The sequence below is a fragment of the Delphinapterus leucas genome, chromosome 2 (assembly GCF_059928025.1).
Source record: "Delphinapterus leucas isolate spDelLeu-1000000601 "Yukka" chromosome 2, BTC_Dleu_Yukka2, whole genome shotgun sequence".
NCBI lineage: Eukaryota > Metazoa > Chordata > Mammalia > Artiodactyla > Monodontidae > Delphinapterus > Delphinapterus leucas.
The window spans coordinates 86,961,969-87,034,057 of record NC_143130.1 but is presented as its reverse complement, the minus strand read 5'-3'; the positions used below and the strand labels follow the sequence as shown (position 1 = coordinate 87,034,057).

The 72,089-nt window shown below is 41.4% G+C and overlaps 1 protein-coding gene and 1 pseudogene across 1 annotated transcript; both read right to left on the bottom strand.

Annotated features, from left to right (window-relative positions):
- Nucleotides 1-21,940: 21,940 nt before the first annotated feature.
- Nucleotides 21,941-38,496, bottom strand: LOC149750194 (uncharacterized; annotated as a pseudogene).
- Nucleotides 38,497-43,214: 4,718 nt separating this feature from the next.
- On the bottom strand, nucleotides 43,215-58,149 carry LOC149750193 (leucine-rich repeat-containing protein 37A3-like). Its single transcript, XM_089906242.1, is given in 9 exon segments — nucleotides 43,215-44,297; nucleotides 44,547-45,075; nucleotides 45,078-45,362; nucleotides 45,365-45,522; nucleotides 47,653-47,767; nucleotides 48,768-49,335; nucleotides 51,317-51,402; nucleotides 53,010-53,066; nucleotides 57,969-58,149. Coding segments are annotated over 9 exon segments (2,907 nt in total). The 3' UTR covers nucleotides 43,215-43,369.
- Nucleotides 58,150-72,089: the final 13,940 nt, after the last annotated feature.

Here is a 72,089-nt window from a genome sequence, read left to right as displayed (position 1 = left end):
GTATAGCACAGGGAACTACACTCAATATTTTGCAATAACCTATACGGGAAAATAATCTGAAAAAGAATAGACATTTTTATCGACATCATCTATCAACGACAGATAAAATGTAACCTAAGGGAAGCCGATGGTGAGCGCTTCTGACCCTGAAGACTTCAATCATCTAAAGTTCAGACTCTGCTTACTTCCCAAGGCCCTTAATGAACATACGTGTAGCCGTAGCTTAAAAATTCCCCAGTTTGGGGTTCGGGGAGACACTGATTTGAAAAAATCCCTGGTGTTCTCCTTACATGCACGGGACCCTTGCTACTGCTAAAATATGCCTGTCACACCCAGAGGATGGTACACCGTCTGATCGGGAAGAGTTTAGAAAAGGCATCTCATCTGCTCATCTCTTGGTACTCGGGTTCACCCCTCCAGCGTCTTTCCTAACAATCTCCCCACTTGGGGATGTCAGCACCGTCAACATCCTGTTGCACACAGTTTGGAATTTGTCCAGAGGATGAAGCAGAAGGATGAGAAACAATGAGAGACAAGTCCTAGGTGTTCAGACAGGCACATGTCACTCTAATTTCCAATCAGGAAGACGTATTGACCAAAGGCTAAGATTACCCACAGAAACAGAATAGGGCTTGAGGAAATCCCGCTGTTTTGTGGCCAGTTCCCAAAAACACAAGTTGAAAAATGGAACTAAGGGGCACTAAAATTCACAAAACTGAAGAGCTGAAAATACCTATCGTCGAAAAACGTCTTGAGGTAAGTCACCGAAAAGGACTTGTAAGCAAGGGAGAATGGCAGGAAAGGGATTTGAAGAGGTAGAAAGGACTCGCCATTAAAGCACAAGAAAAGGGGCTGAACATCGCCAACGATGCAGTTGGCCAAAAAAGGCGTATGCGTTTTTTCTGAGTGTATTCGAGAAAAGGGCATACGCCCTTTTGAGCCAACCAAACGGGCACTGGAAATCAATACTACAAAAGGTATCACTTCGCATCAGTCAGAAGAGCCATCCTCATAAAGTGTAAACACCAGAAATGCAGGACAGGGCGAGGAGAAAAGGGAGCCCTGTGAGGCTGATAGTGGAAATGTAAGTTGCCAACGGCCACTCTGGAGAAGTGTATTGTGTTTACTAAAACATCTAAAGAATGAGCTACAGAGCATAGGGCACTTGCACCCATGGGCGTATATCTTGGGAAAAACAAAAATCGACAGGACACGGGCACCTCAACGTTTACCGCCTCTCTGTTTAAAACAGCCTCGACTTCGATATAACCTAAATGTCCCTGGAAGGAAAAAATGGATAAAAGAGATGTGGTACTTATGTAGAGTGGAATATTACGCAGCCCGGAAATCAATGAAATAAGGCCAGTTGCAACAACTCCAAAGGAGTTACGTACGATCATTCTAAGTGACATAAGTCAAAAAGAAAAAGACACATAAGATATCACTTAAAGGTGGAATCAAAAATGGTTACACATGAAATAAATTACAAAAGATAAACATAGTCAAATATGTAGAAAACACACACAAGGCTGCTAAAGGGGAAAGGTAGGGAGGGGTGAGGCATTATCCAGGAGGTTGAAATTAGAAAATATCCGTTTCCAAATACCAAATTGATAATCGAAAAGGCCTACACGGTACCTCAAAGAACTGCACTCAGCACACTCAAGTCACCGGAAAAGAATATATACGACTGGTAAGAATCTGAAGAAGAATTTATTGCTGTCTCTCTATAGGTGAATCGAGTGCATGTACAGCAGCGAGAAACAGACCATTGAAAATCCGCTGTAACCAATATAATAATAAATTTTAAAAAAAGACAGTGAGACAGAAAAACTCTTACACCTTTTCCTCAGGGACTGTTAATCAACATGGATTGAACACATATAGACCCACAACAGGATGAGACATAAGGCTGGAAACTGTTCACGCTAACAGAATCAGTGAGGTTGGGGGAGGAAATGCAGACCCTTTAAGTAATACTGCCTGGTACCCATTCCATGGGTCCCAAATCTGCAGGTTCAAGGGAACTGCCTACAGGTACAACATGCATGGGAAATCCAGAGGACTGTACACCGTGTGAACGGGAAATGTGTCTAAAATGCACCTCATTATTCATCTCCTGGTGTTCGGGTTCGCCATTCCAGCCACTTTACTAAAAATCTCCCCACTTGGAGAATCAGAGCCTTTAACCTCCTGTTTCGCACAGTTTGCAATTTGTACAGAGGATAAACAGAAATAAGGGGAACCGATGAGACACTAGCTGTGGGTGTTTCAACAGGCACATGTCAGTCTAATTTCCCATCGTGAAGAAGAATTAACCAAAGGCTCAGCCTGCCGCCCCGGAACCAGAATAGGGCCTGAAGCAATCCTGCGGTTTTGCGGCCAGCTCACAAAAAAGAGAGTTGGAAAATGGAGCTCAGGGGCAGCGCAATTCACAAAGCTGAAGAGTTATAAATGACACCTAACGTCGAAAAATATATTGAGGTAAGGCAACGAAGAGGCTCTGAATGCAAGGCAGAATTGCAGGAAACGGATTTCAAGAGGTAGATTGGTCTAGCCTTTAAAGCACATGAAAAGCGTCAGAACTTCGACAATGATGCAGTTGGCCAAAAAGGGTGTATGCGTTTTTTCCTGAATATATTCAGAAAAAAACGCATACGCGCTTTTGGGCCAACCAAGAAAGCGGGCAAACCAAATCCGCACAACAAAAAAATCTCACTTCCCACCACGCAAATGGGCCATCCGAACAATGTGTAAAAAACAGAAATGCAGGACAGGCCATGGAGAACAGGGAGCCTAATTACGGGGATGTGCGCGGTGCAAAATGCCGAGACTCACTCGGGAGAAGTGGATGGTGTTTCCAAAAACATTTAAACAACAGAGCGACAGACAGAGCATAGGGCACTTCCACTCACGGGCGAATATCATGGGAAGACTAAAAATAAAAAAGACACAGGCACCACAAAGTATAGGTCTGCTCTGTGTTCAAGAAACTAGATTTCGGTTCAACTTAAATATCCCAGGAAACAGAACAATGGATAAAGAGGTCGTGTTACTTAAGTACAATGGAATATCACTGAGCCATAAAATCAATGTCTTAAGGCCAGCAGCAGCATAACGAGTAGATTTAGGTACGATGATTCAAAGTGAAAAACGTCACGCAGAAAAAGAAACTAATCATAAGATATCACTTATAGAGAGAATGTAAACATGGCTATACATGCGCTGAATTACAAAACAAAACACACTCATTTAGAAATCGCACTTATGCCTGCTTAAGGGGAAAGGTGAGATGGGGTGATGCATAAAGCCAGAGTTTGAAATTAGCACAGATACCATTCCATAAACAAAATATGTAATAGGCAAGACCTACTCTTTGCTCAGTGAACTGGACTCAACACACCCTATGAACCGCAGAGGAATATATGTGACTAGTAAGAATCTTAAAACCTATGTATTGATATGTCTCCGTAAGGGAATCAAGTGTGTGTAGAGCGGCAGAAACACTGCAGTGAAACTCAGCTGAAGCTCATTGTAAAAATAAATTTCAAAAGCCAAAAAAAAAACCACAAAGAGAGTGAGAGAGAAATTCTTATAAGATTCGCCCAGGGGCTGCGATGCACCTTGGATTGACCTTATCTACCCCCACAGCTGGATGAGACATAAGGCTGGACCCTTGGGGCTGACAGGATTGGTGAGGTTGGGTGAGCGAAGGTAGACCCTTTAAAGCAGTACTGCTCGCTACCCATTCCATGAGTCCCAACTCTCCAGGTTTAAGGGAATCTTCCTACAGCTAAAACATGCATGGGAAACCCAGAGGATGGTACACCGTGTGAGCCAGAAAGGTTTCTAAAACGTACCTCATTTTCCCTCTCCTGGTGCTCGGGTGCGCCATTCCAGTCGCTTTACTAACAATCTCCACATTTGGAGAGTCAGCGCCTTAAACCTACTGTTTCGCACAGTCTGCAATTAGTGCGGAGGATGAACGGGATGAGGGGGAACCAAAGAGAGAATTGCTGTAGGTGTTTGCACGGGCACATATTACGCTAATTTCCCATCAGGAGGAAGAATTAACCAAAGGCTCAGCCTGCCGCCTCGGAACCAGAACAGGGCCTGAAGCAATCCTGCGGTTTTGCGGCCAGTTCACCAAAAAGCGAGTTGAAAAATGGCGCTCAGGGGCACTGGAATTCACGAAACTGCACAGTTAAAAAGGATAACTTTCGCTGAAAATTATATTGAGGTAAGGCAACGAAGAGGAGTTGAAACCAAGGCAGAATTGCAGGAAACAGGTTTCACCAGGTGGATTGGAGTCTCCTTTAAAGCACATCAAAAGCGGCAGAAATTCCACACTGATGCAGTTGGCCAAAAAGGGCGTATGCTTTCTTTCCTGAATATATTCAGGAAACAACGCATACGCCCTTTTTGGCCAACCAAGCAAGCGGGCAATGCAAATCCCCACAACTACGAAGTCTCTCTTCCCACCGGTCCCATGGGCCTTCCGAAAAAAGTGTAAAAACGAGAGAGGCAGGACAGGCCATGGAGAACAGGTAGTCTTGTTACCCTGATGGGTGGGATGTAAATTGTCAACAGCCACTCTGGAGAAGTGTACCGTGTTTCCTGAAACATGTAATAAAGAGAGATACAGAGAATAGGGCACTTCCACTCATGGGCATATATCTTGGGGAAACTAAACATGGACAAGACACAGCCACCCCAAAGTTTAGGGCTCTTCTGTTTACAAAATCCTCGACTTCGGTACACCTTAAATATCCCAGGAAAGAGAAAAATGGGTAAAGAAGTTGTGGTACTCATGTACAATGGAATATCCCTCAGCCATGAAATCAATGTCATAAGGCCAGCAGCAGCATAATGAGTGGATTTAGGTACTATGATTCTAAGCGAAAGAAGTCACACATAAAAATGAAACTTATATCACATATGGACGGAATGTAAACACGGCTACACATACGCTGAATTACAAAACACAACACAGACACATGTAGAAAACGAACTTATGCCTGCGTAAGGGGAAAGGTGAGGAGCGGTGATGCATAAATCCAGAGTTTGAAATTAGCACAGATACCATTCCATAAACCAAATATGTAACAGACAAGACCTACACTTTGCTCAATGAACTGGACTCAGCACACCCTATGCACCGCAGAGAAATATACGTGAGTAGTAAGAATCTTAAAATCTATGTATTGATATGTCTCCGTACTGGAATCAAGTGTGTGTAGAGCGGCAGAAACACTGCAATGAAAATCAGCTGAAGCCCATTATAATAATAAATTTCAAAAAACAAAAAAACACCGAGAGAGTGAAAGAGAGAGAAATTCTTACAGACTTCGTCCAGGGGCTGTGATGCACCCTGGATTGACCTTATCTACTCCCACAGCTGGATGAGACATAAGGCTGGACAGTTGGGGCTGAGAGGATTGGTGAGGTTGGGTGAGCAAAGGCAGACCCTTTAAAGCAGTACTGCGCGTTACCCATTCCACGGGTCCCAACTCTCCAGGTTTAAGGGAATCTTCCTAGAGCTAAAACATGCATGGGAAACCCAGAGGATGGTACACCATGTGATCGGGAAAGATTTCTAAAACGTACCTCATTTTTCCTCTCCTGGTGCTCGGGTTCGCCATTCCAGCCGCTTTTCTAACAATTTCCCCATTTGGAGAGTCAGCGCCTTAAAACTACTGTTTCGCACAGTCTGCAATTACTGCGGAGGATGAACGGGATGAGGGGGAACCAAAGAGAGAATAGCTGTAGATGTTTGGACGGGCACATATTACGCTAATTTCCCATCAGGAGGAAGAATTAACCAAAGGCTCAGCCTGCCGCCCCGGAACCAGAATAGGGCCTGAAGCAATCCTGCGGTTTTGCGGCCAGTTCACAAAAAAGCGAGTTGAAAAATGGACCTCAGGAGCACTGCAAGTCACAAACCTGCAGAGTTAAAAAGGACAACTTTCGCTGGAAAATATATTGAGGTAAGGCAACGAAGAGGAGTTGAAACCAATGCAGAATTGCAGGAAACAGGTTTCACCAATTAGATTGGAGTCTCCTTGAAAGCACATCAAAAGCTGCCAAAGTTCAACAATGATGCAGTTGGCCAAAAAGGGCGTATGCGTTTTTTCCGGAATATATTCAGGAAAAAAGACATACGCGCTTTTTGGCCAACCAAGGAAGCGGGCAATGCAAATCCCCACAACTAGGAGGCCTCTGTTCCCACCGGTCCAAAGGGCCATCCGAAAAAAGTGTAAAAACGACAGAGGCAGGCCAGGCCATGGAGAACAGGTAGCCTTGTTACCCTGATGGGCGGGATGTAGATTGCCAACAGCCACTCTGGAGAAGTTTATGGTGTTTCCTGAAACATGTAAAAAAGAGAGCTACAGAGAATAGGGCACTTCCACTCATGGGCATGTATCTTGGGAAAACTAAAAATCGACAAGACACAGCCACCCCAAAGTTTCGGGCTCTTCTGTTTACAAAATCCTCGACTTCGGTACACCTTAAATATCCCAGGAAAGAGAAAAATAGGTAAAGAATTTGCGGTACTTATGTACAACGGAATATCCCTCAGCCATGATATCAATGTCATAAGGCCAGCAGCAGCATAATGAGTGGATTTAGGTACTATGATTCTAAGTGAAAGTAGTCACACATAAAAAAGAAACTTATCATAAGGTATCACTCATAGACGGAATGTAAACATGGCTAGACATGAGCTGAATTACAACACAGAACACAGTCACACATTTAGAAAACGAACTTATGCCTGCGTAAGGGGAAAGGTGAGATGGGGTGATGCATAAAGCCAGAGTTTGAAATTAGCACAGATACCATTCCATAAACAAAATATGTAATAGGCAAGACCTACTCTTTGCTCAGTGAACTGGACTCAACACACCCTATGAACCGCAGAGGAATATATGTGACTAGTAAGAATCTTAAAACCTATGTATTGATATGTCTCCGTAAGGGAATCAAGTGTGTGTAGAGCGGCAGAAACACTGCAGTGAAACTCAGCTGAAGCTCATTATAAAAATAAAATTCAAAAACAAAAAAAAAAAAAACCACAAAGAGAGTGAGAGAGAAATTCTTATAAGATTCGCCCAGGGGCTGCGATGCACCTTGGATTGACCTTATCTACCCCCACAGCTGGATGAGACATAAGGCTGGACCCTTGGGGCTGACAGGATTGGTGAGGTTGGGTGAGCGAAGGTAGACCCTTTAAAGCAGTACTGCTCGCTACCCATTCCATGAGTCCCAACTCTCCAGGTTTAAGGGAATCTTCCTACAGCTAAAACATGCATGGGAAACCCAGAGGATGGTACACCGTGTGAGCCAGAAAGGTTTCTAAAACGTACCTCATTTTCCCTCTCCTGGTGCTCGGGTGCGCCATTCCAGTCGCTTTACTAACAATCTCCACATTTGGAGAGTCAGCGCCTTAAACCTACTGTTTCGCACAGTCTGCAATTAGTGCGGAGGATGAACGGGATGAGGGGGAACCAAAGAGAGAATTGCTGTAGGTGTTTGCACGGGCACATATTACGCTAATTTCCCATCAGGAGGAAGAATTAACCAAAGGCTCAGCCTGCCGCCTCGGAACCAGAACAGGGCCTGAAGCAATCCTGCGGTTTTGCGGCCAGTTCACCAAAAAGCGAGTTGAAAAATGGCGCTCAGGGGCACTGGAATTCACGAAACTGCACAGTTAAAAAGGATAACTTTCGCTGAAAATTATATTGAGGTAAGGCAACGAAGAGGAGTTGAAACCAAGGCAGAATTGCAGGAAACAGGTTTCACCAGGTGGATTGGAGTCTCCTTTAAAGCACATCAAAAGCGGCAGAAATTCCACACTGATGCAGTTGGCCAAAAAGGGCGTATGCTTTCTTTCCTGAATATATTCAGGAAACAACGCATACGCCCTTTTTGGCCAACCAAGCAAGCGGGCAATGCAAATCCCCACAACTACGAAGTCTCTCTTCCCACCGGTCCCATGGGCCTTCCGAAAAAAGTGTAAAAACGAGAGAGGCAGGACAGGCCATGGAGAACAGGTAGTCTTGTTACCCTGATGGGTGGGATGTAAATTGTCAACAGCCACTCTGGAGAAGTGTACCGTGTTTCCTGAAACATGTAATAAAGAGAGATACAGAGAATAGGGCACTTCCACTCATGGGCATATATCTTGGGGAAACTAAACATGGACAAGACACAGCCACCCCAAAGTTTAGGGCTCTTCTGTTTACAAAATCCTCGACTTCGGTACACCTTAAATATCCCAGGAAAGAGAAAAATGGGTAAAGAAGTTGTGGTACTCATGTACAATGGAATATCCCTCAGCCATGAAATCAATGTCATAAGGCCAGCAGCAGCATAATGAGTGGATTTAGGTACTATGATTCTAAGCGAAAGAAGTCACACATAAAAATGAAACTTATATCACATATGGACGGAATGTAAACACGGCTACACATACGCTGAATTACAAAACACAACACAGACACATGTAGAAAACGAACTTATGCCTGCGTAAGGGGAAAGGTGAGGAGCGGTGATGCATAAATCCAGAGTTTGAAATTAGCACAGATACCATTCCATAAACCAAATATGTAACAGACAAGACCTACACTTTGCTCAATGAACTGGACTCAGCACACCCTATGCACCGCAGAGAAATATACGTGAGTAGTAAGAATCTTAAAATCTATGTATTGATATGTCTCCATACTGGAATCAAGTGTGTGTAGAGTGGCAGAAACACTGCAATGAAAATCAGCTGAAGCCCATTATAATAATAAATTTCAAAAAACAAAAAAACACCGAGAGAGTGAAAGAGAGAGATTCTTACAGACTTCGTCCAGGGGCTGTGATGCACCCTGGATTGACCTTATCTACTCCCACAGCTGGATGAGACATAAGGCTGGACAGTTGGGGCTGAGAGGATTGGTGAGGTTGGGTGAGCAAAGGCAGACCCTTTAAAGCAGTACTGCGCGTTACCCATTCCACGGGTCCCAACTCTCCAGGTTTAAGGGAATCTTCCTAGAGCTAAAACATGCATGGGAAACCCAGAGGATGGTACACCATGTGATCCAGAAAGGTTTCTAAAACGTACCTCATTTTTCCTCTCCTGGTGCTCGGGTTCGCCATTCCAGCCGCTTTTCTAACAATTTCCCCATTTGGAGAGTCAGCGCCTTAAAACTACTGTTTCGCACAGTCTGCAATTAGTGCGGAGGATGAACGGGATGAGGGGGAACCAAAGAGAGAATAGCTGTAGATGTTTGGACGGGCACATGTTACGCTAATTTCCCATCAGGAGGAAGAATGAACCAAAGGCTCAGCCTGCCGCCCCGGAACCAGAATAGGCCCTAAAGTAATCATGTGGTTTTGCGGCCGGCTCACAAAAATGCCAGTTGAGAAATGGAACTCAGGGGCACTGCAGTTCAGAAACCTGCAGAGTTATAAAGGAGAACTATCGTCAAAAAATATATTGACGTAAGGCATAGAAGAGGATTTGAAACCAAGGGAGAATTGCAGGAAACAGGTTTCAAGAGATAGATTGGAGTCTCCCTTAAAGCACAGGAAAAGCGGCAGAACTTCAAAAGATTGAAAGAGTGAAAAAGATTCAACCTCCTCAGGGCTTTGTGGATGCTGAGCAGGGGGCTCCTGCTGGGGTAAAGTTTTAGCCTCCTCATTAAGCTCTGGATGACGAGGTTGGGCCTCCTGCTGGGATGGAGAAGTTTCAGCCTCCTCTGCGGGCTCCATAGTTTTATCTGGGATCCCAAAAAAATCCCTAGGTATGCTCTCCTCAGGTTAAATGGCATCCATAATGGGGTCTAAATAATCACCCTCCAACTGTTGTTCTAGACCCTGAGTGTGTTTTTTTGAAATTGGCCTGTAGTTCCAACAACAACTTTGGCAAGCCGTTGATGCTGAACTAGATCTTTCTTCAGGTTTGGGGGTGAAACCATAAACTTCACTGGTTTTGAGCTCTTACTACCTAGAGGTGGAACAAGTATTTCAAACAATTGATGATCTTCAGCCTGATCTAGACCTATGTCTTTAGTCTTACTTTTGTAAGACACAGAGGCGCAGCCGCGACATAACATGCGGCGGCTCCCAGGCCCAGCGACCCAGGCCAGTGAGGAGCCAGAGCCTCATCCTCCTTCAGAGCCAAACCTAACTGCTCTGCCAGCACCGGGACGCGAGGGCTCACGTTTGCAACCGTGGGCCCCGGCCCCGCCTAACGTCCCTCCCGTTATTTATGACATCTTTAGTTGCGCCACAGTATTAGGCTCCTGCGGAGATCCAATCCGCGCCACCAGAGTGGGCCTTTTTCCCAGAGTCCCCAGGGTGCAAGCCATCCTTCCCCTTGCAAAGGCAATAATTACCTCCTGCTGGGCCCTCTTCCTAACCCCGCCCTGCCCTCCCTGGCCCCAAACAATGAGGCGGGATTTGGGCTGCAGACCCGAGTGGCCCCAAACTCCAGCAGCCCAGGGGTGGAGGGGGGTTGGGAAGGATGCAGAGCTTCCCGTGGAAACCAAATGACCTGGCATTCTGGGAAATTCAAAAGTGCTAGTCCATTTCTGGCAATCTGAACTCTTCCTCCACAAAGCTGAAGTCTGAGAGACATTCTTCCTCCCTTTGGCCACACGGCTGACAAGAAAAGTAGCTGACCTGCAAAATGAGCACCAGTTAGGGTGGCGGGAGGGGGACACACCTTACAATTATGCGAAAATGTTGCCATTTCCTCCAAACTCTCAGTATTCACGTCTCATTATTCATACACCACTCTGTTATTAGGGGTCACCACTGAATCAGTGATGACTCCCGAACTTCTGTAGGAGGGGTTTGGGGCAGGTGAGCAATTCATTCTGGGAAAGAGAGCCTAAAACCAAGTGAATGGCCCTTTACATTAGCATGGGAAGACTTCCCCCATCCCAACTTGTCCCAACAGAGCCATTAATTTAGAAAAAACTACAGTGTCACTTTTCAGAGGTCTACCCTGTGTGCACATATGGAGAAGACAGTTAGTTAGAATGTTAAAGTCAGCGTGTTAAGTAATGTTCTTGAAATACTGTAACTAGCACCCAGTTTGCTTTCTTCACAGTCCTTTTTATAATCTATTTAATTTTAGTCCTTTTTAATTGTCTGCTACACCTTTCACACCTAAACTCCAAGAGAGAAGGAGCTTCATCCTATTTCCAGTGCCTGGCACATAATGGTTTCTAAATGGAACTGATTCCAAGATTGGCCTCATTTAGGAGTGGATCTGTTGTTATAATCAGGTTTCCAAAATCTTTAGTATCAATACGGAATCCTTTCCTCTCACATTTCACAGGAAGATAGACTTCTTAAAGCCCAAACATGGATACGTTTGAAGCGTCCTTGACTGATTAAAACTGAACTAATTATTTTGTACAGGAAAACTTTCAAAATTTTTTCTTTTTTCAGAACGTAACCACCTTTTCTTTCTCTACTTTCTTCCCTTCAAAACAAACTTTGCAACATTGGGGTCAGTTAAATAATCAGAAATCTAGCCCCAAATTAAGCTCTCAATGGCATGAAACACATTTTTTGTTCCTTTTAAATAAAAATCCTATATGCAATACATTAATTTTTTCTTTTAGAAATTACGTTGACAATCCCTAATTCGAGGTATCCATATAACTGGTTTACAGAAAGGTTCTTTGGCAAAAAGATTAAACACAAAATATATAAGAGATCTGGGTAATACAACTTACTTGAAAGGCATGAATAGTTTTTAAACAGTGTAGCATAATCACACTTAAGACCATAGTTACTTTGTTCCCAAATCCGTGCAATTCTAATTGAGGGGAGTTCTAAAGGGCCTGTGTCTTCTCCTGTGTCTGCAACCATAGACGTACACTGATGGCCCTCCATCCTGCTCTCCAAACTTCAAATAACGGGCCAGAGACAAGGCTCGGAACTTGGAAAAGTCCTAGAAATTCCCTGCCTCAAAACCAGGTTCAGAGTTTCACCTTTTCCTAAGGAAGACAGAGATGAGTAGATATGCTGAAGTCTTCCAATTCCTGCTGGTTGTTTCAAATTATGGCTACACTGGCTGTGTACCCCTTGAGCTTTTATCTCCACATACTTGAATTAAATCCTGTAGTTCCTCTTCGGTTCTAGCATCTGTGACATCTTCACAGGGTCTATATGCCACAGCTGTTTTACCACTTTCTGTAATAAAGTTAACAAGGATCAATTCAGAAGTTTCTTTGTTCTAAAACTTCCTGTACACAATGGTAGCACCGAATAATTAGACATTCTTTTGACTTCTAAAAGCAGAAAATAAGAGCATTTTCCTAGAAGTTCCCTCATCTGACACTTCAGTTTTTATCATAATTATTTGTGAAAACATATATAAGAAGTATCAACTTTGGTTCAAAAACTTTATGAACTTAGAAATACGAATTAAGGGATAAGGACATAGAAATTAAAAGCTGTGGAAACAAAAATGTTCAATCACAATACAATTAAATAGGAAGGCATTAGGTGGGAGTCAAAGTGAGTTCAAACCTGGGATAGATACCACTGGACTATAATAGATACTTCCAATTAGAAGCAAGGCAAGTGCCTACTCCTTGGGACCAAAATTCTACCAGACACAATGAACATAGCTTTAGAGACAGAGACAGAGAGAGAGAGCATTTGAACATTCTACTGGCAGAAACTGGCCCATGTACATTCTGGACAATACAGCTTTCCTCAAGGCAAGCTAGGGCCACCACGCTTTTTGGTCTAAGGAGTTTTGGGTACATATAAGGAGTACCTTGGCATATTAGGCACAAACAACCCAGTCATTTAGTTTGGTTCTTAAAGGTTGTTACCCAGAGTTGACAGCTGATGGAGATTTTGCGTGATGACCAGGAAAATCACACTTCACTGGAAGGATTGCCCAGGCTGGAAAGCCAAGACCAATCCAGGGTCAACTCTTACAAGCAAATAAGGTCTCTGACAACTTAGCTATGATTCCTCAGTCTCTAAGCCTGCAGGGCTGTGAAGCAGGGCAGCGGTTCTCTTCCGGGAATCTACTAATCATAAAGTTTCGTTTGGGCACAGCCTGTGCCATTCTCACCACTGCATAACTCGATAGGGAACAAAAACAATCCTATTCAATCGCATGACCACTTTCAAGGTTTACAAAAACGTAGCCGATTATTATATAAGAATCATATTCACCCAATACATCAGAAATGAAAACTGAAATTAAACTGATTCCGAAAACATAATCTAATAAACTCTTCAACAAGAAAACAGCAGTAATATTAATAGTCAATATATTTTGTCTGCTTACTATGTTTCCGGCATAGGTCTAAGCTTTTTAGATTCATCATCCCATTTACTCTTCCAATATCCCCCATTTGGTGGTAAGCTGAATTACTAACCCTATTTGCAGATAAAGAAATTGCAGCTTAGAGATATTAAATACCTACAAATGTCTCTGGCTACAAAAATCTAAAATTGCAACAACAACAACAAAATCTAAGAGACAAAGTTAGGACTCAAACACAGGTGTCCAAGGCTTATAATCACTACACTATTCTGTATGAGAAGCAAGCAATTGAGGAAGAACTGGATCAAACACTTTCTGTATGAACTGAGGCCAGTCATTCTACATCTAAACACTGGGGACAATAATATGTGCTGTCGTTCTTCTCATAAATGCCGCAAAGAACAAATGTAAGACTGCTGCTGTGAAAGCATCTGGTGAATGAAAGAATATGTAATGTTTTAGATAACCATTATTTTCATCCAATTCACTTTTCACATAAGTTTATTTGCTCACTAAAACTGAAGTACTTCAAGGACAATCAAAAAGGTCTTACCTAAAACCACATTCAGCAATTTCTGGAAGGCATCTGTCATAGCTTTCTGAATAGAAAGCTTCTGAGTTACCTTCCTTCCCATAAGGAATGATAATGACCCTAAATCCAACCAAAACAGATGAATTTAAAATGCCTATATGAATAACTGATTTCTAGGTTACATGTTTAAAACTAAAAATGCATCTGTGATTCTTAGATCATTACCTTAGTGATTAAGGGCAGGCACAACACTGGGGTACGGGTGAATGTCTCCGTTGCAGGTATACCCTGGCATGGCATATTTTTACTGCTCAGATCTATTCTGGAAGTTCCTAAAATACTACACGGGAAATGTAAACCAAAAACGTGGCACAAATCTCATATTACTCACAGATTTCAAATGGACAAGCTGAGGCTACACCGCTACAGACCCTGCTCTCCCGTGCGTAAAGCGCTGGACTCATACAGTGAGATAGATTTGGTTGTAGTGCAGATGATCTGGACTCTACTCAACCATCACCCACTCAGGTGGATGGTGGAGCCTCCTCCACCCCATTCGCTAACAGCCCTGCCTCTGACTTAAAACCCTAAGCCCAAGTGCCATGGATTCTAGGAAAAAAACTGAGTACCAATCGGAATCCCCTTTCTAGGGATCTACATTTACCTATTCTGCTCAGGCCCTTTTATAGGAGGCAAAGGACTGAACATTTACACAAGAGTTTATTTCAATCTTTAGACAATGATTTTGTTAGGATAACTGAAGGACAGAAGACATCTGTATTTGAAGGACTATTTTAGCACAAAAGTAATTATTAACCAAAAAAAATAATTTCCTAACTAATTTTCCCTCCTCCTAAGATTCTTGACAGGCAGTCAGTTCTAAAATTCTAAAGGTTAAGGTGCTGTCAGGTATTGCCTAAGACAAAAACCTATATTGTCGGGCAGAACCATTCTGCCCAGGGCTTTAGTTGCTTAGAAAAGGTGATGATGTATCTGAAAAGTTGAGTTTCAGAAAGAAAGGAAAAAAGAGAAATCCCATTCCCTCACCTCCCCACACACACACATACTGGAAAGCAGACCTTCCTCCAACTTATCCAAAGGTTCCTCAGCCATGCCAACTCCAGGACTCCTGCACTCTTGGGAGGGCAACACCACCTCTAAAGCACAGAAGAACTTCAGGCTTTGCTTCTGAAGTGGTGTCACAATATATGTATTTTCCCTTTTTTCAAGGTTAGAAAGATCCTGAAGCTGTTAGGATTTTGAATTAAAGGCTAGACTTCAACATATTCTGTTGTTAGAAATAAAAACTAAACTCCAGCAATCCCAGGTAATAGTTTAGGTATGCTATCCCTTCAAAATCAACTGAGGCTTGCAAATGAATGACTAGATATGGACAACTATTTTTTTTTATGATATACCATACAAATACTGGAGAAAATTATGGACACCACCATCCAAGTCATTGAGATTATCACTAATTCTAGGTGGCAGGCCAATGCTCAGATACTTTCATGTGGAAGTCTCTCACATCTCCTCCCCATAGCCCTGTTCTGTTCTGCTCTCTAAAGTCTAGGAGTTCAATGTTGAAAGGAGTCTGGTTAGTCAAAGAAAGTCTACAGAGTTTACCTTGATGATCCTTTTTGACCACCCACGGAAACCAAAGTTGTAATTTGCCAATTCTTGGCATCTGGAGCTCTTTAGGGCAAGCGTATTATGTTGAACCGCCTTAGGTCTGGTGCCGAGATGAACCTAAAGAAATAAAAGACCTAAAAATATCACAACCCTACATAGAGACTCATTTTGGAAATACCTGAGATTTATCAATACCAATTTTACAGAGTGGTTGTGAAGATTAAGTAGGAAATTTTTAGCAATGAGTTCACAGTGATCCCTAAATAAATGTTATTTAGTATTTTTAAGTCAGTACTTTTCTGCATCATTTCCAGGACCCCTGATTAACCAGAAGGTTCCCTGACCTCTGGTGGTGAAAGTGATGATGAAAGAACAAAGGAAGCCCGGCAGAAGCCTATTATGGGGCTGGGGGTAAGCAAAGGAAGTGAACTGTTTTACTCGTCTCATCCTGTAGCTCCTGCTTGAGAATATGACCTGAAGAGGAGACAAGATGGACCTGCCACTGAATTAGGACCTTAATCTGTAGCACCCCCTCCCCAAGTTACTAACCCCTCTTAGAAGAGGGAATACATATACCTCTATGAATGTTAATAAAGCAACCAAAAGAATTAGAGGTTCATCTGCATTAACAGGTTTCTTTGAGAGTGCAAATATTTCCATTCTTAACTCTCTAAAGAACGTACATATTACTGTGGAGTTTTTATATCACTAGTTGTTTCTTAAAGGTCCATTTCCATTTTGATCAGGGTGTAGTGTATAAATATAGTCATAAAAATTCAAATAATACAAATAAAGTCAAAGCATTGTTAATTCTTTATTGATTTGTTTGTGCATCTTCCTCTGTCACTAGTTTATGAGCTCCTTAAGTGCTTGAAGGAACCATACATTATTCTTTCCTTGTTACCAGAAACAAGCATAGATATTGGCATACAATAGAGGAGTGATGGTCTGCTGACTGAGTGAAGGAATGAGTACATAAGAAAATGAAATTACTTTCTCCAACTGAAGCTGCCTGCTGGGAAGGAGAAATGAAGATTAATTTTTAAATGTTGAGTGTCGCATGGGATGCTAGGCCCTGTATGGTGAGTCATAATAGATCTGTCCAGGACAATTAGGAATCTTCAGGAGGGCTCTGAGCCCCTGGGTAGTAGAGACAGCTGACATCTGGGATAAACTTGCCACAATTCTTCCTGGCAAACCTTTCCCTTCGTGCTACTGAGAAAAACTCAGATACGTTAGGCCTTTCCTTCATTTTATTTTAAGATGTTATTCTCTGATTTATAAAAAACAGAGGGGAAGTAAGATAAGAAGTATGTATACCTGCCAATGAATAAAAGAACACGTAATTCAACTTCCGTGCTGGTGCAGCGGTTAAGACTCCATGCTCCCAATGCGGGGTCCTGGGTTCGATCCCTGGTCAGGGAACTAGGTCTCACATGTATGCTCCAACGAAGAGTTTGCACGCCACATTTCAGGAGCCTGTGAGCCACAAAAAAAGGAGCCTGCCTACTGCAAATGGGGAGCCCACATGCCACAACTGGGGAGCCCTTGAGCCGCAACTAAGGAGCCCGCCTGCTGCAACTGAGACCTGGTGCAACCAAATAAATAAATAAAATTGAAAAAGAACGCATAAGTAAAGTAGGGAAAAATTTCGGGGTTGTGGGTAGTAAACTAAGGCTCTGCATTAAATAAAGAAATCTAATATGAATGCCCTTTCCTCTCAACTCTATAGTGACTTGGAGAACATTTTCTTCATAACTCTATCAGTGACGGGCTTCATGCTGTGAAAATTTCACAACCTACACTTATGGAATTGTCTTAATGTCCAATATAAGAAAAGAACTCATTACTCACAACTGATACCAAGTAACTGTTTCATAATCTTTCCAGGACCATCTGTAATATCTGAGTGGTTATGTGAAATGTTTGCAGGGTCTGCAAATTAAAGAATGTCTGACACAAAATCATTTCAATCCCAGGGGGTACTGCCAGGATTGAAGTACTGTCAGGGTGTTAAACAGGGTAAAGAAGTGGGAGGTAGTGTACCTGGAGTCACATCTGAGGAGAGTTCTCAGATTCAATATAGGTGAAATCAGTGAGTAAAGAAATATGGGTGAAAATAGGCAGCAAGGTCAGTAGGAAGTAGCCAGAACAAGAAGCCAATCAGAGAAGACACACAATTATAAAGAGAAAGGTCTGGGAAATCTAAGCCTCACTAACTTACTCAGAGGAATTGAAAAGGTCCTTGAAAAAGGAATGGTGGCTGAATGGAGGTACATAATGAAATGTTAATTCTGGGAAAGTAAAATTGAATGGCATGTTGATATGGAATAAGGTTTCTACAATGCATTAAAGAATATTTTAACCATTTTCTGGAATCTAAAGGGAGTTCTGAATAGGCAGTTTGAGAGTGATGAGGATGATGAAGCCTCCTTTATGTTACATCTGACCAAAGTTTGTCAAGCTTGGGACTTCCCTGGTGGCACAGTTGTTAAGAGTCCGCCTGCCAGTGCAGGGGACACGGGTTTGATCCCTGGTACTGGAAGATCCCACATGCCGCAGAGCAACTAAGCCCGTGTGCCACATCTACTGAGCCTGCACTCTACAGCCTGTGTGCCACGACTACTGAAGGCCATGCACCTAGAGCCTGTGCTCTGCAACAAGAGAAGTCATCCAATGAGAAGCCAATACACTGCAATGAAGAGCAGCCCCTGCTTACCGCAACTAGAGAAAGCCCAGGCAAAGCAATAAAGACCCAACGCAGAAAAAAATTAATTAAAGAACAATACTTAAAAAATTTTTTGAAAGGATTTTACTCATTCAATATATGTCTCTGACCACAATGGAATTAAATTAGAAATTAACAAATCTGAAAAAGCTCCAAATATTTGGAAACTAAACAACACTCTTCTGAGTAACTTTGTGGTCAAAGAAGAAATCAAAAGGGAAATCAGAAACTATTTTGAACTGACTGAAACTGAAAACATAATACGTCAACATGTGGGTTATTGCTAATGCGGTACTCAGCTTCCTCAACTTCCACCATAAACTGGAAAAACGAGAGCAAATTAATCACAGAGTAAGAGAAGAAAGAACACAATAAAGATCAAAGTAGAAATAAATAAAATGGAAAACAGAAAAATACTATTGATATTAAAAGGATAATAAGAGAATATATAGAATACTTTATACCAATAAATTCAAGATGAAATGGACAAATTCCTTGAAACACATGCACTACCAAAGTTTACTCAAGAATACAGGTATTAAAGAAATTGGGTGTGCAGTTTAAAATTAAGGAAGACCTAAATAAATGAAGAGATAAAATGTAATCATGGATCAGAAGATTCAATATTGTTAAGACATCATTTCTCCCCAAACTGATTTATAGATCAAAATACCAGTAGGCTTTTCTGTAGAAATTGAAAACCTAATTCTAAAATTCATGTGGAAATAAAATTTAGAATAACTAAAACAACGTTGAAAAAGAACAAAGTTGAAGAACTAAGAGTAACTGATTTCAAGGCTTATGAAGTAACACTTTCAAGACATTGTGATAGTAGTGTAAAGATAGACAAAAGGATCAAAGGAAGAGAATAGAATGTTCAGAAGTAGAGAGATGTGAACAACTGACTTTCAGGTTCAAAGGCATTTAAGTGGAGAGATGATAGTCTTTTCACCAAATGATGCTGGAACAATTGAATATACAGGTGCAAAAACCAAACAAAAAAAAAGAACTTCCATCCAAACCGTATACAGAAAGGAACTCAAATTGGTTCAAAGATCTAAATGTAAAACATAAAAGTATAAAACTTCTAGAACAAAACAGGTGAAAAATTTTATGACCTTGAGTTAGGCAAGATTTCTTAGATACAACACCAAAAGCATAATCCATGAAAGAAAAAAATAGATAAATTAGACACTATCTAAATTAAGAATTTCTGCCCTGCAAAAGACACTACTGAGAGAACAGAAAGATGAGTCACAGAATGGGAGAAAATACTTAGCAACTTACATATTGGATAAAGGAGTAATTTCCAGAATACATAAAGAACTCTCAAAACTCCAGAAAAATATAGATAAAAGATTAAAAGATATACAGATGGAAAATAAGCATATGAAAAGACGTTTGACATGATTAATCATTAGGGATGCTACGGTGAGATACAACTACACACCTATTAAACTACCTGAAATTAAAAATACTGAGCATAGCAAGTGCTGGCCGCAACGTGAAGAAAATGCAATTCTCATACACTGCTGGTAGAGATGTAAAATGATCAAGCCACTATAGAAAATAGGTATTTTTTAAAAACTTAAACATACACTTACCAATGATCCAGCCATTCTACTTGCAGGTATTTGTCCAAGGGAAATGGAAGTATACATCCATACAAAGACTTGTACACAAATATTCATAGCAACTTTATCTGTAATAGACAAAGTCTGAAACAACTCAAATGTTCATCAATGGTGAATAGATAAATTGTGGTTCATCAATATAATGCAATACTATTCAGCAATAAACAGAAATGAATTACTGATATATATAACAATATGGATGAAAATTAAAATAATCATGCTGAGTTAGAAACCAGTTAGAAGAAAGTATACACTGTATGATTCCATCTACATACAATTCTAGAAAATGCAAACAGAAAGCAGAGCAATGGTTGCATGGTGATTGGGAAGGGCAGGAACAATGGGAAGGAAGAATTACAAAGAGACGTTAAGAAACTTTCTGAGGAGATGGACATTTTGATTTTGGTGATGTCTTCATGGTGTTTATATATGCGTGTGTGTGAACACAGATTATTGTATGTCAATTATACCTCAAAAAGCTGTTAAAAGAAATGATGTTATATGAGAGAGACAATTGGGGAAATCTGAATAGAAACTTCTTATAAGGTAATATCATTGTGTAGGAATTTAATTTCTTCAATACTGTGTGTTAACAGTATTGTAGTTACATAGGGAAATAATTTTTAATATCCAGAGAGGAAGGCATCTAGCTGACAAGAGAGGGATCGCAATTGTGGCAGATGCTGTTGGAGGCTGAGGAAGATGAGGCTAGAGCAGTGACCAATGTGTGATGGCGTGGTGAAGACACTGATTTGTCAGCTGACCTGACAAAGACGGTTGGAACAGACTGCTAAATACAGTGCCCTTTCTGCATACTAATCTCATGCAATCCCCTCACCTAGCCTTGGCATAACAGAAAGTTTCTATTAGCTTGCCATATTGGAGGGGGGATTGTACAGTTTAAGGTGCAGTAAGTTGTGTAATAAACTGTCCCAATAGGGTCCTACAGAAATAGTTTTTAAACTGCAAAGAAATGAAACTTGACCCTTCCCTCACAACATATATGAAAATTAACTCAAAATGAATCATAGACCTAAATGGAACTATACAACTTCTGGAAGAAAACATAGGAGAAAATCTTTGTGATTTTGGGTTAGACAATGGGGTCTCAGACAAAGATTTCTTAGATAAGACACAGAAAAGCACAAACCATCTAAGAAAAATTGCTAAGGGACTTCCCTGGTGGTTAAGGCTCTGAGTTCCCAATGCAGGGACCCGGGTTCGATCCCTGGTCAGGGAAGTAGTTCCCACATGCATGCCGCAACTAAGAGTTCACATGCCACAACTAAGAAGCCCATGAGCCGCAACTAAGGAGTCCATCTGCCGCAACTAAGACCCAGAACAGCCAAATAAATAAATATGAAAAACAAGAAAAATTGCTAAATTAGAGATCATCAAAAATTTAAAACTTCTAGTCTTCAGAGACACTGTAATACAATGAAGATAAGTCACAATCTGGGAGAAGATATTTACTAAACACATATCTGAGAGAAAGGACTTTTTCCATTGCTTTTTATATAAAGCACTCTTAAAACTCAATATAAATATCCAATTTAAAAATGGATTTGAACAGACACTTCTTTAAAAAGATATTTGCACATCAATAGACACTCAACATCATCAGCTATTACAGAAATGCAAAATGTGGCAAAAACCACGAGATGCAACTACACACCTACGAGAAAGGCTAAATTTTTTTTAAAAACACATATAAGGATCAGGTGACGATGTGGAGCAACTGAAGCTCGCATAAACTGCTAGTGGGAAAGCAAAAAGGCACAGGCACTTTAGAAAACAGTTTAGCAGTTTCTTAAAAAGTGAAATATGCGCTTAGCATATGATGAAGCAATCCCACCCTTAAGTATTTTACCCCAAAGAAATGAAAACATATGCTCGCACAAAACATGTTCACACACACGTGTGTTTTCAGAGGCTTTGTTCAAAACTTCCAAAAAACTAGAAAAACCTCAAATGTTCATCAGTCACTGAATGCGTAAACAAACTATGTATCCACTCAACTAGAATACTGCTCAGCAATAAAAAGGAATGAAATACTGACAGGTGCAACAAAACAGATAAATCTCCAAAGAGATTGGCTAAGTGAAAGAAGCCAAAAACAAAAGGTTACATTCCACATGATTTGTTATAAGACTTTCTGGAAAAGGCAACATTACATGGACAAAAATCAGACTGGTTTTTGCCAGGGGCTGGTAGTGGGAGGAGGATGGATTGACTACAAAGGGACATGAGGGGTCTTTTGGGAGTACAGAAATGTTCTTTACCTCAAATGTGGTGGTGGCTACAGAACTAACTATACGTTTGTCAAAACACATCACACTGTATATTTAAAAACAGTGAATTTTGTGAAGTGAAAATTGTACATTAGTAAACCTGACTTAAGAAAATAATAAAACAAACATAAAAAAAACAAATGAGTGAAAATAAATGTAAGAAAAATCAACTTACAGTTTTTCCAATTCAAGGGTCATCATGACGATGCTTTCAATTGCTGTGACACTTGTGTTGTTCCCATGTCTCTGAAGGAGAAGCCCAAACATGCATGATATAAAACCCAAAGACAAAAATTCTATACTTAAAAAGATACTTAACATGTGATTACTTCAATTCTGGCTTCTTACTTGCCATAGATGATAACTCCAAAGAAGTTAAGTTTCTTCTCTGAAGAAATTTACATTTGCATCATCAAATGAATGACCTTGGTGCTGAACAGCACAATCATTTTTTATTATCCTACCTTCTCATTTTCAATTGCATCTACCTCTTTGATCACTCTTCTTTAAAAAAATAATGTACCCCTTATTCCTTTTTGCTTTCTGGGATAAATAATATTCCTACACGCATCTACATCTTCATAACTATATGTGTTCTTCAACACTGTCCTCATTCTCTGCTGGCTGTCTTACCCGTATATGTTCTTTCTTAATCCTTTTCTTTGCCAATAACTCTTATTTTCAATAACCCAGTTAAAATCTAAATTACGACTTTTTAGCCAAAGTACTCAATCTTTGACGAAAGAAAGAAGGAGCAGAAATTATCTCATGAGCCATGAAACTGTTGCAATACTTACAAATATTTTAATGCTGGCAGTGTAAAAAGATAAGAATCTTCAACTGTTGTCAAAGGTTTACAATTGAGAATTCTGAAAAATGGAATGGAATTAAAATTATCTGCATTTTCAATTACTTCCATGAAAGCTTATATTCATTTTTTTTGGTATGGAACTTGAAGGTCAAAAAAAAACCATTTTCTCACTTTACCTATAAATCACCATTAGAATTTGTAAAACACCCTTTCATTGGGAACTAGGCAGGTCTCTAGACGATAAAGTAGAGAAGAGAAACAAACAAAAAAATAGAAAAAAAGTGGCTAGCATAGAAAAAATATGCCAAAGAACTTTTCAGGTTCAAAACCCTCGAAGTGACTATACTGGTAGGAAGCCCTTGCTCTGTAAAAAAGTACTATTTCTAGTGTCCTCCATAATTCAAGGTGATTTCTTTCATCTCCACAAATTTTTTGAAAATTTCATGATTTAAACTACCTAATTAAAGACAAATATAGGTCTAATTCCTTGGTTCTGGAGCCAAAGAAGAGATAAATCCGAGAGGAACTGGTGAAAGCCATACTACCATCACATAGTCCATGTGTATTCTAGTATCATAGCCTTTGTTACTGTGTATGTAATCACTGGTTTACTTGTCAGTGTCCTAGATTGTCAGCAACTTCAGAGCAGGGACCACACTTTATTGTCATTATTATTACTGTGCCTGACATAGTGGCTATATATTTACTAGGTATTTAATAAATCTTTGCTGAATAAATAAATAACATTTTGTTTATATATCAATAAAATAAACAAATTAATTTGGGGGAACAAAATTTTATTCCAAAATGCTGGAATAGATTTTCTTCTTAGTTCTTTCTTTTTTTTTCTTCTTCCTTTGCTCTGTAAAACAAATAAGGGAAAAAAAAACCCAAAAGAAACAGGAAGAAAGAAAAGAATATATGACTTTAGGTTAACTCTACTCAAGAATTACTAGTGTACTTTTGCAGAATATTGTAAAGATAATCATCAAAACTAATATCTTTTGGGTTGCCAGGGATCTGTGATCAGCATTTAACATTTAATCCTCACAGTAACCTTATGTGATAGATATATTACCCCATTGTACAAATGAGGAAACAGAGGCACAGAGAAGTTACATAACTTGTCCTAAGTCATCAAATTAGTAAGAAGCAGAGCTGGAATTTGAACTCAGTTCTGACTCTAAAGCCTGTGTTTAACATGAATGAGAAAAATAAAGGGGGGTTTTTAAAATATCTCTCATTTTAACCTTAATTTGGAGAGCACTAAATATAGAAATACCTTTTCAAACTTCATCTACCCATCTGGGAAAGCCTCTATGAGAATTATATTTTCTCTTTTTATTTATTTATTTATTTTTCTTTTTATTTATTTTTTCCTTCATCATCTCCCATAATAAATATTTAATTAGCCTATGGTCATTGAGACTTTAGAGATTTTAAAAAACATTGCAGGAAAATCAGTAATAAAATGATGGAGGAAGGACATCTAAAAATTCATCCCTCCATAGAAGCAACAATAACAATAACAACAACAACAAAACTGGCAAAAATGGTCAGAATCAACTTCTTCTGAACTCTGGAAATTTAACCAACAGGCTCGCAACACAGTGGGGAGCAATTTATTCAAGGAAAACAAATTAATTTCTGTAAGAACAATGAGATCTGTGTTGCTTGAACTTGTCCTTGACCTTTGCTCTCCATGCCAGTGGTAGCCTTGAAAAACAGCCCACATCCCTGGTATCAGAAGGAGCAGCATGGTCTGGGAGGTCCTTCAAAAAGACTCATTCCCAAAGAACTGTCATTGTTTTACATGTCTGGTGGTCCCCTGGAAGACCTCACGTGAAAGGCTTGTCTTTGACCTGACCATGAGCAGTCTAGTGAGAAAAGCCTCTCCTCAGGTGGCATTTCGGAAAACATTTTGAAGCAAATATTTTAACATGGCACTTGCATGAGACAATGGATAACAGTTTGGGGCAAAAAACAGCCCAACCAAAAAGCTTAAAAACAAAAGCTGAGGTATGAGATGTCCACAGAGACTGAAATGTTCCAATGTATTCCTGGGAAACTGGAAGACCACAAGACATATTCCTGGGAATCTAGGAAAATAACTGTTAGCATTAATAAATGAATTCAGCGAGGTTTCAGGATATAATATCAACATTATTTCTAGGGCTTCCCTGGTGGCTCAGTGGTTGAGAGTCCGCCTGCCGATGCAGCGGACACAGGTTCGTGCCCCGGTACGGGAGGATCCCACATGCCGCGGGGCGGCTGGGCCTGTGAGCCATGGCCGCTGAGCCTGAACGTCCGGAGCCTGTGCTCCGCAACGGGTGAGGCCACAACAGTGAGAGGCAGCATACCACAAAAAAAAAAGAAAAGATTTCTACACACCAGCAATGAGTAATCCAAAAGTGAAATTAAGAAAACAATTCCATGTGTAACAGCATCAAAACAAATAAAATACTTAGGGAAAAATTTAACCAAGTAAGTACAAGATTCGCACTGAAAAGTAAAAAACTGTTGAAAGACATTGAAGAAGATCTAAATAAATAAAAAGACATGCTGGATTCATGGACTGGAAGATAGTCATATTAAAATGTCACTACTTCCCAAATCGACCCACGGTTACATTGCAAATCCTATCAAAATCCCAGCTGACCTCTTTCCAGAAATTGCCAAGCTAATTCTAAAATTCATATGGCAATTCAAGGAAACAGAATCACCAAAACAATGTTGGTAAAGAACAAAGTGGGAGGACTCACACATCCTGGTTTCAAAGCTACTGCAATCACAGTGTGGTACTGGAATAAGACAGGACATGTAAATCAATGGAACATAAATGACAGTATAGAAATGAACCCTCATATTTATGGTCTATTGATTTTCAACAAGCATGCCAAAACAATTCAATGTGGTAAGAAGAGTCTTTTCAAATGATGCTGGGACAACTGTACATCCACACACAAAATAATGAAGCTGCACTCCTACACTTCACACCATATATGAAAATTAACTCCAAATGGATCAAATATCCAAATGTAAAGAGCAAAGGCTATAAAACTCTTAAAAGAAAACACAGGAGTAGTCCTTACATTAGACAACAGTTTCTTAGATATAATACCCGAAGCACAAACAACCAAAGGAAAAATAGATGAATGGGATTTTATAAAAATTAAAAAGTTTGTGCTTCAAAGGACACTATCAAGAAAGTGAAAAAAACATATAGAATGGGAGAAAATACTACAGGTGGGAAGAATAAGATGCAGTTGGGAGAAGAAAATATAGTAGTTGCAAGGTGTGACAGTCTCAAAATTTTGAACTATTCCAAATAAAACAGCCACCCTAAATCATGGCAAAGGGCAGACCCAAGTTATTTTTGTTTTTAGCGTTTACGCCTTTCTAAATCTGAGAAGCTGCCAGGATTCTAGTACATAGCAAAAAGTGATGACAACACCCTGAAGTGTGTAAGCTTTTGTGTGTACATAGCTATCTAAAGGAAACCAATGCTAGTTGACTGGGGGAGCGTTAGGGCGGCTCTGTGACCACAGCTCAGTTTGCCTTCATAGTGTGGCCCCCCTCCCTCACTGATATTCTCCAAAATGGGGTAAATAATTTAATAGGGATAAGGCTTTGATTTTCCTCTTATTCTCTCTTGTTCTTGGTTCAATATTGGTGTACCACAGACAAGACAGCATGTGAATGCACTCTGTCTGGTTAAGTTATATAGCCTTTATACATTGTAGAGTCCTTCAGTTTCTAAAATCATGGAGCTTGTATTGTTAGAACCAATGAAGTGACTAAAAGAATCTTAAAAATAAGCCATCAGTCTGCACCTGCCTAGGTGAATAAAGGAGAAACACTATAAAATCAGAAAGAAAAAGTATACTTAACATTTAGGATTATCAACCACTGCTCCTTTTCCATAATATATTTCATTCCTGATTTTATCTGAGAGAGATATGATTACTACCACCAGTCAAAAAGTGATACTTTAGTAATTAATAAACTCTTGGTTCATCTTTGAGGTAGATTTCGGATTTAAAATAGACTACCACGCTGCTAACTACTTCACCTGATGTTTGTCAATAACATAGAAGCTTCATTCAAGAAACCTACTGACTTATAATTACCTGAAACCCGGTGATGAATCAAGGTTTTGTGGGGCCTGAAGCTCATCTACTTTGGGAAATCCTATCTAATAAAAACATGCAAAGTTGTGAATACAAAAATTGCTAGGACACCTCTCAAGACTTTGGAAGGGACCTATGCAAGTGAGGAGCCCTGAAGCCTAAGCTTCATTGAATTCATGATAAATCCACCTCAGTTGAGGCCCTTTCCCAAACTTATTTAATGCAGGCAACTTATAAACACCCCAATAATACGTCATTATAGGTAGTAAAATGACTTAACTCAAGGGTGGCATCTTCCCTTGGTGGCTTGCCTTTGGAAAGAGATGCAATAAAGTTTTTATCTCACCATGGCAAATATTTCCTGAATCAAATTTGCTTTGTCTATTAGAAAGACTTAGCCCAAAACAAAGACTTACTATACTGTGACAATCTTTTGAAAGTAACTGTGAATGAGTTTTAGGAGTACAGTACTAATTTATTTCCAACTCCAGATAGTTCTGATTCTTTCACTAACTTTTTCGGTCATTAGAGAGGAAAACAAATTCAAAAGGAACAAGTTGGTGCCTCTTCCATTACAAATCTTTTCTAACCTACCACCCACTTTCTACTTCATCCACCCCCTCCCTTACCTTGTTACCCTGCTGCATAGATGCTAGAATGGCTCTCATCTGTGTTTTCCCATCAACTTTCATCTTTCTCCTCCCAGTATGAAAGCTTCTTGGGGACAATGTCCTTGCCCTATGTGTCTTTGTATCCCCAGCACGTAGTACACTCCTGACACACAGTGGGCATGGTACTCAGTGAATGTTTTTGAATGAATTCATTAATTTTTAAACTGTGATTGATTGATTGATTTTCACAATATATTTTCCGGTGTTGCCTACATAACTATAGTGAAACTCTGATTCTTATTAGGAACTCTTGGTGTTATAGGATGTTTAGGAAAGGTGGTGAGTTTAAGACCTTGTATTGTCGCTACTAAAACCTCCTGGTGAAGGAACCTCATCAGCCTGCTCTCCGATGTGCTGGCAAAAGAAAAACTGACCCTTGGTGCTCTCTCCCCAAGGTAGGCATCAGCAAAGTAACAAGGGAAAGGAAGGAGGCCACTAAAGATAGGCATCTGCAGGAATTTCTAATCCAGTTCCAGACACAGCCTCAACACCTTCATTAACCAAAAATGTGTGAACTGTGTGAAACTGGATTTCTGACCCACAAGACAGGTAAGAGAGTCTTTTCCAAAGCCAGGTGTAGAAGAGCTCTTTTTTGCCTTGAGTCTAAAATCGCCTTCGGTCCATTGAATGCACCCACTATCATTTCCTTGTGTCATGAGAAATCACAGAATTTTTGAGCTGAAGGGGTGTAAAACCCACACTTCTTATTGAAGAGTAGTCAGCAAAGAACGTATATTGTATTAGGCTACAGCAATGTATTTTCCTTATATTTTTCACACTACAGCTGAACACAAACAACGTCTTTTTCCATATCTCAAAGGTTCCTATTGGCCACAAACATTACACTTCAGAGATATATGCTTTTTGAAAAACAATGTTCTGGTTGGCTGGGGAGATCCCTGTGGTGGGTGTTCAGGAATTCTTTCTGCTTTTCCATTTAAAAGAGCTAATAATGGTTGGGGAAGCACCCACACCTTTTGCTCCCTGAAGAATTCGGTGCTAAACTTAGTTCTTTGCAGCTCTGTGTTGCATACATTTTAAGCAGTTAGGAACTTTGCACATGAGCGGGAATCAAAGTTAAATTCAAAAGTGGAACTTCATGGGCCATTCGCATATTGGAGAGGCATCAGTGGGTTTCCATGACAATGCTAATTTGAGTGTTTTGGCTTGGTGCCTTTTATTGCCCGAGCCAAAGTTCAGTACTATGGAAAGCAGAGGGTTTCATATATGAGTTAAACAAGTCTCTTGGCCTCTTTGTACCTAAGTTTCCTCATTTGAAAAAAAAAAAAATAAATGGCTCTCAAGACATCCTTACCAGAATTCATACTGGGCTTACACCCAGCTAACCAATAACTGCATCATGTTTTTATACACAGTTTTTTACATGTATTCATCTTCTATTTCACTTACTACTTGTGTAAAAACTTCATTCCATGCCAGGCCTGAAACGTTCCAAAGCTCAGTTCTGTGAGTAAACTGCAACCAAGATTTCTACAAAAAAAGACACAAGCAAAAGAAAAAGAAAAATATATATAGTTTCAGAATATTTATCCTTTGGCAATAATTCTAATTTATCTATGATGAAACATAACATCACTACTCCCTCCATGCACTAAAGAAATCTCACTGTGGAAGATATTATGATTTATACTTTCATGATTATATATGTGGTGCATTACATACAAAATAGTAAATGCTCATTAAATACTGGTCTTAAGTGATCTTTATTTCTCTAGAAAGGCAGCACTATAGACATTTTTGGCTGGGTAATTCTTTGCTGTGGGAGGCTCTCCTGTACACTCTTGGATGTTTACTAGCATCTCTGGCCTCTGTCCACTAGATGTCAGTAGCATATACAGATCTGACAAGCAAAAATGTCTCCAGACACTACTAAATGTCACCTGCGTGCAAAATCACCCTGGGTGAGAACCACTGCTCTATAATGATTCACTCTGATCTGTGTAATAATTCTCACACTAATCTTTGCTAGAGACAAAAAGGATTTGCTACAAAATTTTACTGGTAATTTTAATCATCTTTCAAAATGAGTAACAAATTAATTTTATAAAAAATTAAGCTTTATAAAAATTCCAAATATAATGAAGTTATATTTGTAACTTACATAAACTGCAAAAAAGGTAGTAGTTCTAATGTAATTTTTTCGACAGATGGTATTTTATTGCAGGGAAAATCTCTAGGAAAATTAAAAGGAATATATTGCTTCAATTTGCTATTAGATATCTAATTAGTAGGAATAACTAGTAGAGGTTCGCATGATAATAATAAATAAGAAGCTTTGGTCTAAACTCCAAACCTTAGGAATTACTATTTGAACCTTTCAGAGTTCCTAACCTTGCCTTCACCTCTCTTAAAAGTCTCACATTCAGGATCTTCATAAATTAAATATACAACTATAGATCCTGATGGATTTTGGAGGTAATCTTTCCTGAGAGAAGAAGCATTGATTAGATTCCACCTTTTGTGGTCTAATCAAATTCTAGATTATGAGCCCAAAGTTTTTATCTCTATATATCATTATAATTTCTAATATTAAAAGAAATATTCTTATATTTACGCACTTCCCACTATAGTTCTGCTTTTCTACGCCAATTCATTACCAGAAGAAATAAAAGATAACCTTTCACACAACTTGAAAGGAAGTTATTCCTATCATTAATATGTCATGTTAATTCAGGATTACACTTTCTATCATTTTGACTTTTATTCGAAAATACCTACTCTTGACTATAGCTGACTATCTTACTTCCATTGATTCCAGCTTAGTCTCTCATTTCACCTGGATGGGTATAACTGTCTTCTGACTGGTGTTTCCATCTCTACCCTCTCCCTTTCTAAGCCATCCTCCACGCGATCCCCAGATTAACTCTCCAGAAGTGGTTCTGAAATACCAGCATCACTTGTGAATTAATGAAGATACAAATACTCAGCCCTACTCTGGACCTCTTGAATCAGTAACTGTGGGGGTGGAGCTTGTGTTTTCACAAGCCCTCCAAGTGGTTGGTTCTGTTGCAGGCTAATGCTTGTCCTAAAGCACTGCTGTGGTAACATGCTAGCTTGGCATGTTATCCTTGGCTTGGCCTCCAAAGCCCTAGATGATCTGGCTCTAATCCCCTACTCTTCCCACTTGTACTCTACAGGTACTCAAGAGTATTTTTCCTGTGTTTTGCCTTTCTCCCACTTTCCTTTTGCAACCTTATTCTTCCCAAGATGTCTGTCATTGATACCCAATGGCCCTTCGAGGTCCCGTTTAAACAGCATTGCTCTAGTAACATCTTCCCTGATCCAATTTGAAGTCTTTTTTCCTTCTTTTGTGCTCCAGCACCAACTTGTAGCTCTCATTGCCCATATTCATTTCTTTCTTTAAATATAGCTCTTTTTGCAACCCATTTCCTCTGAGTATAAACTCCTTCAAAGTATGGACTAGATCCTGCTTATGTGCATCGTCTATCATATTTAAAGCCAACACGTGGACATAAAGCAAACTCAAATATTTATAAAATCAACAAATAGCTGGGGAATGGATAGAAGGAGGAAATGACTGTTTTAAAAGAAATGTAGTTTTATTACTTCATGGTGTCTCCACAGCACTTTGTCATTATGGTTTGAGCTTATATGCTTATTTTGCCTATGAGATCATGAGTTGCTAAAAGGAGTCCTGTCTTACCCATCTTCAAGTTTAAAATAAGCCTCTTGTTTTCATCATTTGTCTCTCTTGCTTTGAAAACTTGCAGTGGCTTCCCATATCTTACATCGGAACTTTCAAACCTGCATTGCCGATAGCCAAGGTTTTTCATAATCCTATCTTTCATTGTTACCTAACCCAATTATTTACAGCCAGACTAATCTATTAAATTCTGATCGTCCCTGCAGTCACACCTTTGCCTAGACTGTACTGCCTATTATTTTTCTGACAAATCACAGCCAATCTTTAAGTCCCAGCTAAACATTGAGCTTATCCATGCAGCCTTCCATGACCTCCACACCCCTGTGATTACAGGTTCTGGTGAATTACACCACCTATCTGTATTTCTCTTCATACTTAATTATATATTACCTCCCTTTTAAGGCATATCCCCTTTCTTCCAACTTGTCATTGTCATTTCTGGAGACAATGCCATATACTTCTGTGGCTCCCAAAGTACTTAGCCCTGGGTTGGGCACAAATGGGTGCTACATATAGAAAGCCAGGGGACAAAGTTGAGTTCTAGATATAACTGAGGGATTGAATAATAATAATAGCTACACTAAAATATATGCTAGGCACTGATAGAAGAGCTTTACCTATATTAACTCATCTAAATCTCCCAATGAGATTGGAGTCATTGGGAGATTGAGGAGTCATAGGAGTCATACTATGACATGATGACTACCATAATCCCCATTTTACAGATGAGGAAATTGAGTCATAAAGCTAATAAATGACAGACCTGGGTTCAAATCCAGTTAGTCTGGCTCCGGAATTTCTACTCTTAACCACTTTGTTGTATTACCACCAATGAGATGGGGAGAGGGACATGTCACTGTAAACACGATGGAATAAAGATGAGAGAAGATTAGGTGTTAAGGAATTAAATAATGGGGTAAAAAATGGAGAAGGAAAAAACAAGGGCAATTAAAAGTAAAAGACTGGAGGAGAGGGAAAAATGGTAAGGAAGAGAAGGAAGATAAGGAATCATTGACAAACAAAAGGTGAAAACAGAAAGTCAGTCAATGTGGATTGGGGAGAAAAGGAGGACCCAGGAAGACCTGAAGAAAGGCTGCCATGTCAGGCAGGATGCAGAGAACAAATGAGGAGAGGCGAATCTTACATGATGGTGAAGGTGCCATTGTAGGCGTTAGGCTCTGGCTCAGGCACTCTGTGGAGCTTCTGCTTTGGGCTGAGACCAACACACGCCAGCGTCTCATTTGTGCAGGTACACAGCTCACATATGCTGAAGTTTGTGGTGGCATTCTGTTCTGGCTGCTTCTTTTCTGGGGTATATTTTACACCAGAAAGGCCTGTGGATACTGAATACTGAGTCGAAGGAAAAAGAACTGTCTCAGATGCCCTTGGTTGCTGAGATATGTTAACTCCCAGGCCCACAGGTAGAACTGTGACTTGAGTCAGGTTTGGTTGCGCAAGTGTCACCTCAGGGTGTTTTGGAGGGGAAGCTGTAGTCTGCTGTAGGGATGTACAATGTCCAGCCTCCATAGTGGATTCTGGAGTGGTGGTTTGCTCTAGGTCCACATAATGAACTCTGACGCTGGATGATGTTGAATGCTGACCTTGATCCTTACTTGGATTTGGAACTGTCACATCCTGTTGGAATGGAGATTGAAGTACAACATACTGAGGTGCCTCTGGAGGCTGAGTTGGGGTGTGCTGCATGATTGGAGAAGGTACAGTCTCCATATTGGATCCTACAGTAATGGTAATTTCCACATCCATAGGTTGAATTGTGAGTTGAATCAGGTTTGGCTGTGCAAGTGTCATCTCAGGGTGTTTTGGAGGGGGAGCTGTAGTCTGCTGCTGGGCTGCAGAATGTTCAGACTCTGTAGTAGGTTCTGGAGTTGCGGTAAGTTCCAGGTCCAAAGGTTTAACTGTGATACTGGGTGATACTGGATGCTCAGCATGATCCTGATCTGGTGCTGGAACTGTCACTTTGGAGTACAATGGAGACTGAGCTACAACTTCCTTAATGAGCTCTGGAGGCTGAGCATGGGTCTGCTGCATGGTTGGAAAAGGATCAACCTCCAAAGTGGATTCCAGAGTTAACGTAAGTTCCAGGTCCAAAGGTTGAACTGTGACCTCAGTTAAGGTTGGATGCTGAGCCTGAACTTGCTCTGGATTTGGAAGTGTCACTTCGTGGTATGTTGGAGGATCTATAGTCTCCTGCAGGGGATTGGAATGATCACCCTCCATAGTAGGTTCTGGAGTTGTGGTAAGCCCCTGGTCTAAAGGTTGAACTGTGACACTGGGTGATGCTGGACGCTCAGTGTGATCCTGTTCTGGTGTTGGAACTATTGGGTTCTGATATACTGGAAGCTGAGCTACAGAAACCTCCTTAGGTGGTTCTGGAAGCTGTGTTAAGTTATCCTGCATGGTTGGAGAAGGTTCATCCTCCTTAGTGGGTTGTGGCCTTATGGTCAGTTCAAGGTCCAAAGGTTGAATTGTGACCTCTGTCAAGGTTGGATGCTGAGCCTAAACTTGCTCTGCATTTGGAAATGTCACCTCGGGCTATGTTGGAGGAACTGCAGTCTGCTGCAGGGCTGCAGAATATTCAGCCTCCGTTGTAGGTTCTGGAGCTGTGGGAAGACCCTGGTCCAAAGGATTAACTATGACTCTGGGCAAGTTTAAATGCTGAGCTTGACCCTGTCCTAGTGTTGGAATTGTCATCTCATAATGCACTCGATGGAGTTTGTGCTACAACCTCCTTAGGTGGTGCTAGAGGCTGAGATGGGGCCTCCTACTCAGCTGGAGAAGGTTCTGTCTCTTTAAGGGGTTCCAGAGGTAGGCCTGGGAACGCCTGTTGGACTGGAGAAGATTCCATGTTCTCAGGGGGCTGTAGAAGATGAGGAGGGTCCCTTGAGGGACTGGAAATAGTTCCACCTTTGCAGGGAGCTCTGATGAATGAGCCTGAAGCTCCTGCTCTGTGGGAGAAGGTACCACCTCCTTAGGGGGCTACGGACATATAGCTGAGCTCCCCTGGGGAACCGGAGGCTGAGCTGGGGCCTCGTCCTGGATTAAAGAAAGCTCTATCCCTCCAGGGGGATCTGGAGTCTGAGTAGGGTCCTCCTGCTGCACTGTAGGATGTTCAAGCTCTTACTGGGCTCTAGAGTTAAGACAACCGCAGGATCCAGGGGTTCAACTGTGATATTAGACAACACTGGATGTTCAACTTCACCTGGACCTAGATGTGAGAATGTCACTTCACTATGTACTGAAGGTTGAGCTGCACCATCTGTAGAGGCCCCTGGAGGCTGAGTTGGGTGCTGATGCTGGACTGGAGAAGGTCCAACCCACTCAGTGGGGTTTGGATGCTGAGCTGAACTCTCCTGCTGGCTTGGAGAAGGGTCAGTTTCCTCAGGAAGCTCTTCAGGTTGTGTTGGGGCTCCCTGCTGAACTGGAGAAGGTTCAACATTCTCAGAGGGGGTTGGATGCTGATCTGAAGATTCTTGCTGGACTGACAATGGTTCCAACTGCTCAGGGGACACTGTAGACTGAGCCGAGGTTTCTTGTTGGGGTGGAGAAGTTTCAACGTCATTAGTGAACGCTGGAGTTACGGTAAGTGCAAGATCCACAGGTTTAACAGTGACATCAGGCTGCTACAGAAGCTGAGCTTGATCCTGACCTAGAGGAGAAACTGTTGTCACAGGATGCTCTGGAGAGAAAACTACAGTCACATTAGAGAGCTCTGGAGACTGAGTTGGAGAGGATTCCACCTCACCATGAGACTCTGGATGCTAAGCTGTGGCTTCCTGCTGAGGTGGAGAAGGTACAACGTCAGGAGCCTGTGAGAACTGATCTGGAGTCTACTGCTGGCTTGTGGCAGGTATAACCTCTTCTCCACGATGCTCTGGATACTGAGCTGGGGTCTCCTCTTGTACTGAAGGTTTATTATATGTACTGTCTTCTAGAGTTCGGCTGGAGCCTCCTGCTGAACTGGCAAAAGTTCAACCTCCTCAGGTGGCTGTGAAGGCAGTGTGGGGGCCTCATGTTGCATTATAGAAAATTCTGCATTAGTAAGGGGCACTGAGGGCTGAGCTGAAGGCTTGCGCTGATTTGGAGAAGGTCCCACCTCTGGAGTGGGTTCTTTTCTTATGGTAAGCTCCACGTCTGCATGTTTGACAATGACACCGGATAAGTCTGAATGCTGAGCATGAGGGTGACTTGGAGGTGAAACTGTCATTTCATGATGCTCTGGAGGTTGAGCTGGCTGTTCCTGTTGAGTCGGAGAAAGTTCCACCTCCCCTGAAGAAGGCTCTGGAGGCTGAGCTGGTTGCTCCTGCAGGGTTGCAGAAGTTTCTATCTCCGCTGGAGACAGAGCTGGGATCTCCTGCTGGGTTGCAGAAGATTCTGCCTCATTAGGGGTCACTAGATACTGAGCTGAGGCTTCCTCCTTGGTTGCAGAGGTTTCAGGTTCTCCAAAAGACTCTGAAAGCTGAGCTGGAATGTCCTGCTGGGTTGCTGTTTTCACCTCCTCAGGAGGCTCTGTAGGCTCAGAAGGCTGAGTCGGTTGATCCTGTTCACTTGGAGAAGGCTCAGCTTCCACAAGAGGCCCTGGGGGCTGACCTGTGGGCTCCTGCTGGGTTGGAGAAGGTTCAACTTCCCCAGGAGGCTCAGAAGGCTGAGCTGGTTGCTCCTGCTCCCTTGAAGGCTCAACCTCTCCAGGAGGCTCTGGAGGCTTAGCTGAGGTCTCTTGTTGGGTTGGAGAAGATTCTGTCCCCTCAGGATGCTCAAGAGGTGGAGTCAGGGCCTCCTGCTGAGCTGTAGGAAATTCAGCTTCCGTAGTGGGCTCTGGAGTGATGGCTAAGTTCCAAATCCAGAGGTTGAAGTGTAACACTGGGCAAGTTGGAATGAGCGTGACGCTGAACGCCAGGTAGAGATGCTACCTCTTCATTCACTGGAATTTCATGTACATACTCAGTAGGGAGACCTGGAGCCTGAGTTGGGGTGTCTTGATAGAGTAGAGAAGGTTCACCTCCTGAGGGCTCTCTGGAGGCTGAAATGGGGTCTCCTGCTGGACTGGAGAAGGATCAACCTATTTAGTGACCTGTGGAGTTATGGTAAGTGCCAGATCCATAGGTTTAATAGTGAAATTGTACAAGTTTGACTGCTGAACTTCATTTACCCCATGATGTGCTACTGGTCGAACTACAAGCTCCTTAAGTGTCTCCAAAGGCCAGGCGAGGGCCTCTGGAGGACTTGGAGTTTCTAGTTCCTCAGGGGCCTCTGAAGGCTGAGATGGAGCCTCCTGCTGAAGTGGAGGTGGTTCTACCTCTTCAGTGAGCTCTGGATGACGAGTTTGGGCCTTCTTCTGGGATGGAGAAATATCTCATCCTCCTCAGAAGACTCCCTGTCGTGTAGCTTTTGTGCCATATTTTCCTTGCGTGTGGTGTGGAGAGGCCTATACGTATCCCTATGTCAAAGTGGCCGTCTTCTCCCGAAAGAGCCCTCCTAGAAACAGAAAGGGAAATATTAATTCTGCATCTCCCCTGCTTTCTCTGGCCACAGTACTTTCTCCTCCTCAAACTTACCTGACTCTCACTTTCCCCTGAGCTTCTCTTATGCAGCAGAAATCGAAAAAAGCCCCTTGGAGGAAAACACACACAGTTAGTGTTACATGTCGTTTTTCATCTCTCTCACAATGTGTTATCTCTGGTCGTATTAGGACTAAATGGGTACCTCAGTCCATAATCACAATGAGCAAAATCACAAGAGACCCGGGATCTTGAAAATCATTGCATGCATGCTGTCCTTCCAGAAGTTCTCTGTGTCTGTCCAAAATGGCCCCCTAGTGTCTCTGGGGAGACTTTTACATGTAGCTTAGCATGGAGTATAGGCAGGATTTTCAGCCCCACTCACCTTTCTTGGTCCTTTGACAAGTGACATCGTGCAGAGAAAACACTGCACAACGGCGCTGGGCAGAAACACGGTACTCTCTAGATGCACTTCACACTAGTCCGCTTTGGACATAGTCGCACATGCAGCATTTGCTGGGGGTGTGGGTGTGGGGAGAAGGTGCTTTTATTGTCCTGGCTGCTCTATCCTATAAGTTGAATCACACCAAGTAAACACCTGAAACCAACGAGCAAAGTTATCTATACCTCTCTGACTTTCATACTGCAGGATGTCACTGAGGTGTCAGTGACTTGTGGGATCAGTTTAAAGGCCATGACCAGCAGGCAAACACAAAATACTCTTTTTGAATACAAATAGAAGAGAAAAACATCAGAGTGCACAATAAGTTTGTTTCAGAAACTACTTATGTCCATATAGTATGTGTATACCGAATTGTGACACAAAACGTAGCTCAGAGCCCAGGCACAGTGCGATCAGTAGAGAAGTCCTCAGTGGAAAGGGACCCTCTTCTTTTTGATAATCACTAGCAGTATGACCATGGGGCAAAGTATTTTCCCTTTCTCCTTCTCCATTTCCTTATTATTAAAGGAAGAGACAAACTACTGTCTAAAGTTTCTCCCGGTTAAAATTCTATGAGGTTTGGATAAAGGCAATAGAGAGTAGGGGCATAAAAAGCAGTAGGATGAGAAGCGAAGTTTCCTTGCCAAATTACAGAAGGGACTCATATGTTCTACCTTTTGTCAGCTTTGAGTGAGGCCAGCCCCTACATCCCCAACCATGTGGACTTCCCTACCCTGGAGCCTCCTAGAAGGCCTCTGGCCTGGCCTGATGCCTAGGAACCCGGTATCAGGCCAGCAGGAAGAGGTACAACCAAAACCTGTCCCCGTCCACCCTCTTTCCTTAAAGGACTAGTGAAAGCAGATGAATCGGTGCCAGTCCTGTTCTAAGTCAGCTTGGGCTGGGGAGCTAATTCTGCTAATAAATAAATTAGGGTAAACCATTAGGGTAATTAAACATTCTTCCTGCCTTTGGTCAGGAAATTGAAATAGATGAGTTCTAAGTTCTCCTCTAGTTGTAAAATTCTGCTTTCAAAACCAATATTTACCTTCTGCTTCTTTTATCTTCCTCTTTTGCAATTCTATGAGAATAAATCTGTTTTGAAAGAAAACGTGATCATGATTAGCCATTACAACTATTTCCAAATCCTTATTCATTCCTTTTTACTTTAAATCTTATCTACCCAGTGAGATGATAACTTTTTTAAGGAAAGGAATTCTACCCTGTTTAATAATCCTTTGACTCTTCCACAGTACCTAACATAGGGACTTGCATGCAGCAGGCGATATATTTTATTGACTGTTTTAGATGACGTTCAACACATAATTCCTAATAAAAACTCTTACAAGTAGGAAAAGAAAATAAAAGTATCTAGCAGAAACCTAAGCATTGTTTTAAAGTCAAGACCAAGAGTAGGATGCCCATGATTACTGTTACTATTGATCACTGTGGAGGAGGTCTTAATCAGTATGATAAGAAAAACGAAGTATTGGAAAGGAAGAGACAAAAATATTTGCACGTGAAATGAGAGAGACCTAAAAAGACCAAAAGAATCAACCGAAATTTTATTGGAAGCAACATGAGTAAGATGGCTCCATACAAAATCAAGAGATCTGCATATAAGCCTCAATAGCTTTCCCATATAACACAAATAACTAAGAAACAGAAGAAACATCCCATTTACTATATCAATAGAAAGGCATTAAGTACCTAGGAATAAACTTAACCAAAAATTTGTAAGACCTATGTGATGAAAATATTAAAACTTTTCTGAAGGACATTAAGAAGATGTACTTACATGGCATGAGATACCATCCTCCTAGAAGGTTGTAAAGAGATCAATTCTCTTCACAGTAACCTCCAAATTCAATGCAATCCATTTATAGCCAAAATAATTTTTAAATAAAACCTGGCCAGCAGACATTTGGTAGAGAATATATGTAAGAATAGTTATGAAATGTATGAAAAAGAAGGTCAAAGAGTAGGATCTTGCCCTCCCAGATATAACATATGTTATAGAACAACTGGAATTAAGCAGTGTGATATTGGTACTGGTACAGGACAAGATAACTGGATCACAGAATAGAGTCCAGATAAAGATAGTATATTAGACCAGGGAAGAAAGACTAAACCATTCAGTGAAAGCTTTGAAAACAATTAGATCTTCATATAGGGGGAAAATGTTAGATCCCCTACCTCAGCCACACGAAAAAGCAAATACAACAAATTCTAGACAGATTATTAAAGTACTTGAAGAAAATATTATGGATTAGTTTTACATCATAAGGTGACAAAGGCCTGGCTAACAAAACCCACAGCACACGAGCCATGAGGAGAGGTCGGGCAGATATGGTGGCTGACTGTCAACACACATCCTACTCTTCACAGCCCTTGTCCCCTTTTTCCCTGCATTGTTTGTCTTCTTCTTGTTGACTTATAAAACTCTTGGGAGTTCCCTGGTGGTCCAGTGGTTAGGCCTTGTCTCTTTCACTGCTGTGGACAGCCCGAGGTTCAATCCCTGATCAGGGAATTAAGATCCTGCAAGCTGCACAGCATGGCCAAACCCCGCCACGCCCAAAGAAACAAACAAAAAACTCATTATAGTAAAGAAATACTGGCTTTCATTGAATTTCAGTGTTTCGAAACTTTCCAGTTTTTTTTGTCTCTAAGGAGACAAGAAAAAAGAGTGGAGTAGGGAGCACAAGCTTTGCAGTCGGTTGAAGCTGGCTTCTGCTTTTGGTTTGGCCACTGGGGCCTTACATTGATCTCCTTCATCTATGAAGGAGGGATAGTAATATCATCCTTACAGGACTGTGGGCATTAAATCAGACAATATACGGAAAACTCTTCCTCTTAAGCTTGGCATGAATCAGTGCTAAGCTGGTGTCACAGACAAGACGGTGGAATATATCAAAGGCTCTGCTTGTGGCATCAGGCTCTGAAGGCTCTTTCCCACCATAAGATTATAAAAATATTGCTTTTATTTTCTTCTAATACCTTTATGTGGTCTTTCTTCACATTTATGGAAATATGTTTATTGAAGATGAAAAATGGGGATCTGCTATTATTTACCCCCCAAATAGTTAGGCAGCTATTCTATCACCATTAATTCATTTTTTCCACTGATTCGAATATTAAAACATGACATTTCAAAAGTCTTAAGAAAACATGGGTCTATTGCTGGACTCTATGCTACTTCAAATAAATATTCGGCTGCATTATTCCTCACTGTGGAATTGACATAACGCCTCATCTCTCTTCTGTTGAACACCATTATTGTCTACCATAGGAAGAGCACTGCATGGCTCCTGTCCTCAAAAACCTTATCATATAAGTGGGGAGAGGAAAAAATGGTTAGGACTCCTCGCTTTCACTGCCGAGGGTACAGGTTTAATCCCTACTTGGGGAACTAAGATCTCACAGGCGAAATCAAAACAAAAGGAAACAAATGCAAGGTTAAACTACATAGAAGTTAAAAACAATAAAAAGGGGACTTTACAGAAATTGTAAAAAAGCAAAAGGACATATGCCAGCTGGAGATGTAGAGAGTACAGTGTGGGCAATGGCCAATGACTAGCAAGCTGACCCCATGCTAGTCCCCAGCCTCCGAGGCTCAGAAATCATCCTCTTCCTCACCAAGAGAGAACTCATGTCTTCCTGTTGTGGCGGTCTCACTTTATCAATATCACAGGATTGATCAAAACGCAGAATGCCAAATTATTACTTGACAAGGAGAAATACATCTGTTCTACACACAGGGCATCCGTGTCTGCACAATCAGTGAATTATTACCTTCTGTGGAGACAGGCCTCCGTGGCACACTCAAGCACAATCACACAATCGAAGGCTACTTGGTGAGAACAGAATTAGAAAAGGAATGAGCTGAATCGAGAATTTAATGGGAACGCCTGAGGTAGCTGGATCCATCCATCTCCTCAACAGGCACAGCCTGGCTGGTGGGCCTGACTCTTCAGTTATGCTGCCTAAGGTGCCATCTCTACTCTCGGGCAATGTGAGGATGGGCACTGCCCATGTTGTTCTCTCCTCACCTTTTGTATGCTTTCACTACTGACCAACCCTCCTGCAGATAGACACGTTTCTCTTGACAAGTTAGTACATCATGTCAAGTTTTATTCAAGTCTGATAGGCCAGGAAGCCATTGGTCCTTACACATCTCTGCTCAGCTCCACGATGTGCTAACCTTGCTGTTTCTCTCCTGGGGGGCTGCCTTTTATAAAACTGCTTACCATTTTTGTGACTTCTGAGGGGAAGGGACTGCTTTGCTATGGCCCCTAAGAACTGGTGACAAACCTCACAGGACAAGGATCAGGAGGGCTGGAGTATTCAGGGAAGGCTTTATGAAGAAACATATCTGAACTTGAGTTGGTCTTTGAAAGATGCATAGGACTTCCACAGGCAAAGCAAAATAAAGGAATTTTCGATGGGTAAAGGCACAGACAAAAGTAGGAATGGGTATGGTGTAACTAGCGTATAGTGAGGAGCTGCTTTGGCTGGAATGGGGGCCTGCCATTACAAGAGAAAAGGTCAATAAAGTAGGTTGGATTGGTAGGGTACAATCAAGATTGTCAGCTTACTAAAGTCACTCTTTTAATGTTAGCAACTGCCTTTGGGAAAAGTAATAAACCATTATGTAACTGAACAAAAGGTAAACAGGCTAGCTCCAGGAATAGGCTACTATAAATATGACATTTAGGGTAGCCTGCTGCAGGTTTTTACTTTACTCCAGTGTTTTAATGGAACATATCTACACAATTCCTAATACACTGGAGAAGAAAGCTGCTAAGTAAACCTAAGGAATTGACGAGATCACACTTTTATCTCTTAGGCATGTCCTTTTAGCCCTCCCAGGGTGACTGATAGCTCCATGAGTATGGAGATCCTATATCTCTCATCATTTCAGCCAACAAGTAAAGAAATCAACAGTACAATGAGAGTGACTGGTGAGTACAACAAATCAGCATAGTTTTTTGTGTTGAAGAAATTTTACTATCATGTCAACTCTGGCCTTCTTATAAACTTCACTTGTCAAAATAGTCCAATGGCTTGTTACCATGCATCCAATTCCATAGAGATCTCCTGGGAGTGGAGTTCCTTTAAAAATCCTGTGGGGACTTCCCTGGTGGCACAGTGGTTAAGAATTCGCCTGCAAGTGAAGGGGACGTGGGTTTGATTCCTGGTCTGGGAAGGTCCCACATGCTGTGTAGCAACTAAGTCCGTGTGCCACAATTCCTGAGCCCGCGTGCCTAGAGCCCGTACTCCCCAACAAGAGTAGCCACCACAATGAGAAGCCTGCGCACCGCAATGAAGACCCAACGCACATAAAAAAAACAAACAAAAGCACAAACAAACAAACCAAAAATCCTGGGAATATACTTTTCAGTAAAAGAACGAAGTGTATTCAGTCCTCATGATTAAAGAGAAGAATCAAGTAGTAGTAGGAGGAAAGGTGGCTTTGATTCTCAGTTTGTGGGTTCTGAATCTGAATTAATTATCATCCTTACCTCAATTAGACAGAGAATTGTAACCAAAATCGTCACTACTACAGTTACAGATATTGCCAAGATGAGTTTGTTGTTATAGCCATATCCTGGAACTTCTTTTGTGAGCTAAAAATAATACATAACCGTTTTTTTAAAACAAGGAGATGGAAGGGATGAAAGCTAACTATTTTTAATCCTATTCTAAATGATAGTTAACTATTCTTAAAATACTATAAAACCCAATCCTTTCAGGCGAGTAGCTTCTATAAGAACAAGCCAAATTGAATGTTATTAATCTTATCATTAGCAATTTCTTCTACACTTTATTCATCTACACATTATTTATCTTGTGTTATGCCTTTTCTCGTCTACCCAAGGAATAGTGGCACACTCTCTAAACGAGCAAAGTGGGAGATCACTGTCTTAGCCAGTTTCATGGCTGAAGATAAGATACAGACTAGGAGCCCATGGTATTCCTGCTTGGGCATGTTAATGGCATGTCCTAAACTGAGTAAAAGTCCCGCTCCCATGTGTCAGGGGTTATCCTCACCTCACTTGACTCCTGCTCTTTCTGCTCACTCTGGGTTTCTGTGCTCTCACTGATATAGTTGTCAGTTTTCCACTGGTCCGTATGCCATTCCGCTTTGGAAACATTTACTTCTTGCTGCTTGCTGAGAAGTTTCATCAGGAGGCCTGTTTGAGACATGAGGTTGGCACAGGCCAGCTGCCCGTGTGTCTCTGAGCAGTCCATTTTCAAAGTCTGGATAACATGAGAAATGAGCCTTCGCATGTCATTGTTGGGGATGAGGGACCGTAGCTGCTGGTTTAGCTGAGTTTCAACTTGATCACCTGGGGATGTGAGCCCTGGGAAAGGGAAGCCTGTGGGCTTGGAGGATAATTCAGTGCCCGTGTTGTGGTACTCCCATTGTGTTTTGTTGGTGTGTTGAACAGTTGGCATACTGTTGTCTGCAGCAACAGTAGAATGTGCAGTGAAGACGTTCCTATGGGTAGTGTTTCCAGGGCCGTTTCCTCCTGGCAGAGTAGAGTTTCCTCTGGAAATAATTTCATCAGAAACATTTTATGCAGTATTGTTTTCTGAACTAGTGTGTTCTGCAGGATGGTCTGAAAGAGAAAATAATGCTAGAAAAGGATTTTCCTGAGAAGTCACTTCTCTTGAAGGTGAAACAGCCTCTCGTGGAGGGGAATTTATGAGACTCCTCGCTACAGAGAACGGAGAGCTTGCAAGCATCATTCTACTGAGTGAACTTTTCTTTCTGAACTTTCGACTCCTTTTGACTTTGGGTTTTCTGTGGACACGATGAGACTGAGATTCATGGAAGATGTATTTTTCACCAGAAGGTGAGATTAGTTCAGGAGCCTCAATATTTCTAACTCTAGCCTTTACTGCTTCTAAAACAAAAATAGTGTGGTAAGGTAGATAGCTAGGGGGTAGCAGCCGCAAGGCACAGGGATATTAGCTCGGTGCTTTGTGACAGCCTGGAGGGGTGGGATAGGGAGAGTGGGAGGGAGGGAGACGCAAGAGGGAAGACATATGGGAACATATGTATATGTATAACTGATTCACTTTGTTATAAAGCAGAAACTAACACACCATTGTAAAGCAATTATACCCCAATAAAGATGTTTAAAAAATAAATAAATAAAAAAAAATAGTGTGGGATAAGTCTTTTGATTTGCTTTTAACCTCAGATGGGGATTTTGGAGGGATGGAGGCACAAGGCCTGCCCTTGAAGTACTGTTTCAGGGAAGAGGAGCCTGCTGCCTTGTGTTCCTTTATGAATGAAGACTCTGCATTGGACGACTTTCCCACCAGCTGCCTGGGCCTCCGCACCATGAGAAGCTGTTTCAGCTTTCTTGGGGATGGTCTCCTGAGCCTTCTTTCTTCGGCAGTATTCGCCACAGATTGCTGGGCATTCTGTTTCCTCCTGACGCTCTCATCTCCCACTGCTTTGAGGTGCATTTTCTGTATGCCCCTTGGGCCCCTGAGGACCCTGTTCACTCTCAGCAGGTGTTTCTCTGTAATCTCAATCTTTGCTAGGCTCTCTTTCTGTGGTTGGGCAGCTTCCAATTTCTTTTGAAAGATGCAGAGTTTAAACATGGTACTTAAATGGTTGGATCGCGTATACGTGGCAGGTTTTTCTTCCTTTTTAACCTCATCGAATTTTTCTTCAGTTTCTGCATCTAAAAATTTTCCAGAAAGTGAAGTTTCTTCAATTTATTTTTATTAGTTGAATTGTTGGGTACAGGTTTAACAGAAGGGCTCCTTGTATTGATTTTCAAAATGCCCAGTGGCATATCTCCATCTTGTGTATTTGAAAAAAGAAGTTGAATGAATGGTAATAATGTTGATTCCACATCTCCTAGATTCCCCTCTGAGATAAAAGGCAGTATGTAATTCAGTGCACTGATAATATCACTTCTATTATTAAAGTCCAGCTGCTCATTCATGAAGCCTGACAAGCTGACAGCACTTTATCTGAGGATGCCCTCTCTGACTCAATAGTCAGCTCGCTGCTGTTCTTCTTCCAGGCTTGTAACACCTTCAACGATCCTTCTGCATTCCCTACAGATGTTTCTTCATCTGTCAAAAATAACTGTTTTTGATCATTGAATACTGATGGGACAGCTTTTAGTCAGTCCACAGCCAAATAAATTAGGAATCACTCAACGTTTGAGTGCCACTTAGGAGAAAAAGAAACACACACTTAAGCCTATGACTGGCAACAACAAAATGCGAAAAAGATATCTCTTGAAAAAGTGGCTATCTACTCAGAAAATTCTGTAGCGTGAAATATACTAACTATATTCAGGATTACTCCACTGGTTCCCAGGGGTCAGAACTGAAGAAAATCCAAGGCTGGAAGACAAATATTGCCCTACTCAGCTGGACTCTCTGCAGATCTACTGTGACTCCTCAAATTTATATACCCCATCCTGTCCCTCCTCAGAGGCAGAGGAGTGTGAGCCTTCCTCTATCCACCCCTTTAGTGTGCTTGTGTCCGTGCTACTATCACAGATGACCACGACAACAACCGCCATTAACAGGTCGTCATCTGGACATTTCCTTCTCCACCCACCCACCGAGTCCTTTGCTCAGTCCCTGCTTCCATATATCCCAGCCCTCATAACAGAAGGCTCTATACAGAAAAAAATCACTATGTTCGCCTGAGCTCTTTGCTAAAATTTGGGCAGGGATCTGGGGTATAAGAGATTTGCCCAATTGTAGGCCAACGTGGAATGTTCAACAAATCAATGGAATACTACTTGAGGTCCAAAATGCAGAAGGGAAAAAGCAACTTCTGTCAGATGGCTACTTTGCTTTCATTTCATTTTACTTCTAATATTTCCAGCTTTACTTGGGGAACCATCCAAAGCTTCTGACTGTGTGAAGGTAATGTATACCATTGTGTAGCTGGGCTCCTCTTCCAAAAGGATTAAAAGTATTTTTCCTGAGGGTCAAAGGAGGAGGGAAGTATCATGAGAAAGGAGGAGCATGGGCTTGCAGAGAGCCCCAAACTGGGGAGAGATAGGGGCACTAGGGTCATAGCACTTAACACCTCTGATCTTGTTTCTCCTCACCTGTAAAAGGAAATTAAAAATGCCTTTTTTGCCCACTTCTGGGGGAGGAGGGAGTAATACAACTAGTAAAAAAAATTGTTTAGGAGAGTTCCCTGGTGGTCTAGTGGTTAGGACCTGGCACTTTCCCTGCTGTGGCCCGGGTTCAATCCCTGGTTGTGGAGCTAGGATCCCATAAGCTGTGTGTCACAGACAAAAAAAAAAACATTGTGTTGAAAAATCAGCAATATTGTCTTTATATAAGTGCTACTTATAAGTGTTATTATTTATGATATGCTCTAGATCAGTGATAGAGACCTGTATTCAAGCTACGTGGGCATGAAAGCACATTTTGGAAGTCACCAAGTTAGTGCCAATAAATTTAATATATAGCAAAATAGTTGAAAGCCCCTGAGTGTTTTGTGGATAGAAAAGTTTGAGATTCAGAGCAAGTTCAGAGCTGGACAGTCTAAGAATAAACTAGCTCTCCCATCCATTAGAAGGGCTAGGTAGCAGCTTCTGGTTATCGAACCAGAAATCTCAGGGTCCAAATGGGACATAAAACAGCATCACTTGTACTCTTTATAAAATTGCAGAAACAAACAAAATAAAAATATATTTACACCTGTCCTATAAGACAAATGGTACTTGAGACCTAATGTATATAAAATCAGTTTACAAACTGTGAGGCACTATATCAATAAGTTCTCATTTGCAGAGAGCACAGCATAGGATATGTGGCCATTAATGTTAATTCCCTTCCCGCTTCCATTCCTTTCTCCTGTCCCTTTATGTATGTGGATCAGTAACATTATTAAGCTAACAATGTAACTGAGCAACAATTAGCTTAATAATGTAACCAAGACTCTGATTCTTACCAAGGGGGGAGGTCTTAGAAACTTAGGGAGCTGGAACTCTGAATGAATTAATTAAAATAATGAAATTACATCATTAATTTTAATTTTAAATTAATTTTTAAAATTATCATCATTGATTAAAAATAAAATAAAATTAAAAACTTATTATCCCGCAGTTGACACTCACCACAACGTATGAAGTCTGTCAGGCATCCACTGTCAGAACACAGCTTGACTCTCTTACAGACAACCTCAATGGTATTTTTAAATTGGCAGAGGCAACAGGCCATATGGCTAGGTAAGTCCCTATAAATGGAAACACAGATAATTAAATTCATGGTAAAAGAGTTACTTGAGTAGGTAGAAGAGGTAGGCCAAGGCCACCACAGACCACTGCAAAAAGGAGTTCTTGGGGCATATGGACTGCAGAACTGGATAGGGGCCGGTTGGCCAATTGCTGCTCTTGACTGTTGGAAATAAATATAGAGGAGGAGAGATGTGCCCAACAGAAGGATTAGGATGGCAGTAGGTATGGTATGCCTAGAAAAAAGGGAATAGGGATTAGAATTGGGTGACATTGATCTGTACTTTAATTCAGAAGTATCTCCTTCCAACCCAAAAGCTTCACTTTGGGTTGAGAGTACACAGGAAGAAGGCAGACTTCTAAGAAGAGTCTGAATAAGACCGCACCTTCTGGAATCCCTTTCTCAGTTCCCATTTGTGAGTAGTAATTTATTAGAAGTTATTCTACTAATAAAAAAGCATCGTATGGTTAAACAATAACAGAGATCGCATTCGCCAAATCTAGACAAAAGGAACATTCCAAAGAATAACATTATCATTATAATAAGGTATAACATAGTTAATTTTTAAAAAAGCACATGAGTTCATAGTGATACTCAAAAGGAAAAGTGGGGGAGCTCTTCTGTATAGAATAATGTCAGCTAATAAATGCAAAATGGATGATAGAATAGGAAAGTGTCATTTTGCAACTATCAATGTAATAGTTGATTCAAAGATTATCATTGATGCACAGTTGGGTGAAGAGTTGTTTGAAAGTAGGATCTTCACTGATCCCAAAGTATCACCCCACAGATTATTTATCAATTACCAAGGGGAAAAAGAACTTTACCATGGAGAGATATGGAAGAAACCACCTTAATCAAGTGATCGAACTTAGCACTGGGCCATCCAGCTGGGATGGAGAAATTTCAGCTTCCTCAGGGGGTTCTGTAGGTTCATCTGGGCTCCCCAAAAAATCCATAGGTAGGCACGCCTCAGGATAAATGGCATCCATACTGGGATCTAAATAACCACCCTGCAACTGCTGTTCTAGACCCTGAGTGTTTTTTTGAAATTGGCCTATACTTCCAACAATAGTTTTGTCAAGCCGTTGATGCTGAACTAGATCTTTCTTCAGGTTTGGGGGTGAAACAATAAACTTCATTGGTTTTGAGCTGTTACTACCTTGAGGTGGAACAAGTATTTCAAATGATTGGTGACCTTCAGCCTCCTCTAGACCTATGTGTTTAGTCTTACTTTTGTGTTGAGAAGGGAGAACCAAGGGCTGATTCTGATCCCAGTCTAGCACAGGAACTGCCTCTGGGAGCTTTTGATGTTGGGTTTGCTTGTTATTCAGATCCTGATGTGGAACAGCAAACTGATCTGGCCCTGTAGGCAGCTCTACAACCGAATCCGTGTCCGGGTATGGAACCTCAGTCTCCGTCAACTCCTGATGAGGGGGTGGAAATATCTGGACTGGAGACAAGGACTTTAAGTAATTAAAGCCCACGGCTTCTGCCAGGGGTGTAAGGGCATGGGGCAATTTGGAAGGAGGGTCTGAGGCCTGTGAAGACCAAGCCTCTGTCAGCCGCGGGGGGTTCGGGGTCACCTGGACGGGGCCCAGGGCCCACTCCGAAGGCTGAACTGCCTGGACTAGAAGCCACCGTCCTTGCCATGTGAGGAAGAGTCCTGGCAACCAATGGCGCAGCCAGGACATAACATGTGGCGGCTCCAGGGGCAGTGACCCAGGCCACTGAGAAACCGGAAGCACATCCTGCGTCCCAGCTGAACCGCTATGCCAGCGCCTACGCAACGGCTCACGTTAGCAACCGCGCGCCCCGCCCCCGCCTAACGTCCCTCCCGTTATGACGTCTTTAGTTGCGCCACAGTTATTAGGCTCGTGCGGAGATCCAATCCGCGCCACCAGAGTGGGCCTTTTTCCCAGAGTCCCCAGGGCGCAAGCCATCCTTCCCCTTGCAAAGGCAACAATTACCTCCTGCGGGGCCCTCTTCCCAACCCCGCCCTGCCCTCCCTGGCCCTAAACAATGAGGCAGGATTTGGGCTGCAGACCCGAGTGGCCCCAAACTCCAGCAGCCCAGGGGTGGAGGGGGGAGGGAAGAATGCAGAGCTTCCCGAGGAAAGCAAAGGACCTGGCATTCTGGGAAATTCAAAAGTGCTAGTCCAGTTCTGGCAATCTGAACTCTTCCTCCACTAAGCTGAATTCTGAGAGACATTCTTCCTCCCTTTGGCCACACGGCTGACAAGAAAAGTAGCTGACCTGCAAAATGAGCACCAGTTAGGGTGGCGGGAGGGGAACACACCTTACAATTATGCGAAAATGTTGCCATTTCCTCCAAACTCTAAGTATTCACGTCTCATTATTCATACACCACTCTGTTATTAGGGGTCACCACTGAATCAGTGATGACTCCAGAACTTCTGTAGGAGGGGTTTGGGGCAGGTGAGCAATTCATTCTGGGAAAGAGAGTCTAAAACCAAGTGAATGGCCCTTTACATTAGCATGGGAAGTCTTCCCCCATCCCAACTTGTCCCAACAGAGCCATTAATTTAGAAAAAACTACAGTGTCACTTTTCAGAGGTCTACCCTGTGTGCACATATGGAGAAGACAGTTAGAATGTTAAAGTCAGCATGATAAGTAATTTTCTTGAAATACTGTAACTAGCACGAAGTTTACTTTCTTCATAGTCCTTTTCATAATCTATTTAATTTTACTCCTTTTTAATTGCCTGCAACACCTTTAACACCTATACTCCAAAAGAGAAGGAGCTTCACCTTATTTCCAGTGCCTAGCACATGATGGTTTCTAAATGGAACTGATTCCAAGATTGGCCTCATTTAGGAGTGGATCTGTTGTTATAATTAGGTTTCCAGAATCTTTAGTATCAATACGGAACCCTTTCTTCTCACATTTCATAGGAAGCCAGACTTCTTAAAGCCCAAACATGGATACGTTTCAAGTTCCCTTGACTGATTTAAATTGATTTAAAATAATTAGTTTGTACAGGAGAACACTTTCAAAATTTTTACATTTTTCAGAACATAACCACCTTTTCTTTCTCTACTTTCTTCCCTTCAAAACAAACTTTGCAACATTGGGGTCAGTTAAATAATCAGAAATCTAGCCAAAAATTAAGCTCTCAATGACATGAAACACATTTTTTGCTCCTTTTAAATAAAAATCCTATATGCTGTACATTAATGTTTTCTTTCAGAAATTACGTTGACAACTTAATCCATAATTCGAGGCATCCATATAACTGTTTTACAGAAAGGTTCTTTGGCAAAGTATTTAACACAAGATACATATGAGATGCTGAGATCTGGGTAATATACCTTACTTGAAAGGCATGAATAGTTTCAAAACACTGTAGCATAATCACACTTAAGACCATAGTTACTTTGTTCCCAAGTCCCTGCAATTCTATTTGAGGGGAGTTCTAAAAGGCCTATGTCTTCTCCTGTGTCCACAACCATAGACGTACACTGGTGGCCCTCAAACCTGCTCTCGAAACTTCAAATAAGGGGCCAGAGACAAGGTCCGGGACTTGGAGAAGTACTAGAAATTCCCTGCCTCAAAAGCACTTTCAGAGTTTCACCTTTTCCTAAGGAAGACAGAACTGAGTAGATATGCTGAAGTCTTTCAAATCCTGCTGGTTGTTTTGAATTATGGCTACACAGGCTGTGTACCACTTGAGCTTTTATCTCCACATACTTGAATTAAATCCTGTAGTTCCTCTTTGGTTCTAGCATCTGTGACATCTTCACAGGGTCTATATGCCACAGCTGTTTTACCACTTTCTGTAATAAAGTTAACAAGGATCAATTCAGAAGTTTTCTTGTTCTAAAAATTCCTATATACAATGGTAGCACCGAATAATTAGACATTCTTTTGACTTCTAAAAGCAGAAAATAAGAGCATTTTCCTAGAAGTTCCCTCATCTGACACGTCAGTTTTTATTGTAATTATTTGTGAAAACATATATAAGAAGTGTCAACTTTGGTTCAAAAACTTTATGATATTAGAAATAAGAACTAAGGAATAAGGACATAGAAATTAAAAGCTGTGGAAACAAATATGTTCAATCACAATACAATTAAATAGGAAGGCATTAGGTGGGGGTCAAAGAAGGTTCAAACCTGGGAGAGATACCACTGGACTATAACAGATACTTCCTATTAGAAGCAAGGCAAGTGCCTACTCCTTGGGACCAAAATTCTACCAGGTACAATGAGCAAAGCTTTGGAGACAGAGACAGACAGACAGAGCATTTGAACACCCTGCTGGCAGAAACTGGCCCATGTACCCTATGGACAATATACATTTCCTCAAGGCAAGCTAGAGCCACCAGGCTTTTTGGTCTAAGGGGTTTTGTGTACATATAAGGAGTACCTTGGCATATTAGGCACAAACAACCCAGGCATTAAGTTTGGTTCTTAAAGGTTGTTACCCAGAGTTGACAGCGGTTGGAGATTGTGCCTGATGACCAGGGAAGTCAACCTTCACTGGAAGGACTGCCCAGGCTGGAAGGCCAAGTCCAATCCAGGGTCAACTCTTACAAGCCAATAAGGTCGCTGACAACTTACCTAGGAATTCTCAGTCTCTCAGCCTGCAGGGCTGTGAAGCAGGGGAGCAATTCTGTTCCCGGAATCTACTAATCATAAAGTTTCCTTTGGGCACAGCCTGTGACATTCTTACCGCTGTATAACTGGATAGGGAACACAATCAACGCTATTCAACAGCATGACCAGTTTCAAGGCTCACAAAAACTTAGCCGATTATTATATAAGAACCATATTCACCCAATATATCAGAAATAAACACTTCAACAAGAAAACAACGGTAATAATAATAGTCAATATATTTTGTCTGCTTACTACGTTTCAGGCATAGTTCTAAGTTTTTACATTCATCATCTCATTTACTCTTACAATATCCCCCATTTGGTGGTAAGCTGAATCACTAACCTTATATGCAGATAAAGAAATTGCAGCTTAGAGATATTAAATGCCTTCAAAGGTCTCTGGCTAGAAGAACCTAAAATTGCAACATAGCAACAAAATCTAAGAGACAAAGTTAGGACTCAAACACAGGTGTCCAAGACTTATAATCATGACCCTATTCTGTATGATAAGCAAGCAATTGAGGAAGAACTGGATCAAACATTTTCTGTATGAACTGAGGCCAGTCATTCTACATCTAAATACTGGGGACAATAATATTTGCTGTTGTTCTTCTCATAAATGCCACAAAGAACAAATTTAAGACTGTTGCTGTGAAAGCATATGGTGAATGAAGGAATATGTAATGTTTTAGATAACCATTATTTTCATCCAATTAACTTTTCAAATAAGTTTATTAGCTCACTGAAACTGAAGCACTTCAACGACAATCAAAAAGGTCTTACCTAAAACCACAATCAGCAATTTCTGGAATGCATCTGTCATCGCTTTCTGAAGAGCGACTGAAACAGAAAAATTAGGAAAGGAAACTTACCAGAGCAAAAACCTCATTGGATAAGGCCAATATTCAACAAAGGCAGTAAATCAACCATATACACAGCTAATAGGAAGGATGAAAGAAAACAGTAATAAAATCATCTATATTCACATTAAGAAGTTAAGGGACACACGAAACAAGTAGATGTAAAATACAAGGTCAAATTCAGTAACTCTGGGGGAGCAGAGTAACAATGCAGTGTTGCTAGTGTCCATGTGAAATTCAGAGCTCAGCAACTTAAATAATCAGACACACACACACACTCACACACATACACACACACACACACACACACACAACTGAAAGAAATCCAAACATAATATTAAAGATAGTCCTCACATCACAGATGAAGGGAATAAAAGGGAAAGAAAGGAACACTGAAGAAATTAAAGAGGGATTCTAAAAATACCCAAGACAATTGAAAATGAACACACAATGATCCAAAATCTATGGGACACAGGCAACGCAGTTCACAGGGGGAAGTTATAGTGATACAAGCTTATTCTTAGGAAACAAGAAAAATATCAAATAAACAACCTAACATTACACCTGAAGGAATTAGAAAAAGAAGAAAAAACAAAACTCAAAGCTGTCAGAAAGAAAAAAATTAAGAAAACAATGCCATATGCAATCACACCAAAAAGAATAAGATACCTAGGAACAAACACCCCTAAGCAGGTAAAAGACATGTACTCAGAAATCTATCAGCCATTGGTGAAAGAAGTTGAAGGCAACAGAAAAAGATGGGAAAATATAGCAGGTGCATGGACTGGAAGAATTAATACTGTTAAAATAACCATACTACCAAAGACAATCTACAGATTTAATGCAATCCCTTTCAGAATACCAAAGCATTTTCACAGAACTTGAAAAAGTAATTTTAAAATTTGTATACAAACACAAAGACCCCAAATAGCCAAACAATCTTGAGAAAGAACAGAGCCGGAGGCATCACGGCACCTTGACTTCAGATTATACTGCAAAGTGACAGTAATCAAAGAGAACTGGACCAGAGCAAAAACAGACACAAAGATCACTGGAATAGAAGAGATCCCGGAAGGAATCTCACACACGTATATTTAATTGATTTATGACAAAGCAGGCAATATGGAGAAAAAACTGTCTCTTCAATAAGTGGTACTGGGAAAACTGCTCATCTACATGGAAAAGAATAAAATTAGAGTATTTCAGCACACCATATATAAAATAAACGCAAAACTGAATAAAGACCTAAATGTAGGACCCTAAAACCCCTAGAGGAAAATACAGAACATTCTTCAACATAAATGATAGCAACAGTTTTAGGTTCAGTCTACAAAGGCAAATGAAACAAAAGCAAAAATAAACAAATGGGACTTCACTACACTTAAATGATTTTGCACAGCAAAGGAAATCAAAGACAAAATGAAAAGACAACCTGCTGAAGGAGAGACAATATTTGCACATAAGAGGTTAACACCAAAAAGATGACCACGCAAGGGTTCATATCTAAACTACAGAAACAGCACATACAACTCAGTATCAGAACAACACACAAAATATTTTTATAAAAAACGTGAAGACCTAAATAAACATTTTTCCAAGGAAAAAATACAGAGAGGCAGCCAGAACTCACAAAGATGCTAAACATAGCTAATTGGCAATAAAATGCAAACCAAACCAATGAGATATATCACCTCAGGCTTGTCAGAATGGCTGTCATCAAAAAGGTCACAAATAACAAAGGTTAGTGAGGATGTGGAGAAAGGGAAGCTCTTGTACACTCTTGATGTGAACGTGAAGTAGTGCAGCTACTGTGGAAAGCAGAATGGAGGTTCCACAAAAAACTAAAAACAGAACTACCATAATATCCTGCAATTTCACTCTTGGGTATATAACAAGAAGACAAAAACACTATTTCAAAAACATAACTGCACACCAATGTTCATAACAGTGTTATTTGCCATAGCCAAGATATAGAGTCAAACTAAATGTTCATCAATAGGTTAGGGGATAAAAAAGATTTTTTATGATGACTTCAGCAAAAAATGAAATTTTGCCATTTGCAAGAACATGGATGGACCTGGAAGGTATTATGCTTAGTAAAATAAGCCGCAGAGAAATCAAGCCTGGTAGGTTATCACTTACACATGGCATCTAAAAAATTGAATACAACAACAACAACAACAAAACAGACTCACAGATTAAACAACAGACTAGTGGTTACCAGCAGGGAGAGACAGGGTGGAGGAGCAAAATATTGGTAGGAGATTCTGAGGAACAATCCACTATGTATAAAATCAATTATCTACAGTGACGTACAGTATAGCATGGGGAACAGAGCCACTCTATTATAATAAGTATAAATGGAGAACAAGCTAAACATTATGAAGCACTATGTTGTACCTCTGAAACTAATACAATAATGAAAATTAACTATAGATCAATAAAATATAAAGTAAGAAACAATAAAGGGGAGAGACTGGTTATTAGATAGAAATCAATTAAATAAACACAAGTTTTGGAAATCAAGGAATTAAAAAACAACATGTAAGACACAACATTGGCATTTAAAGTGTACGATCTATTCATTTAAGTGGTGAAAAATGGTACCCATTCTCACGATTTTGTATATCTAGGATAAATTATTATCTACAAAAATATGTTACAAATATTCACTCAAAAAGAAAGAGAAAATTTGGATTAACTCACTTTAGTATACAAATTTAATATCAAAGTCTCTATGTAACATTGACTTGAGTAAGTTCTGTTAGCCACTTCTAGTTTCTTTGTGATGTAAAATCTTTTAAAGCATAAAAATCAGCTTTTCTACATTTTTCCATTAGACATACATAGAAGTTGAAAGAAATGAGAAGACAGAGCAATCAACCAGGAAGGTGAATTTACTGAGAAACAGTCGTTCGTTCTCCCTCCTCCTTTTCTTTTCCTCCTTTTCCAGGTCTCTTTCCATTTCAATCAGGAAAAGTCTTGAGAGTTCTGAGAATATTTCTTTGAGGGCTTCAAATCACCATACCTACATCCTCTGCCACAACTACACACACAGGAACGAAAATAAACCTCTGCTATCTACTCATGTAGGAGGGATTCGTGCAAAATAAAATCCTACATGGAGACCAACAGGTGAGTTTTCTACCTGTTCTTTATAATGTCCTTCCATTAGAGTAAATCCCACACATTATGAGGCAGAAGGGGTTATGTGAGCTCTTCCTTGAAGTCAAAAAACTTGCATTCATTTCAAGTACCTGGTGATCATAGGGTACAGCCAGGGAAGGTGCCATCCCCCTTGGGGGTGGGCGGTGAATGGGCTCCCGCAGCCATGCACCTCCTGATGTACAGATTCTGGAGAAACAAAAGGCGGTCACACCGCAGTCAGCCTGTCAGGCCACTGGGCAACCCCAGCAGCCTGGAAGTGACACCTCAGTTGCTGAAAGCAAAATTCTGTCCCCCCTGTGAAGCCATGCAATTTTGGCCAGAGAGTCAGAGGAGACCGGTAATCAACTCCTCCTCTCTGCTCACCTCCTTGGGGTTACAGCAACCCCATCTCCAAACCCAACTCTGATCCTGGAGTGCCAAAGTGGGAGTGCAGCTGGGCTCTGCTGGTGTTTCAGCGCCCTCTGGGAAGCCCCCTAGTTTGAATATGATTTGAGTTTGATCCTGTGAAACCAGCAGAACTTCCCACCACAGATAAATGAGGAGATTCTGGCCTTTATCAGTACGCACGGTGAACACGGTTGTCCTGGCTGTACTTTCCAACCCTCCTATTTTACCCACCTTTATTTATCCAACTTCCTCCCTGTGAGTACCTTTGACCAAACCTGGGCTCAGACTCCTGACCTATTAGTGACTTTGTCAGTCTTTCTTTTAAAATGGTCGGGTAGGGCTTCCCTGGTGGCACAGTGGTTGAGAGTCCACCTGCAATGCGGGGGACACGGGTTCGTGCCCCAGTCGGGGAGGATCCCACATGCCGTGGAGCGGCTAGGGCCGTAAGCCATGGCCGCTGAGCCTGCAGGTCTGGAGCCTGTGCTCCGCAACGGGAGAGACCACAACAGTGAGAGGCCCGCTTACCAAACACACACAAAAAAAGGACAGGTAATAAAAAGAATTTAACCTAGAAGCAGCAGCTCAGTAAGGGAAATAAAATCATCAGAAGCTATCTAATCACAGCCACAGCCACCCAGGGCTCTGTCTTATCTGCTGGGGCATAAGAATGGGACCTTCCTAAACTTGAAGGACAGCCAATCAAATAAGTAAAGGTGTCGCTCACCTCTGGCTCTTGGAGGGATTGCTAGGCCGTCTACCCAGTGTATACTAACTGCAAAACACTGTCATGGTTTTGAAACACCTATGTTCCAGGAAAGCTTTTTGGGGTGCATGGGGAAGGTTTCTTTTTGACATGAAGCAAAAAATAAATCACCAAGCTCTTTGAGCACAGGCGTGCTTAAGAGGGAAATAGAAAGAAGGAATGGGCAGAAAAGACGATCTCCTCTGAAGTGAAGGTCGTTTTTCCCAAAGAGTGGGATTTAGTCTCAGTTTAAGGAGAACACTTTTAAATAGCTGGGACACCTCCAAACTGCAGTTTAGAGAATGAGTGCTTCAAGAAAACAGTACTTTAAAAGTCCTGGCAAAGCAGCAAGTGGATGAAGAGTTTGTTTTGCATAGTTTTGAACACAGGAGTAAAGAAACATAGGCATCTCTGACTAAACGGCCCAGAGATCCTATGGCATCAATGCGTCAGTTGCAGGGGGCAGGGGGTGTGGGGTGCGATATTTTTCTCTCAACATTTCCCAGGGCAGCCACCCCTCCCTACCCCAACCCCCTACTCCCTTCACCCTTCCTCCCTCCACTGTTGGGATCCCAGGGACAGCACTTCTTAAGCTGGAGCGCTCAGGCACCATCTCTGCAGTCTGGATTCTTCCTGGAGCCTGAGAAGTTCTGGGACAGGAAGCCAGGTCTGCAAGGCCGCTGCGGTGCATTCGGTCCTGGAGGCCTGGAGGGGAACTGGAGCCCTGAAGTCCACCGATGTCCTTGAAGCCGAGGGAGGAACACATCCTCCTAACAGTACTTCTCAGGGGTCAGCGGGCTCCCCACCCGATGGTAATCCATACTCACTTGAGGCAGCAAGGACTGCCTCTAACTGGCCCACTCGATTCCCGCCTTAAAGGGTCCTCGGACACATGTGAGAGCGCAGGCCCCGGATCTCTTTAGTCAGCTGAGGCCAGTGTTGCTGGGGTCCCTCCAGTCCCATCCCCCAGCCCCTCCCTCTCGGACTGTATCTAATAGAAGAAAGAGCACAGAGGAATTGGATGATTCAAGGGACCTGGGAGTCCGAGTATGAGTTTGAAGACTGAGAACCTAAGGCGCAATTACATATTATTGGAAACTCTTGTGGAGTGTGTGTGGGGAGGTTAGGAGGCTGAGAGGCTGAGTCGACCTGGTGAGTCCAGGCCCAGGACACCACACAGCCCCGCCCCCACTTCCCTGCCATCAGACAAGGGGTGCCGCAACTCCAGCCGGGGCTCTGCACTTCCCCCACCCTGATTCTCCTCCAGAAGAGCAGGTGGCCCCCCTCTGAGGGCAGGGGCAAGACAAGGCACCAAGTCCCCCTGAACTAAGGCGCTACTGGAAGCTCTTCCTGAACAGCAGTGCTGGGTTGGAGCGAACCTGAGCACCGCCAAAGTTGGTCTCGTCCTGCAGCTGAGAGAAGCGGGGTTTAAGTCAGCTGCCATGGCTTTAAAGCAATCAGCCCCCACTTTAAGTCAGGTGACCCGACTTTAAATCACTGTGTGCCCCTCATGCCTGCAACTTCAAAAGTTGGGAACTTCACTTTGATCCCAGCAGCTCACATAGCTGAATGCACACTGTAGTCACCCCCAAGCCTGGCTTAGAGGCAGGATATAAGGTAAGGGGATGGGTGTGCACTCATGGTGATGAGAGTGTACTTCATGTACCAGAAGGGTCTAGGTACTCTGGGGTACAGCAAGCAGTGCACGATACAGCAGCTCCCTGGCAAAGCTGTTGATGCACAGGGAGAGTGGGCACACCCAGGCATACAGAAGGTCCAGGACGGGAACTCGGGCACAGCCAGCTGGGATGGTGTGAAAGCGGAGGATCTGAGCCTTCTTGAGAAAGGGAGACACAGATGATGGATGAGAAACAAAGACCACATGAAATATGGATTTGAAAACACACCCTGCTCTTGAAATTGGCATGGGGGGGCACCCAAGATTTGAGTCTTCTTACTCCCCAGTACGTAGTGCTTTGGCCTTTGCCCAATTACTTATAAAATTACTGATAATAGTTAACCCATAAAATACTGCATTTGTAGTGGTTTTGCGTGTTAAAGTTTCTGTAGCAGAAAAATCTTTTCTACAAGAAAAATGTACACTATGAGAAATAAATTAAAACCCCTCTTTATAAAGTACTATATCAGATTTCCCTGGTGCCACAGTAGTTAAGAAACTGCCTGCCAACCCAGGGTACATGGGTTCGAGCCCAGGTCAGGGAATTTCCCACTTGCCGAGAAGCAGCTATGCCGATGTGCTACAACTACTGAGCCTGCAGGCCACAACTACTGTAGCCGGCGCACCTAGAGTCGGTGCTCCACAACAAGTGCATCAAGAGAAGCCACCGCAATGAGAAGCCCGCGCACCACAACAAGCAGTGGGCCCCCGCTTGCCGCAACGAGAGAAAGCCCGCGTATAGCAACGAAGACCCAACGCAGCTAAAATTTGATTAATTAATTATTTTTTGAAAGTGCTTTATCCTTCTGTACATCTTACCTAGGAAGAACAGAGAGATGGCGTGGGAGAGTGAGAAAGACCAATATTTAGTGCACATCTCTCATGCAAGTGCTCTGCTGGCTCAGATACGTTTATCCCCACTTTACAAAGGAGGAAATAAGCTCAGAGAGGTTTCATAATTTTCCCAAAGACAAACAGCTATTGAGTGGCAGAACCACGATCTGAACCAAGTCCGTTACCTTCAAAGCCTAAGTCCTCATCACAACAAAACTCTATTAATATTTACATTTATCGAATTACATTGAAAACTGGGGAGTTCTTGGCACAATCCTGAATAAGAGTGAGAAAGAAAGGAATAGCATTGTTCCTACAGTCAACCAAAATTTTTGGAGAAGCTGCTAGATACCTGGCCCTTTTTGGGGTTCAGCAGTGATCACGACAGGAAGAGACCTGCTTTCATGGACCACGTAGTGGGGAGGAGAGACGGGTGCAACTTGGGTGAGGGATTTCACCTTGCTGGGCCTCTGTTTCCTCATCTGGAAAATGGAACGGGTGCTCCTCATTTTGTGGGATTGTCCAGCCCTCACATTCTCTGATTCCATGAGAAGCATTTGTTTTCCTGTTTCTTTAAAATTCATTCAGGCCCTGAGCCGTCATGAATGATGTTAGCTGCTCCCCAAATCACTCTATTCCCACCCTTTTCCTGTGCCCAGGTCTTTCCCGAAACATGACTCACAATCAGTCAAGTCACAGAACCTAAGGGGCACCCAGGAGAAAAATTCCAACCCTTGCTTCTCAGGAGCTCTGCGGTCTACCTGCCAGATAAACAATTCACCTGGCACAAGGTCGCCATCCCCAACAGCTACTATGGAGAATTATATGGTGTTTCCTGAAACATCTAATAAACAGAGCTACAGAGCCTAGGGCACTTCCACTCATGGCACTATAGGATGGCAAAACTAAAAGTCAACAAGACACAGCCACCCCAAAGTTTAGGGCTGCTCTGTTTACTAGAATATCGGCTACGGTACAACTCAAATATCCCAGAAAAGAGAAAAATGCTTAAACAAGTTGTGGTACTTACATACAATGGAATATCACTCAGCCATTAAATCAATGTCATGAGGCCAGTAGCAGCATAATGAGTGGATTTAGGTACGATGATTCTAAGTGAAATAGGTCACTCAGAAAAAGAAAGTTGTCATAAGATATCACTTATAGAGGGAATGTAAACATAGCAACACATGAACAGAATTACAAAAGAGAACAGAGACTCACATATAGAAAACAAACTTACGCTTGCTTAAGGGGAAAGGTGAGTTGGGGTGATGCGTAAAACCAGAGTTTGAAATTAGCACAGATATCGATAAATAAACCAAATATGTAATAGACAAGACCTACACCTTGATCAACGAACTGGACTCAACACTCCCTATTCACTGCAGAGGTATATATGTGACTCGTAAGAATCTTAATACCTATGTATTGACATGTCTCCATAAGAGAATCAAGTGTGTGTAGAGCGGCATAAACACAGCAGTGAAAATCAGCTAAACCCAATTAAAAAAATTTCAAAAACAAAACACAAAGACAGCAAAAGAGAGAGAAAGGCTCACAAAATTTGTTCAGGGGCTGTGATTCAGCCTGCATTGATCACATCTACACCCACAGATGGGTGAGATATAAGGCTGGACACTGGGGCTGTGTGGATTGCTGAGGTTGGGTGAGCAAATGCAGACCCTTTTACGCAATACTGCCTGCTGCCCATTCCATGGGTCCCAACCCACCAGGTTTAAGGGAATGTTCCTACAGTTAAAACATGCATGGGAAACCCAGAGGATGGTACACCATGGGATCGGGAAACGTTTGTAAAACGCACCTCAATTTTCCTCTCCTGGTGCTCGGGTTCAGCATTCCAGACTCTTTACTAACAATCTCCCCACTTGGAGAGTCAACGCCTTTAACCTCTGGTTTGGCACAGTTTACGAACTGTGCGGAGGATGAACGGGAATAGGGGGAACCAATGAGAGACCAGCTGTAGGTGTTTGGACGGGCACATGTCACTCTAATTTCCCATCAGGAAGGAGAACTGACCAAAGGCTCAGCCTGCCGCCCCGGAACCAGAATAGGGCCTGAAGCAATCCCGCGGTTTGGCGGCCAGCTCACAAAAAACGAGTTGAACAAAGGAACTCAGGGCCACTGCAATGCACAAAGCTTCAGAGTTATAAAGGACAACTATCTTCCAAAAATATATTGGGGTAAGGCTACGAAGAGGACTTGAAAGCAAGGCAGAATGGCAGGAAACAGATTTCAAGAGGTAGATTGGAATTGCCTTTAAAGCATATGAAAAGCGGCAGAACTTTGACAATGAGGCACTTGGCCACAAAGGGCGTTTGTGTTTTTTCCTGAAGAAAAAATGCATTCGCACTTTTTGGCCAACCAAGCAAACGGGCAATGCAAATCCGCACTACAAAGAAGTCTCACTTCCCACCGGTCAAAAGGGCCATCCGAAAAAAGTGTAAAAACCAGAGAGGCAGGACAGGCCATGGAGAACAGGGAGCCTTGTTATCCTGATGGGCGGGATGTAAATTGCCAACAGCCACTCTGAAGCAGTGTATGGTGTTTCCTGGAACATCTAAAAAACAGAGCAACAGAGCATAGGGCATTCAGCTCTTGGGCATATATCTTGGGAAAACTAAAAATCAACTAGACACAGCTACCCCAAAATTTAGGGGTGTTTTTTTTCCACGAACCTCGACTTTGGTACACCTTATATATCCCAGGAAAGAGAAAAATGTATAAAGAGGTTGTGTTACTTATGTACAATGGAATATCACTCAGCCATGAAATCAACATCATAAGGCTAGTAGCAGCACTTATGTACAATGGAATATCACTCAGCCATGAAATCAACATCATAAGGCTAGTAGCAGCATAATGAGTGGATTTAGGTACGATGATTCTAAGTGAAATAAGTCACAAGGAAAAGGAAACTTATCATGAGATATCACTTATAGAGGGAATGTAAACATGGCTACACAAGAGCTGAATTACGAAACAGAACAGAGTCACACATTTATAAAACGCACTTATGCCTCTAAGGGGAAAGGTGAGTTGGGGTGATGCATAAAATCAGAGTTTGAAATTAGCACAGATACCGTTCCATAAACCAAATATGTAATAGGCAAGACCTACTCTTTGCTCAATGAACTGGACTCAACATCCCCTATGCACCGCAGAGGAATATTTCTGACTAGTAAGAATCTTACAACCTATGTATTGATATCTCTCTGTAAGTGAATCAAGTAGGTTTAACACGGCATAAACACAACAGTGGAAGTCAGCTAAACCCCATCATAAAAATAAATATATTCAGGAAAAATGCATATGCTCTTTTTGGCCATCCAAACAAGCGCCAAATGCAAATCAGCGCTACAAAGATGTCTCACTTCACATTCGTCAAAAGGGCCATCCTGGAACAGTGTAAAATGAGAAATGCAGCACAGGCCATGGGGAAAAGGGAGCGTTTTTAAGCTGATGGGGGAGATGTAAATAGCCAAGGCCTCTCTAGAGAAGCGTATGGTGTTTCTGAAACATCTAAAATGCAGAGCTACAGAGCATACGGCACTTCCCCTCTTTGGCATATATCTTGGGAAAACCAAAAATCGACAGGACACAGGCACCGCTATGTTTAATGCTGCTCTGTTTAGAAATGCCTCGACTTGGGTACAACTTACATGTCCTTGGAAGTAAAAACTGGATAAAGAAGATGTGGTACTTATGTACAATGGAATATTACTGAGCAATTAAATCAGTGAAATAAGGCCAGTTGCAGCAACTCGTGGAGTCTGAGGTACGATCATTCTATGTGACACAAGTCAGACATAAAAAGAGACTTATCATAAGGTATCACTTATAGATGGTATCTAAAAATGGCTACACATGAACTCAATTACAAAACAGAGTCACACATTTAGAAAACACACTTATGGCTGCTAAAGGAGAATTGTGGGGTGGGGTGATGCATAAAGGAGGAAGTTGAAATTAGCATAGATACAGTTCCATAAACAAAATAGGTAATCGACAGGACCTATTGTATATCTCAAAGAGTTGGACTCAGCACACTGTTGTACAGGAAAAGGACATAGAAGACTGGTAAGAATCTGTAAAAGAATTTATTGATGTCTCTCTTTAAGTGAATCAAGTGGATAGATGTAGAGCAGGAAGAAAGACATTATTGAAAATCAGCTATACCCCATTTTAAAATTCAATAACAAGAACAAAAAAAAGACAGTGAGACAGAGAGAAATTCTTACAAAATTTGTTCAAGGGCTGTGATGCAACCTGGACTGAACACATCTAGACACACAGCTGGATGGGACGTAAGGCTCTACACTCGTGGGTCTGAGAGGCTTGGTGAGGATGGGACAGCAAATGCAGCACTTTTAGAGTAATACTGCCTGGCCCCCATTCCATGGGTCCCATATCTCCAGGTGCAGGGGACCCTTCCTACAGCTAAAACATGAATGGGACATCCAGAGGATGGTACACCGTGTGTTCGGGAAAGTTTGGGAAAGTCACCTCATCTCCACTTCTCCTGGTATTCGGGTTCCCCAGCTCCTTTGCTTAGAGTCTCCCCACTTTGGGAAGGCAGCACACTCAGCAGCCGGTTTTGCACAGCTTGGAATTTTCCGTGTGAAGAAGGGGAATGGGGGGATGGAATGAGACACAAGCCCTAGATGTTTGGACAGGCATATGCCACTCTAGTTTCCTAATCTGGAAGAAGAATTTCCCTATCCTTCAGGTGCCCCAGTAACCGGAATGGGTCTGTAGAAATCCTGCCCCTTTGTGGCTGCTTCCCTAAACAACAAGTTGAAAACTGGTGCTCAGGGGCACTGCAATTCACAAACATGCAGGGTTGTAATTGACACCTCTAATGGAGTCATTTCTTGAGCCAAGCATTCCTAAAGGCCTTGTAAGCAAGGCAGAATTGCAGGAAAGGGATTTCAAGAGGTAGCTTGCACTCACCATTAAAGCACATGCAAAGCTGCTGAACATCGCCAATGATGCAGTTTGCCAAAAAGGCCGTATGCGTTATTCCTTAATATATTCAGGAAAAACCCTTACTCCATTTTTGGCCAACAAAACAGGCGGGCAATGTAAATTAATACTACAAAGAGGTATCACTTCACACCAGTCAGAATGGCCAAGCTCACAAAATGTAAAACCTGAAATGCAGGACAGGGCGTGGAGAAAAGGGAACCCTGATAAGCTGATGGTGGGAATGTAAATTGCTAACAGCCACTGTAGAGAAGTAGGCGGTGGTTCCTTAAAAATCTCAAAAACAGAGCTTCAGAGTACATGGCGCTTCCACTCCTGGGCCTGTATCTTGGAAAAAACGTAAATTGACAGGACCCAGGCATTCCAAAATTTATGCAGCCCTGTTTACAAGAGCCTCTACTTGGAAGCTACCTAAACGTCCTTGGAAGGAAGACTGGATGAAGAAATTATGGTAGATATGTACAATGGAATATTACACAGCCATGAAATGAATGGAATAAGGCCATTTGCAGCCACTCGGAAGGACACAGATACATTCATACTAAGTGCCATAAATCAGACAATGATAAATATCATATGATATTACTTATCGGTGGAATCTAACAATTGATACAAAGATACTATCTTACAACACAGAAACAGAGTCCCAGACTTAGAACACAAACTTATGGTTACCAAACTGGAAAGGTGTGTTGGAGGCATAAATCATGAGGTTGGAGTTAGTATATACATATTTACAGAGAGAAAACTTGTAATCAACATGGACCTGCTGTAGAGCACTTGGAACTCTTCTCAACACCCTTTAGTAACCTCAATGGGAAAATAATTCCAGAAAGAATATATAGTCATCTCTGTATAAGTGAATCATGTTGGTGTATATCAAAAATGAACACAACATGGTATATCAACTATACTCCATTATAAATTTAAAATTGAATTACAGAAAAGAAAAATGATCACTAAATTCATTTAGTCTCAGTTAACGTGCTAGTGTCACATCCCTGGACACAGACACAATTTGGTCCCAAGGCTGGACTGTTGTGGGCCTGAGGACCTCGGGAGGAGGATATACCAGCTAATTCGACCCCTTGAACATGTAGTACCTGGTCCCCTCTTCATGGGATCACATCTCCACATCTAAGTGTGCCCTCATACTACTAAACCAACCCTCTGACACCCAAAGGATGGTGGACTCTCTGGGCTGGATGACATTTGGAAAATCACCTGGTCTCAACATATCCTGGTGTTTGGGTTCCGACCTCACGACTCCTTCGTTAGGGTCATCCCACTCTACAAGATAGCACCCTCAACAGGTGATTTTGCAGGGGGTTATACTTGTTCGGGGGATGAAGGGTAAGGGGAAGAAGGAATGGGACAGAAGCCCTTACATGTTTGGTAAGGCACATTCCACTCTAATTTAAAACCCAGGAACAAGACTTTCCCTACATCTAAGGTTGTGTCAGTAACCAGAGAGGGACAGTAGAAATCCTGCCGCCTTCTGTTTCCCATAACAACAATTCTAAAATGGACCTTATAGGCACTTCATATTCACAATGCCTGGGGAGCTGTAAATGACAACAGCCCTCAGGAAATACCTTGGGGTAGGTAATCGAAATAGACTTCAAAACAAGGCAACCTTTCAATAACCCTTCTTCAAGGGGTAAATTTTACTCACACTGTTCAGAAAAAAAAGCACATATGAAGATGCTCAACATTGCTTTATGTTAAACAAATGCAAATCAGATGTACAAAGAAGTATCACCTGGAACCACTCAGAATAGCCATCCTCACAATGTCTAGAAACAAGAAATGCTTCAGAGGGTGTGGAAAAAAGAGAAACCTACTACTTATTATTATTACTTTTTTAATCTGCATTGGGTCTTCGTTGCTGCGTGCAGCTTTTCTATAGTTGCAGCAAGCGGGGGCTACTCATCGTTGTGGTCCGCAGCCTTCTGTTTGCGGTGGTTTCTCTTGTTGTGGAGCACAGGCTCTAGGCACACAGGCTTCTGTTGTTGTGGCACGTGAGCTCAGTAGTTGTGGCTTGTGGGCTCTAGAGCGCAGACTCAGTAGTTGTGGCGCACGGGTTTAGTTGCTCTGTGGCGTGTGGGATCTTCCTGGGCCAGGGCTCGAACCTGTGTCCCCTGCACTGGCAGGGATTCTTAACCACTGCGCCACCAATACTACATTACTGGTGGCAATGCCAATTGGTAACAGCCACTATGGGGCACAGAATGAAGGTTACCAGAGTAAGGGGAGGCGGGAGGGATAAACTGGAAATTGGGATTGACATATACACACCACTATATATAAAAGAGATAACAAATAAGGGCCTACGGTATAGCACAGGGAACTCTACTCAATACTCTGTAATGACCTGTATGGGAAAGGAATCCAAAGAGGATTGGATATATGTATAACTGCTTCACTCTGCTGTGCAGCAGAAAGTAACACAACATCGTAAATCAACTACACTCCAAAAAAATTGAAATGAAATGAAATAAAATAAAATAAAATAGAGCTGCCAGATGATCCAGCAAGTTCACTCCTGTGCACATATCTGGAGGAAAGCATAGATCGAAAAGACACATCTTCCCCAATGTTCACTGCAACACTCTTTACAATAGCGAAGACATGGAAGCAACCAAAATGTCCATCAACATATGAATAGAGGTAAAGAATATGTGATACATATATATAATGGAACATGACTCAGCCATAAAATAGAAGAAAATAATGCCAATTACAGTAACATGGATGGACCTAGAGATGATTGTACTAAGTGAAGTAAGTCAGACACAGTAAGACAAATATTGTATGATATCACTTCTAGGTGGAACCTAAAAATTGATACAAATGAACTAACTTACAAAACAGAGGCAGACTCACAGACTTGGAAAACAAACTTATGGTTACCAAAGGGGAAATGTGGGGGGTAGGGATAAATCAGGAACTTGGGGGAAACATACGAATACTACTATATATAACATAGATAAGCAACAAGGACCTACTGTATAGCACAGGGAACTCTACTCAATATTCTGGGAATACCTTTATCAAAAAAGAATCTGAAAAAGAGTGAATATATGCATATGTGTAACTGAATCACTTTCTGTGCAGCTGAAATGAACACAACATTGTAAATCAACTATACTCCAAGAAACTTTAAATTACAAAATAAAGAAAATCACCTATATTTCAAAAGAAAGAAAGAATTCCCACAAATTTTTATGGCTTGATAGCTTACTTTTGTAGTGCTCAATATTATCCCATTCCCAGAATATATTAATACTATATAATTTCATTCACCTATTGGAGGACACCTTAGTTTCATTCACATTTTGGCAATATTGAATTAGGTGCTATAAATATCCATATGCAGGTTTTCGTCTGGAAGTATGTTTTAAACTACTTTCAGTAAATATCCATGAGAACACTTGCCAGATTGTACAGTAAGGGAATGTTCAATATTATAGCAAGTGTCAATCAGACTACCAAAGTAGCTGTATTATTTTTCATTTCCACCAATAACAAATGACATTTCCTATTGTTCCACATCCCCTACAGAATTTGTTCTTGTCATTGTTCACATTTTAGCCATTCTAATGGCTAAAATTGTATGTAACTGTATTGTTAATTTGCTTTTTGATGGCAGCATGTAATCTGAATTATTCTTCTGTATACTTATATGCATAGTGTCTATTTTCTTTGGTGAGGTGTCCGTAAAGTATATTGGTCTACATTTTATTTAGGCTGCTTTCATTTTTTTCTACCCAATCTGTATTTGTTTTATTTATTTTCGTGCCTTATTGCATTAGCAAGGACTTGGAGTAAAATATGGAAAAGGAGTCATGAAAGGGAACATCCTTGCTTTTACCTGAACTTAGTGGAAAAGCTTCATGTTTTTGACCATTAAGCATGATGTAAGATAAATGTTTCCTGTAGATCTTTGTTATCAACTTGAGAAAGCTCCAGTCTATTTCTTTAACTGAGAGTTTTTATGAAGAATGGGTGTTAGATTTTTTTCAAAGGTCTTCTGAATCTATTGATATGCTAATGATTGTCTTTAGGCTGTTGATACGATGGATATAATTATTTGATCTTAGAATGTTGAACCAGCCTTGCATACCTGGGATTATTCCCTCTCATTCATGATATAAAATTCTCTCAAAATATTGTTGGATTCGATTTGTTAATATTTTGTTGAGGATTTTTGCACTGATGTTCCTGAGAGATATTGGTCAGTTTTCTTTACTATTCATATGTTCCTCTAAGTTTGGATGTTGTGGATTTAGTGCCAGACATTCATTTGGGGAGATTCTCAGTCATTTTAAAAAACTATTTTCTGTTCTTTGTTATCTTTATTCTCCTCCTGCTATACCCATTATATATAGGTCACAGCATTTTCACTGTTCCACAATTATTGATTACTCTGTTCTGTTGATTTCTTTCCTGCCCATTTTCTCTTTTCTTTTGAGATTTAAAGGTTTCTCTTGATATGTCTTCAAGCTCACAGATATTTCTCCTCAGCCAGCTCTTTGACTGCTAAAACAAAATACGAGAGACTTGGTATTTTATAAACAACAGAATATTTGTGTTTTCTCATAATTGCTCAGGCTGAAAAGTTCAAGAACAAGTTACCAGGGGTTTCCCTGGTGGTGCAGTGGTTAAGAATCTGCCTACCAATAAAGCGGACACGGGTTCGAGCCCTGGTCCGGGAAGATCCCACATGCCATGGAAGAACTAAACCCGTGCACTACAAATACTGAGCCGGTACTCTAGAGCCCACAGGCCACAACTACTGAGCCCGTGTGCCACAACTACTGAAACCCGCACGCCTAGAGCCCGTTCTCCGCAACAAGAGAAGCCACCCAATGAGAAGCCCGCACACTGCAACAAAGACCCAACACAGCCAAATAATTAATTAATTAATTAATTTTAAAAAAAGAACAAGTTGCCAGCTGACTCAGTGTCTGGTGAGGGACCAATATCTGGTTCATAATGTGGGTCTTCTCGCTCGGCAATGAAATCATGTGATGGGCATGAGATCTGTGTGCTACATTTATTAGGTCACTAATCCCATGTTTGAGGCCTCTGGCCTTATGACCTAATCACCTACCAAAAGCCCCACCTCCTAATACCATCAACATGGGAGCTGGGTTTCAAAATTTTAAAATTAGAGGTACAAAATGTTTACACCATAACAGGGACCACAGAGTTAACTGATTTTTCCTTTCATGTTAAAGGTTTGCACATTTATATTAATTATATTATTCCAAAACCCTTGTTGTTGTTTTTAAGATTCTTTTCCCGTATATGCCAGTACACAACACTGAGTAGAGTTCCCTGTGCTATAAAGCAGGTCCTTATCAATACTAATCTATTTTATATACACTAGTGTGTATAGGTCAGTCCCAATCTCCCAATTTATCCCTTCCCCACTTATCCACTGGTAACCATAAGTTTCTTTTCTATATCCATGACTCTATTTCTGTTGTGTAAATTAGTTCATTTGTACCTTTTTTTTCTTTTTTAGATTCCTCATATAAGCAATATCAAATGATATCTGTCTTTATGTGTCTGACTCGCTTCACTCAGTATAACAATCTCTAGGTCCATCCATGTTGCTACAAAACCCATAATTGTTAAGGACAACTCTCAATTTTTTCCAGTGTCATCAGCAATCCTTTCTGTCAGACACGTGATAACACTTTTTAAACAGGGATATTGAGACCAAGGCTCCTGACCTGCAAACAAACAAAACATCATTTATATAGTGAAAACTTTGCATGTCAAAGGATGAAAGCACTTGGTCTAAATCCCTTTACACCCACTGCTGATAGCAGAGGAGTTTGACTCACTAATCTTCCTTACGTGCACTTCTTCCTAATGGGGTATTCCATCTAAAACTTATAAGAAGCGGGAATGCATCATGGAACACACCAATCTCTACTACAGATTCTGAAGCAGCAGAAAAAAAAAAAAACCACAAAAACATGATGAATCCATCCAAAGGGTTCTGTCCACATTGTTACAGTAGTTTCCCTCGCACTGTGAACCCTTTTCAAACCCTATCACTTGAACCTACTTTCATTTTTTTCAACAAAAATAATGTTAATATGCAGTCACATGCTCCATTAATATTACACTATCCCTTGTGCAAGTATGTAGGGATTCGAGGAGTTATGGGAGGCTATCATGAGAGGTTGCCTAGAGTAATTAGGACATTTCATTTAATGTTGGCTCTTCTCCCTAAGATGTCTGCTGTCCTCTTCTTTTTGTAGCTACTAGCGTTGAGAAAGTAACCAAGATAAGGCCTTTCTCTTTTATTGCCCATGAATGCAGCTGTGATTAACCCCACAGACCTTGGTGATTCCAGAATCCCCTGAACCTACTGACCCTCCACGCATGGCATGACATAGATAAGGATGGTGACGTGCATACTTGTATAGATCATGCTATAAAATTTTCGAGTCTTCCCTTCCTCATAATTCCAAAGAATAGATTTCTTTGGATTTCTGCTTAATGCTGCTGGAGTTGATACATAAGTTGAGGGAGGTATCAGGGCACACCAAAAGAGAGGGTAACTGCACAGAAAATACAAGCAGGTATATTTCTGTGTAGTTTCAAGCAGCTTATGTGCTATATCAACCATGGTGACATGTTGAGCCTTCCTCTTTCTACTAGTAGTACAACAAACATAAAGGATAATTAGGCTGCTTGTTTTATCCCCACCTCTCTCAATTGATCTGCATTCACATAGAGGACAATGAAGGGCCCTTTCTACCATCTTAACCAATACTTGAGAACTAGAAAATGTCCAGATTTTTCCAGGGATTATTTTCATATTCCCTAATCAGGCCTATGAAGGAATCTTACCTATTGTATTTAATGAAGTCATATCTCTGATGGCATCCCATCATCAACAAAACTGGAAAGAAATTTGAAGGGTCTTAGATTTACCATATTTGAAATTCCAATATTTTAGCCTGACACGTTTTTGGGTTTTAGAAAAAAATATTTTAAATGAGACAAAAAATCATTTTTATGATACAAAATGACAGCAATAGTTTTATATTTTTATCTGATCCACTTGCACACCAATGTCTCATGGGGTTATGTAGAGCAGTCCTGTTGGGTGCTGTGCATGGTGCAAGTATGGATTAAAGCTTAGGAATCTTAAGCTTCAG